Source organism: Quercus lobata, chromosome 10 (assembly GCF_001633185.2).
Source record: "Quercus lobata isolate SW786 chromosome 10, ValleyOak3.0 Primary Assembly, whole genome shotgun sequence".
NCBI classification, from domain to species: domain Eukaryota; kingdom Viridiplantae; phylum Streptophyta; class Magnoliopsida; order Fagales; family Fagaceae; genus Quercus; species Quercus lobata.
In genome coordinates, this window is record NC_044913.1 from 35045587 (window position 1) to 35117675 (window position 72089).

The 72089-nt window shown below is 34.7% G+C and overlaps 3 protein-coding genes across 4 annotated transcripts; 2 read left to right on the forward strand and 1 right to left on the reverse strand.

Moving 5' to 3' along the window:
• Positions 1-14105: 14105 nt before the first annotated feature.
• On the forward strand, positions 14106-19007 carry LOC115964130. 2 transcript variants are annotated; one of them, XM_031083465.1, is made up of 5 exons: positions 14106-14412; positions 15863-16741; positions 17381-17790; positions 18377-18446; positions 18581-19007. In XM_031083465.1, the coding sequence occupies exons 2-5, from the start codon at positions 15990-15992 to the stop codon at positions 18642-18644; spliced, it is 1296 nt and encodes a 431-aa protein (XP_030939325.1). In that variant the 5' UTR covers positions 14106-14412; positions 15863-15989; the 3' UTR covers positions 18645-19007. The 2 variants fall into 2 exon arrangements, with proteins under 2 accessions (XP_030939325.1, XP_030939326.1); XM_031083466.1 differs by lacking the exon at positions 18377-18446 and having other exon boundaries at positions 14136-14412.
• A 7181-nt stretch (positions 19008-26188) lies between these two features.
• LOC115963274 (DNA (cytosine-5)-methyltransferase 1-like) lies at positions 26189-35514 on the reverse strand. The gene is made up of 12 exons (XM_031082227.1): positions 35106-35514; positions 31183-32677; positions 29248-30763; positions 28913-29077; positions 28534-28735; positions 28300-28411; positions 28083-28230; positions 27783-27980; positions 27343-27621; positions 27086-27247; positions 26758-26976; positions 26189-26451 (listed from the first exon to the last, which is right to left on the reverse strand). The coding sequence occupies exons 1-12, from the start codon at positions 35203-35205 to the stop codon at positions 26314-26316; spliced, it is 4734 nt and encodes a 1577-aa protein (XP_030938087.1). The 5' UTR covers positions 35206-35514; the 3' UTR covers positions 26189-26313.
• A 13834-nt stretch (positions 35515-49348) lies between these two features.
• Positions 49349-51411, forward strand: LOC115964674. Its single transcript, XM_031083936.1, has 3 exons — positions 49349-50182; positions 50306-50602; positions 51055-51411. The coding sequence occupies exons 1-3, from the start codon at positions 49349-49351 to the stop codon at positions 51409-51411; spliced, it is 1488 nt and encodes a 495-aa protein (XP_030939796.1).
• Positions 51412-72089: the final 20678 nt, after the last annotated feature.

The window sequence follows — 72089 nt, forward strand, 5'->3', positions numbered from 1 at the left end:
AATAGGGATAAACTTTTATATGTTTAGTATGCACCACCAAAAATTCGGCTCAAAATGATTTTTCTATAATTTATTAAAAATCAAGTAATGCAGCTTACTCAAATCTGTCAGGGACAGATTTACAATTCCAAAATAAAATTACTTTAGTCTTAATACTATGCCAAAAACTTTCAAACTTGATTAACCTCAAAGCTACATGTTTTAGCACATGATAAAAACTATGAATGCAACCAATAACTACATATAATAGTCAACACAACATATAAATTCTAAATATTCTCTCTAGCAACCTGACATCATCTAGCTAACCTCATCTACTTCAACCCCAAGCAACAGCTGTCTTATGACAACTGTGACAGCTTTTTTAGACATCTGGGATAGATGTTTCAGAACTAATCAAACAGTGACCCAGCAACCTTAACATTACAGAAGTTCCTTATTTAGATAAAAACCAAAAGCAACCAAACAAACTATCTTTTTCTTGCTAAAATCCTTTCCTTTTTGCTAGTCTTTGCTCTAGCTGATATTATTCAAAACAACAAAAACCCCTTAAAGCTAAACATACTATTTTTTACCAAATCCTATAATGGATTTTCTGAAGATTTATTGTTGATTAAAACAGATTTTGGCTGAGATTCTTTGCTAAATACCCCCTTAAACTTAGTTATAAATAGAACCTCTCATCAACACAACAAAACACAAAAATAGAGAAGAGCAACTCTCTCATAAACTTTTCTATTTTCCCTCTCCCTCTAATTATCTTCTCAAGCTCTTAATGAGGTTTTGAGCTTCTGAGTTCATAGTTTCCAAATTAGAAACTAAACTCTTCAGCCTTTAATTCACAAATGCCCCTCATATCACTACTCATAACTCATAAGCCTTTATCCATCCTCCAGCAGAAAACCTGAGCAACATTGCTAAACAAACTACAACATCATTACTCTTCTTATGCTAATTCTCTCACTCTCCATATTCAAAAAATACATCTATCTTGCTGCCCATATCCTTTAAACACATATCCCTCTTCACTTCTCTTACAAAACCTCTTCTCTTACAAAATCTTCCCACTTGGAAAGCAACACAAGTCATCACTATAACTTCACTAGCAATTATAATCTCATATCTTTACTATCTTTAACCTCCATATCTCTCATACTTCCATGTATCTTACAAATTACAAATATTACATCCCACAAAACATCTATATCTTTTACCATCTTTATACTTCTCAAGAGATATCAAACACTCATACTAAAAGTCCTTCTCATAGAAGGCATAAACTTCTAATACTAAAGCATTTCTCCTAGAAGGCACAAATACTTCTTACAAAAGCCCTTCTCATGGAAGACACAAACCTATCTTACAAAAGTCTTCCCATGGAAGGCAATACTATTCCTAACTTCACAATAACTAAAAGAGCATTATCAAGGGGAAATTCATTTAAGTGCATGATAAAGGGGACAAAATTAACTAGCCTCTACACACAACTGGGCATACTCTCTCTCCCTCCAGTTGTACCAATTCTTCCCCTTCAATCTTGAAGTCATCACAGAAGGACTTATCCTGACATACTGCCTCTCCACCACTAGAGTCATTCTACTGGAATACTATCATCTCACTAACGCTATACAGTTGGAGCAACAAACCATACAAAGATAAGTCACCACATTTCCATATCTCTATATTTACTTTATTGAATAAATGATTACTTCACCTTTAAATACATATTACTTTATTTCAACTACTATTACAACTATTAATCAAAGCTATTATATCAAACACATATTATTTATTTATTCAACAATTATCATGATTCTCAGACTTTGGGCTTTACCCATTTTGTAGACCTAAAAACACACCAGAAGCCATTGCACTACTTGGCCCAATGTCAAGTTCTAGATGCAACTCCCCATACAAATCCAGGTCTAGCAAGGTTACCCCTCCAATGGACAACACGTGGATGCACGCCGAAAAACAACCCCCAACATCCTGTTCATTGATGGTTTCTTTTAGATTTATTAGTGCTAACTCCAACCAACGATGGTGCACTCCATTGTTTATTTTTTCATTGAATTGTAGTTTATCTTGCCTCACTCTCTCTTTCCAAGGGGAAATTATTGTATAATCTCGGATGACAAGGTCACCGTGTTGATCTTGTACTCTGAAACCAAAAGAAATAAACCATGTCATTAAAATTGAATGATAGAAACAAGCCTACCATATCATTCCAAAACAGCCAAGAAAACAACAGTTAGCATTGCCCCAATACAAACCCAAGTGGTAGATGGTTCAAGAGGCAAGAAGTTACTTGGTGGTAACTGCCATAGACAGTTATTGTTGTACGTGATTTTATCCTTATGTTGTTAGGAGTGTCAACAACAAAGTACAAAATTGGCTTGAGAGATTTGAGTGTATTCCTCTAAGTCTTGTAAGGGTGAGATTTCTTTTGTACTTGTGATTAAGTAATAAAGGTTAGGAGTTTTCTTTGTAAACACTATGTGTGCGTGTGAGTTATATTAGCTCATAGCTAAGATTAAGTCAAGGACTTAGTGCCATTGTTGAGGGGGAAATTGATGTCCTCAAATGAAATATGGGGAGGCTAAGCCAAAACTCAACGTTGGTTCTAAGATGATACCCAAAGGCTTTCGATGTAGTGATAAGCCTATCTAAGTAAGAAATTAAGGTTGTACCTTAGCAAGAACTACATTAAGGCCCAATAAAACACTTCATAATAGTTAATTAATAAATTAGTGGTCCTGTTACAACAATGCAAGAAAATAAAATTCTCCAGCGGTAGGGTAAAATTAAATCGATAGTCTAGCAATCAATTATTGAACAAATTTAAGAAGGTGTTCACTTCAGGCAATCCTTACGTGTCTTGGTCAAAGGGGTCTAGGGTACTTTCTGCTACTACTACATCAATATGAGGGAAAAATTCCATTGTTACAAATACATCATATCTTTTAATAGAAAAACAAAAAGTAAAGACCAATGGCTCAATGGTGAGAAGAAAAGGGTTATTTGGCACGGTGTGAAGGGAGAGAGAGATTCCAACTCAATGTAGCAGATGTTGAATCAAGATTCTTGTGAAATATGTATTTGGGATATGAGTGGGGTTGTAAAGGCTGTTTTGAGTGAGTGGGTGTGTAAGCTTGTAGCAAAATGGGGAAAATAATGCTAAGGCTAAGTCTTTAATGGAGAAAAGGGTTGTTCATGATTGAATAGGGAGCATTTATGAACATGGGATATGCAAAAAAGGGAAAATGAAAGTTTGAGGCTAGGTGAGTGTGGGCTTTTATTGACTGAGATGGATGATTTATGAGCTAGAGGAAGCTGAACTACAAGCTGAAATAAGGCAAAGTAGCAAGAATAACAGAAATTTCCAAGGAGGTTGTGTGTGTTTGTGGGGCTAATGTGATTGCCCTTTTATAGTGGAGCTTAGGGGGGTGATTAGCAAGAATCCAAAAATGTAAGGCTGGTGAGGAGGCAGAATGGTAGACTGCTCATCCTAGGATTTGGCTATAAATGGTAGATTTTCTTTTGGTTGCCTTGCTTCTTTGGGCAATATGACATATGAGTGAATAATTGGATAATCTTGCATTAAATGCTGAGATTTCTGAGGTTGTGTTCAGCCAATAGAATTAAGGTAGGTATTAAGGAAGAATCTTGATGCTGCAACTAAGATTTGGACCCTAAGGAGTAGGATTCAGCACCTCAAGCTAGCTGTCAAATTTTGGACCTACTTTAAAGGGTTCCGCTGGAGATCCCTTTATGCCTTCTAAACCACATTTTGTCAAATTTTCCCCTTTAGCATTCATGGGCTTGGCACATGAACCAACTCTTGAACATTTTTGGTATTTATGGAATTAATTTGTTCAGATTTGAGTAACTTGGTTATGGCTCCCTTCCGCTGGAGATAGAGTTTTGAGGAAGATGATGAAATCCCATTACCTATTAGACTTTAGCTGGTAGTAAAACCTCTGGGCACTGTTCACATTAGGGAGATAGTGGCAGAAAGTTAATGGGACAGCCCTTATTTCATTCTTAGAGATTTGGTATTCCCTTGAGGAAATCTCCAGCTCAACCTTGGTCAAGGATGAACAAGAAGGAAGTTGGCTGGCTGGTTCAGTCCTCTGCCTCGGCTAGAACTTTGGATTGAGCTTGTTCACATTGGCTTGACCCTTTGGCTGGGCTGTGCTTATGCCCCTTTTTCACTTGGGCTTATTCTCCTTTTATCACACATTTGGACCGACAAAATGGACATCAATGACACACATTGCCATGGGTTTTCATCCCTCATGGACTCTTATTGTTAATGGATATTCAATGCAAATTGGGTTTTGATAGATATTTGTAATGGATCTTTGGGTAATGAATGTAATATAATAGCATAAGCTTAATTATTTCAAAATGATTTGTAAATAATATTTACTATTTTGAAATGATGAACAAGCTTGTAGGATGAATAATTATCATCTATAGAATCAAATAATCATAATTTCCCGTGAATTTGGAAACATGTGAGCATTCAAGCTTTTAAAACAGTTGTGGTTATGGGCATAGGTAATTTAATCATATGGTATTTCCCAAGAATTAACAATATTGGATTTTTCACTAAATAGTACCAATATGAATTGAGCTTTTTTTGATATTGCCAGCGAAAACTGGGCTTTTTTAGTGTTGCCAATGAGAATTGGGCTTTTAGTATTGCTAATGAGAATTGGGTTTTTTGATATTGCCAGTGAGAACTGGGCTTTTTGATTTGCCAGTGAGAACTGGGCTTTTAATGTTGCAAATGAGAATTAAGCTTTTTGATATTGCTAGTTAGAACTGGGCTTTTTTTAATTGCTAGTGAGAATTGGGTTTTCTGATATTGCCAGTGAGAACTAGGCTTTTAATGTTGCCAATGAGAATTGAGTTTTTCAATATTACCAGTGAGAACTGGCACTTTTGATAGATAATTCACCATGGACTTGAATCATGGTTTTTGATCATGGGATTTGAACCCCTTTAATAAACTAATTTGGGCATAAATATGAACTATAGGCCTCACTAAATATTGGGTCTAATAAATTTTTATATTTGTGGCCCAATTTAGTGGTGGTGTGGAGAATAGTTGTGGGCTAGAATAATAATAAGGCAAAAAAAAATTGTTTAGAGAGGCTCAATGATTTATTGGTGATGTGTTGAGCATAGATAGGTGGTATTTAAATTTTTTATAAATATATATATATATATATATATATATGTAAAAATATGTACCCTAACAACCATTTGTTGATACCGTATTTTGTCCGCCCTCGATTTGCATGCCGGACCTTGAAAAAACCCAAAAATATTATTTTCTCTCCATGGGACCGTGAGATCATCCAGAATGACATGGCGCAATCCATTCACACACCAGAGCACTCAAAATACCTTTTCCAGCTAAAATGACCAAAATGCCCCTGGTCAACCTAGGGTTGACCAAAGGTCAAATAAGGTCAAAATCCACACAAAATAACACCTTTCATAGTTGTTTGGGTGTAACCACTTGGGACACATCACCATGATGCTGGTTGCTTCGTGCATACCTTTTCCCTTTTCTGCTCTATGTGATAATGTGCTTGTCATGCTTGTTTGTGCCACCCATTGGCTTTATATGCATCTTTACATGCTTGCTTACATGTCCATGCATGAGTCTTGCTTGCTAGTGTGTCGTCCATGCTACATTTGTCCCTCATGGACACCACCTTTTGTTCATTTTCTTGCTTGTTTGCTTGCTTTCCTGCTATGCTTGCCATGTCTATCACGCTTATCTGTTTTATGTCTTTTCATATACTCTTTACACCTTTTCCTTCTATTTCTTGTCTGCTGGTTTCTTGTATTTGCCTTTACATGTACACACATGGAGCTAGGGCACGGTCTCCCAGGCACAAGCAAAAATGGTGTAGACGCAAGCATGTAGACAAGCCAAGCAGCGATGTTCAGTAGGTTTAGGAGTTTAGCCTTTCCCTTTGGTTATGTACTCTTTTAAACCCCTTCCTTCCTCCTCCCTTTCTCTCTTAGATGGTTTGTATTAGATATATCATGTCTTGTACCATTCATCCTCATCTCTAGAGTATGGCAACACCTGTTTACTTTCCTGCACCTATATTTTGGGTTATGCTCTAAGGATGTAGGCATTTACTTTCCTACTCTATGTGCTTGCATTGTACATGATGTATGTATATATATACCTGCTCACCCTCCTTCGGTGTGATTGTCACAGTCCGTGTCACATAAGGCAGGTGATGCCTAATTTCTACCATGAAAGTAAGGTGACTTGTCGCCAGATTTTTGCCATAGAAATCTGGTATTTTACTCGAATGCCTTAAGAAAGCATAGATTGGGACCACACCCTTTCAAAAGCCAAGCTTCAAAGCCCCCCATGCATGCAAAGCCCCAAAAGCCAATGCCAAAATCATGTTTTTACTACCAATCTCCAAAAATTAAGGTTTTATCAAAACAAAAGACTGTCCTTGGACAGGCGTTGTGGGGTGCCTAACACCTTCCCCACACGTAACCAAACTTCTGAACCTAAGAATCAAGATTTTTTGCCATCCATATTAGATTAGGAAAAATGTCCTTTTTCTTAACCTAGGACTGGTAATAAAATCAACTTGAAACAGGTGATCAATCACACTTTAGAAAAATCCAATGATTGGTGGTGACTCCACTTACCTTTGGTAAACCCTTAAAATTTGGCCCAAATTCCTGCCATAAAACCAAAGGTAGACCTACCTTCCTCCATCAAGAGAGAAAGCACTAGAAGCTCCGCGAAATTTATACACCACTATCGAGAAGGGCCCTCCAACGAGGCCTCGTGCGCGTGGTAGCTGTTGCCACGGTGGGTGGCTAAATGAACACACGGCAGCGGCGGTCTTTACACTAGCTGATCAAGGCTAGGCGTCAACACCATTAATTGCAAAAAATTTAAATGAGGTCTCCTAGGCATGAGGATAAACTGTTGTTGAGGACTCTTTTTTCATGCCTCATGGCATTATTTCATTGGCAACTCACACTACATCAACATATTATTGAATTTTGGGTAAGTCTCATTTAAACCCCAAAATAAGCTTATATCTTATCCAACTACATTGATTGGGCTCACATGGCCCACAAGATCCTTACTTCAAGAGGCGAATTTATGGTTCACATTTCCTCTTCATCAATTGGGATCATTGTAGGAAAAATATAGTTTGTATCGCATACAAAACATACATAATGGAAAATTAACGGATCTACTTCATTCGCAATTGATAACATGTACTATGTAAATTTCAGAATTTAAGAACAAAAGAGCGTACCTTGGTGCAGTGAAATTCAAAACCAAAGATTAGAAGTACTTGAGAGCACTTTTAATCTTCACTCTAATTCCACTTATGCTCAAGAAGTGTGGTCTCTCAATTAGTTTACGTGTTCAAGGGAGAATAAGAGAATGGCTTACACTCACATATACACCATTTTATCCATTTTCAAAATTCTGTATATTTTTCTCCTTATATATAACTGATTATCTAATTGGGCTAGCCTTTTGGGCCATTCCAATTGGGCTTTAGTATGTGGCTTAGAGTGGGACCAAAATGGACAAATAAGACACTAGCTCCAATGGGTTTTGGGCCTTTCTATCAACACTTAACAAGCTCAAAATTACCATTAATTATATTTAATATCACTATATAAATATAATTACACTCTAGGCCTTATTAATAAATTATATTTCAAGACTTTATTATACATTCAACCCCTTCATTAAAATATTCGTAGTAATACAAAGTCATGAATGTTGACTACCACTTTGAAGATTACTACATCTTAATCTTTGAGTACCCGGTTTAATCTTTTAAGTTATTCATCATATATTTATGAAATCCAATTTCATAAATATATACTTTAGTAACATCTTACTAAAGTGGTTAGGCCTAACACTTTGAATAACCAAACTTATTAAATTTATCTCAAGGGAATATTTTATATCTCCGTTAAGAAATTATGAATTCCATCTTGAGAATATATATTCCTTCAACATTAAATGTGGCTGCCCAATATACTGAGATTTTAATTGTGACTTTAGATCTCACTCCTGATATATCAAAGCAACCTACACTTCATGATTAGATTCATTATTCTCTCAGGACTAAGAGTTGATATAAATAGAAGTCGTGAGATTTATTATTCATTTAACAGTCATTGGTAGAATAATAAATCTCATAGCAATCTAGTTCAATATGTCTTGACACTTAAAACTTATCAACATATCAACTAGAAGTCTCCACTTCCATGATCAAGACAAATCATCTTAGTTGATACGTTATAGTCTTCATAGATAAAATGCCTAATTTCATCACTGACTACAAACTAAAATTCTGAGTTTACAAAGAACTTGTGATTTATATCTTTTGTGACTAAATCACATACTATGCATCTCATGGACTATATGTTAATGTCTAAATATTTATGTTACCATTATTTTAGATAATAATAAAACAACTTTATTACATAGAACATAATGTCATACATAATGCCATAGATGCCATGCAATAGGATTTTAGGGCACTTATACTAACAATCATAACCCACGACATCATCAACATTAACATATGGATCGGCTCAAGCAATGAATCAAAACTCATGACCCATATTACCTCTTTCATATTCATGGAAAGTGGCTTCTCCAACAAAAACCCATATTTACACAAAATGACAACAAAATCCGAGGTACATCATCTCATTTTCGGCATATGATCCAAACTCATGAGTCTTTTCGGGGAAACTTTGGGAGTCGTGATTTGGAAGACCAAGGAGTATGTTCAGTATAGTTTCAGCAATTTAAAGTTGATAAAAGAAACATGTTACTTGGCGTGTCTTCTCCAATTCCCTGAACTCTAATGAGTTAGTGTGTAGCAGTTAACATAGAGTAAGCCTCTCTTATCACATAACACTTAAAATGATAAAACTCTTTATTGCTCTTTTTCTAAAACTTAATACTCATCATATAAAAATTTCTCAAAAACTCTAGCAATCTAAATGCTGATAAAATAACTATTCGTTCAATCTCCAGCTATTCCAATACAAATTTAGAAATCTAATCATATTATTCTACATAAACCTATTACTATGTTCAGCGAAAATCCAACTCAAACACATGGCTAAATCTAATTGCCTATCTTTAATCTTCAAATATAAAATATTCATGATATCTTTAATACCCAACTACCATCTGCCATAATCAAACCAAATATTCCCTTGCCAGCTGGCTAAAAGTGTGTTCAGCACTTGACACCTGGCTTAAAGTGAAATCACCAGCCATTTAATGCTCAAATTCCAACAGCCAGCTACTATACCCAAAATAGCAAGATATCTTTAAAAGAGATCTTACAATTTTCAGCCAAATCCATTAAATAAATGCTAAATATTCTCTCCAGCAACCTAACATCATCCAGTTGACCTTATCTACTTCAGCCCCAAGCAATAGCTGTCTTATGATAGCTGTGACAGCTTTTTCAGAAAGCTGGGACAGCTGTTTCAAAACTGATGGGACAGCTGACCTAGCAACCTTAACTTTACAGAATTTCATTATTGGCTAAAAACCAAAAGCAACCAAAGAAACTATCTTTTTCTTGCTAAAATCCTTTCCTTTTCTGTTGGTCTTTCCTCCAGCTAATATTACCCAAAACAGCAAAAATCCCTTAAAGTTGAACATACCATTTTCGGCCAAATCCTAAAATGGATTTCTAAAGATTTATTACTAATTGGGACAAATTTTGGCTAAGATTATTTGCTAATTACCCCCTTAAACTCAACTATAAATAGAACCCCTCATCAACACACCAAAGGACACCAATAGAGAAGAACTAATCTCTCAAAAACTTCTCTATTTTCTCTCTCCCTCTAATTATCTTCTTAGCTTTTAATGAGATTCTAAGCTTCTGAGTTCTTAGTTTCCAAATTAGAAACTAAGTTCTTCAATCCTTAGCTCATAAATGCCCCTCACATCACTAATCATAAGCCCTTATCCATCCGCTAGCAGAAAATCCCAACAATATTGCTAAATATACTATTACACACCAACACCATTACTCATCTTATGCTCATTCTCTCACTCTCTATATTCAACAAATACATCTATCTTGTTGTCCATATCTCCAAATACCTAAACACATCTCCACACTCTTACAAAATCTTTCCTCTTGGAAAGCAACACAAGCCATCACTATAATCTTTCTAGTAGCTCTAACATAACTCCTTCACCATCTTACATATCTCTCATACATCTCACAAAGTACATATCTCACAAAATACCCATGCATATCTCTCATATATCTTAAAAATTACATCTCTCACAAATTATACATACATATTTCTCATATATATTACAAACCCATCTCTCACCAAGTATCCATACTTATTACATATACATATTACAAATACTACATCCCACAAAACATCTATATCTTTTACCATCTCTATACTTCTCAAGAGCTATCGAACACTCATACTAAAGCCCTTCTCATGGAAGGCACAAACCTATCTTACAAATGTCTTTCTCATGGGAGGCAATGCTATTCATAACTTCACTATAACTAAAAGAGCATTATCAAAGGGAAATTCATTTAAGTGCATGATAAAGGGAAAAACTTTAGCCTCTACACATGGCTGGACATACTCTTTCTCCCTCCAGTTGCACCTATTTTTCCCCCTTCAATCTTGAAATTATCATGACATACTACCTTTCCACCGCTAGAGTCATTCTGCTGGAATACTATCAACTCACTGATGCTATATAGTTGGAACTACAAACCATACAAAGATAAGTCACCACGTTTCCATATCTCTAAATTTATATTATTGAATACATGATTACTTCACCTTTAAATACATATTACTTTATTTTAACTACTATTACAACTATTAATCGAAACTATTATTTCAAACACATATTATCTATTTATTCAACCATTATCATGATTCTTAGATTTTGCGTTTTACCCATTTTGTAGGCCTAAAAATAAGCCGGAAGCCATTGGACTACTTGGTCCAATGTCGAGTTCTAGACGCAAGTCCTCATACAAATCCAAGTCAAGCAAGGTCACCCCTCCAACGAACAACACGTGGCTACGCAATGGAAAAATGGCCCCCAACAACTGTTTAGCCCGTTAAGGGTGAAAAGCCCCTAGATTACCCAATAATTGGTTCTGGTGGGTGGGGTCAGTTGCCCGTAGGGGTTTGATTAACAATGAGGATTGTTGTACAGTATGCTCTGTGTCATGCAACTAATTTAAATAAAATTCTCCTATATCATAAAAAAAAAAAAAATGAAAATAGACCATGTGACACCTTGCACAGCGATGTGAATCATGTGATAGTAGAAAGTAGAAAAAGGGATGGCAAAAAGTACCTGACCCGTGGGTATCCGGCTCGACCCGACCCTAATGGGGCAAGTTTTACCTGACCTGCGAAACAATAGGTTCAGGTTTGAGTTTTTAAAATAAAACCCGAAGCGAGTTCAGGTCAAGTACAGGTTTTAGTGATACCCGCCTCGAACCCGGACCCGACCCAATTAAAACTAAAATTACCAAAAACCCCATATACATACACACACACGCTTATAACCTATTCTAACACTAACTCTCATATCTTTTTCTTTGGTCTCAACCGCCCACCCACTCTCACTCACTCACACTAGTCACTACCGGCCCTCAAGCTCATGCCTCACTATTTCATTCACCGACCTCAAGCTTTGTCACGCCTCAGCTACTCTCTCACAGCCCCCCTCTGTGATTTTTTTTTTTTTTTTTGGGTTCATTTCATCTCTCATTGTTTTTTCTTTGTTTGTTTTTGTGTTTTTTATTTTGAAAAGGAAGATCATAAATCTAAAATTTTTGTGTTTGTGTTTTTTTATTTTGAAAGGGAAAATCTAAAATTTTTGTGTTTGTGAAATCTGTGTTTGTGTTAGGATTTGTGTTTGTGTTTTTTATTTTGAAAGGGAAAATCTGAAATTTTTGTGTTTGTGAAATCCATGTTTGTGTTTGTGTTCGGATTTGAGTTTGTGTTTGTGATTTTGAAAGGGAAAATCTGAAATTTTTGTTTTATTGATTTTTGTGTTTGTGTTTAAGATTTTGGGCCAAGAATGACAAGACAGGGCCTGACTGAGTGGGTTTAGGGGTTGAAAGAAAAACCGTTTATTAAATGGGGCAGGTTCGAATAACATGGGCATGCCCGTGGACCGGGTTCAGGCATAAAGAAACCTGCCTCCAAACCCAATCCGTTGTGAATCCTAAGAGCATTCTCATCAGCTCTCTCAAATGTGCCAAATGCCAAATATTTGGCACATTTGGCACACTAAACAGAAAAATGGACCCTCATCAGATATGCTAAATGTGCTAAAAATATAGAACATGCTACAGTACGCTTTCATTTTTGAAAGCATACAAATCCAAATGCCATTTCCGTATATTGTTTGTTTATTCATCTTTCTCTCTCCTCTCTCATCACTTTATTCCTTTTTTTTCTCTCTCCTCTCACATTCTTCCTCAGACATTCCTATCAACCCATCTCTTCTTTCACTCTTTTTTCTTCTCATTGTTGTGGCTTTTCTCTCTTCTATTCAACCTCGCCGATCTCTGTTGCTATGGATTTTTTTTTTTTTTTTTTTTTTTGCAGTGGTTTGATGGGTGGGTTCGACAGTGGGTGGCGACCTCTCCTCCATTCAGCCTCGTCGCGCCACCTGATGTCAATCTTTGTTGCTGTGGGTTTTTTTTTTGGCAGTGATTTGATGGGTGGGTTCGGCAGTGGGTGGCTTTTCTCTCTTCTGTTCAGCCTCATCACGCCACCTGATGCCGATCTTTGTGTTTTTTGTTTTTGTTTTTGTTTTTGTTTTTCTGTGGTGTGGTTTTGGTGTCCTGCTGTGGTGGTTCTAGTGTGAGACGGTGGTGGGGTGGGATGTGGGGTGTTGATGGGTGGGTGGGTCGGCGATGGATGGGTTAGCGACGGTAATGGGTGAGTGTGTGGGATGCGGTTGGATTGTGTTTTTTGTTGTTTTTGTTTTTCTGTGGTGGTGGTTTTGGTGTTCTGTTGTGTTATTTCTGGTGTGAGACGATGGTGGCTGAGATGTGGGTGGGGCGTTGATGGTTGCTGGCAGCGAGGGTGGGCTGTGGGTTGTGGCTTGTGGCGAGGGTGGTTGGTTTTTTTATTTTTTTATTTTTATATATTGGTGGTTTTTTTAATGTTATTTTAATATTGAAATATATTGTTTTAATATATAGAATTAAAGAATAGAAGATGTGATAAATGGTAAATTGTAAAATGATATGCTAAAATGATAAAGTAGGTTTTTGATGTATCAAAATGGCATTTTTTATGAGAGAGCTTATGAGAATGCTATAAGTAGAAACTAAAAACTGGAAAATGGAGGTTTTGAGCATACTAACATTGTTCAGCCTTTCTATGTAGTAAGTAAGACAACGTTTGAAATAATAAAGAAAAATAGCATCTCGAGTTTTAGAAAATCGAGATCCATATTAGAACTCGAGTCCGAAAGACTCGCGTTACGAGTGTGAAAATGCCACATAGATCTCGAGTCTTTAAGACTCGAGTTTCATGCAAAAAAAATTTCACCTATAATGGCGTTTTTAAGCCTTACAATGACGTTTTAAAGCCCTATAGAGGCATTTTTCTGCAAAAAAAAAAAAAAAAAAATTTACAAGTACAGGTTTAGGGAGCCCTATAGTGGCGTTTTTAAGCCCTATAGTGACATTTTAAAACCCTATAGCGGCGTTTTTCTGCAATTTATGGAAATCGAGTCTTTAAAACTCGATTTTCACGTCGATTTTTTTCTCACTATGAGGCCATCCTCTTACAAATCGAGACTTAAAAACTCGAGTTTTATCTTAGAACTCAAGTTTTAGACACTCAAAATTCTAGTTTTCAACATTATTTTGAAACGTGACAACTAACTAAATTTTTTAATATTTATTGTTATTTAGAAAAAAAAAAATCCTGGAAAAGGTATCAAACAGTGAGGGTAATTTCGTAATTTGACAAGGCCGCCGTTGAGTGTGTTTTTAGCCTTATTTTCTCTCTCTAACAGCCATTCTCCATGTCATCTACGGGACTCTTTGAGTTTTGAGAGAAAAATTTCTCTCTCTCTCTCTCTCCCTCGCGTTCTCTCTTTGCATAAAAAATTGAAAGCAGCACAAGGCAGAGACAGAATTATTTTATGGATAAGAGATGCAGAGTGGTCGGATTGTGGGAGTGTTCGATTATAAAACATCTGTACCGACAACAACCACCGTATGTTCTTGTGATATCTCAGCCTTGGTTACCTGTGGAAATACTCCTGCGCTTTAGTCTTCCCAAATAACACCCACCAAAATTTCGTCTCTGCAAAAGGTATGAATTTCTTAAATATGCAAATTATTTAAGCACTGCCAAATTTTTTTGTATTAAATTCTGCAATTTTGGCTTGACTTGAAAGTTGAAAGTTGAAAGTTGAAACTAAATGGCATCAGGAAAATGGGTTTTAGGCTCTTAGCTCGTACTTTGACTTGTCTGCTCTAAATAATATCAATTCCTTTAAACAGTGAGATTGTACACATGATTAGACATTTTGTGCAGAAACACAACACTAGAATTCAGGATTGAGTTTTTTTATTTGGGTTTTAATACACCTTGTGATTTATCATCAATCCACTTAAATGATATTACTTTAATGATTAATCTTTATAACAATGTCATAGAGTTGCTGTTGAATGATGTACTATGTTGGTATATATGTTATGAACCATTGATCATTAAGTAAATGATCTGTTTAAGTTTGTTGTTGGTTCCTTGTTCTTATCTTGTCCTAAAATATCATTTTATTTTCTTTTGATAAGTAAGAAAAATTTTATTAGACGAAGACTACTTCATGTACAATAGACACAATGTAGACTAAAGAATTGCAAAAAAAAAAATATCATTTTATGGTTTAGTTGATCTTTTGATGTCATTTAAAATTTTTTAATATCAAAATGACTTAGGAATAAACATAGCATCTTTAGGCAATACTCACATAAAGATAATTTTATAGTACTTTATTAGGCATAATGGCATCTAAGTTGCAATTAATTCATGAAAATAATGACTTGACCCCATAGGGAGGTTATTATCTTTGTGATTTAATTGGAATTAGATGGGGAATTTAGCATTATGAACTAAATTTTCCTAGACCCAATGGTATGGAAACTTTTATTCTGTGTTTATATGTATTAGTCTTATAAATAAAGTCTTTTGGTAAATCATGTGTGAAGCACATCTGGCCATAGGAAGGTTACAATTTACTGCTAAATTAACATTCGTGTAAGAAATTGATAACAACAGAAGAAATTAAAAATGTATATTTATACAGTTCACATTAAATCTCCTAATGTAAATAATCTTACAATTACTAGTCATTACCCACTCCAATTTTACCTCACACTCACTATCCTGCTTTTTGTGTAAAGAATAAAACTTGATTTGATGAGATCTTTAGCTCCTTTAAATTTTCCTAGATGACAAAATTTGTGCAGGGAGCCACGGAAAGGAGTAAAGGGCAGTTCAGTATGCTTTTTGTTTTATGCTAGATTGTATGTCTAGGTTTCATCTAACTTCAGCTTATTCCTATTCAATTTTATGTGTGAGCTTCAAAGTGACTCTTTGCTTCTCTCTTCCCTCTTATTTGTTTGACATTTAATCTTATTCTTCTTTTTTTCTTGTTATTTTTTCAATTTTTTATTATCTTTTTCTTTTTGGGTTCTTTTTTCCCCCTGAATTGAAAAAAAAAGGAAAGATTTGCTGATTCAATTATGTTGCATGCCAGGTCCCTCAAAAAGTAATTTGAGTAATTTTCACAATTCAAGCGATCATCTTAATACCAAGTACATTACAAATTAACAAAGGACTTGTACTCACGGAATGGTCTGCATCATGCTGGTTGATGACACAATATGACCATTACCGCCATCTCTCTATCTAATAGGATGTCACGGGGAAGGGGTAAAACTCCTGGTTGGGCTGCCTTTGACCTCAAGCAGCGACAAAAGCAAAACCTTGAAGGCGATGTCATCAAGGACCCCTTCCCGCCCATAGCAAACACTCTTACTCCTCCGGTCTCTTCTCAAAACTTAATGAAAAATAATAAGCCTTTCTCATCAGTACTACTCCCATCTGTAGATTTTGCAACTTTGGCAGAGAATGGGAAATACAAAAACCCAACACTAGTTGGTGATTCTAGTGGGACATGTAGCAATAAGAATATGGAAAAAAACAGTCATGTTTTGGTCGTGAATAAGCTCAAAGAGCTCCACCATTGGGCTGACAAGAGCTTGATTGAGGACATCTTGGAAGCTGCAGACAATAATATGGATAGGGCCTCAAATTTATTGGAAGCACTGGTTGCCCATGATAGCATTGAAGAGAATAAGCAAACACCCAATGTTGAATTAAATTCTACGGACAAAAGTTTTATTCTGGGAAAGACGATGAACCTCACTGATATAAGCTCTACTCTAGATGGCTGTCTCAAATACAATAGCAAGGAATTGGTGGATGAAAATGATTCTTTTGGGAGGAAGTTTCCTGATGAGACTCTTGATGAAAAACTAATTATAGAGCAATTGAAGTCTGTACCTGTTGAACCTGAGTGGGAAGAAGATGATGTTTACTTGATCCATAGAAAAGATGCGCTAAAAATGATGAGGTGTGTATGGAAACATATATTTGCATGATCAATCATTTTTCCCATTAAGTTTTGTGTTGTTACATACCATAAAAAAATAAAAAATAAACCCTCCTATTATATTGTCATTTGCTTTTGCTTGGGATTGAAGCTTTGAGTCTTCGACATACTGTATTAAATATTTAACTTTTGTTGATGATAACTGGGTGTTTTATCTCAATATGAATGCATTAAGCATGTCAAGCTATAATCAATTAAAATTCTGCATTTAAGTTCCAAGTGTGATTCCAAATAGTGGCAAGCTAGAGCTCTAAAGAGTATGATTAGAGCTATGAATTACTCCTCTTGTCAATAGAATACAGTATATGTAGTTATAAATCAAGAAAGCAACTTAGATGTCATTGATGTACATGAGCAAATTTTTTAGCATGTTGAGCTAGACCAAATGATAAATCTTTTCCAAGATTAAAGGAAATTTTGCTCGGCCTCAAATGAATCTAGATTGTTATACTACTGATAGTGCCCCTTTGGTCCAAATAACTCCTAAATGATAGATTACTTAAAAAGGGAGAAGGAAAATGGGATTGATAATGGATGATTTTATGGAATTATGATCACCATTTAACGGTCAATGAGATTTCCCATTCTTTCAATGAACAGATCAGCATCACAGCACTCAAGAGCAGCAACTAATGCCTTTCAAAGAGGTGATCACATTTCTGCCCAACAGCACTCAATGAAGGCTCGAGAAGAATGGTTGGCTGCTGAAAGACTCAATGCTAAGGCAGCCAAGGAAATATTGAGCATCAGGAATAGCAAAAACGATATGTGGAAATTGGATTTACATGGCCTTCATGCAGCAGAAGCTATTCAAGCCTTGAAAGAGCATCTGCAGCAAATTGAAACCCAAGCACGTACAAATCATGCAGGTTCAACAAATAGGGGTATGAAAGAAAATGGGATTATACTTTCTCCATCACTTGAGTTTTTTAGTAACATGGATTCAAAAAAGTTGGATATGCAACAAGCATCATCAAGGCAGAGGCCTACATCATTGGAAGTCATAACAGGTAAATGGACTTATAAAATTCACTAGGATGAACTATACAGCACATAAACACATTCATATATGATATATCTATTCTGCATCTTAAGTTGTGTTTTTCTGTTTTGCTTGTGCATGCATGTGTATGCCATTAAGTTTATAAGTCCACACCATTAGAAGTCATAGCAGGTTGGTGGGCCCATAAACGTTACTAGGATGAGCATTATGACATATAGACATTTTTGGATACCTATGCTTCATTTGAAGTTTCTTTTTGCTATTTAGCTCGTGTATAAGTGCATGTTTATCTTCATGGAAATGTACCATTAACTACACAAGTCCGCTATTGTTAGGAAGGGTTGTCTTTGTCTCACTAGCTCTCATCTTTTAGTTCCAAATATCTTTTTAAGTTCATTTTAATGCTAGTGGCCCAACTAGATATTTAAAGCGCCTACATTGAATTTGAATACCATGTGGTTCATGAGGTCTGTAACATTACTGTTTGCCCCAACTGAATGAAATCCTTCGTGTTGATTTGTTGGGGAAGTTTGAGGTGTGCATTCCAATATGTGTTATGGTAGCAGGACAGTGATACTACTTTGCACCTTCAGGTATAGGTAATCATAGTCGAGGACATGCTGCCATTCCAACAGCTGTGAGAAGTTACCTTAACGAACACAGGTTAAATATGTTTACTTCCTAGCTAAATGAATATTTTACTCTCGCTTTCTTCACTCCCTCAAATGATTCAATGAGTTGGTGATGTTGTAGTTGAGTTTTGTTAAGTAAATGACCACACTAATGTTATTTTTCAGATATTGTTTTGACGAGTTGAGGCCAGGGGTGATCACAGTTCGACCGAAGTTCTGTCACCAGTGATTGATAAAATAACCTATCTCTGCCCATTGAGGATTATGTCCTTCAACCCTGGCATCCCAAGTTGAACTGCAATTCATTCTATGAAGGATTTTCATTTATGAACAAAGCTCAGGTGTAATATTAACTCCGTCCTGTTAGGAATGCACCAATGAATGTGTTAGCAATAGGAATCTAGTTTTGTATGATTAATTGAGATCATCTATATTACTGCTATGGAATAGTTACATTATTGTAAAGTCTGTTTATTAAAAATAATAATACGATTTCTAGCTGTTTTAGAACCCCCATGATTTAAAATTGGGTTGGCAGTTCTGAAGTGACGAATATATATTTTATCCTAGCCATGATGGAAAGATCCTCCCAGTGGAATGGAACCCTCCGTTTATGGGCTTAATTTGTTTTGATTTTGGTCCCTTAAATATTTATATATGTTTGGTTTGATGTGGTCACTTCAGTTCAAATTAAGAAAGAGATAGGGCCTAAAATTTGAGGCAAATAACTTACAACAAATCACAGGGATGCAAGGTATAATTTATCCATTAATTTTCCTTTTTGTAAACCTATAAAAACTAGATTTACAATCTTAAATCATACAAAATTATATTTTTATTACAAAATACTTAAGTTATCAATAAATTATAAATAATAATTTAATATCTTATAAACTTATTAACAAATTTATGCAATTAAATCTCTAGTCTATATATAATTACCAGCTGATTTAAGAACGTGTAATACGTTGAGCTTTGCTTATTTAATAAATAATCACATCTAGAGTAGTAGAGTTGAGTTTTACTAATTTGCTATAAAGAAATAAACAAAAAAAAAAAAAAAATTCTATATCTTTGTGGGATTTGAACTGTTCATACAAAGTTAGGTTCATTTACAAATCTACTCTATTAACTTAAATAAAATAAAAACCAACCCACCTAGGTTGGTTCACCCTATGTGAAGACATACCAAATTTCCCGATGGTAGAAGGTCTAATCAAGTAATCATTTGATAACCAATTGCCTCCCAACCCTGAACCTTGTAACAGGATTTTAATAAGTCCAGTTTTTTTTTTTTTTTTTTTTTTGCTGAAATTAATTAGTCCACCTTGTAACTATACTTAATAGTTTCCCCCCGTCTTATTTCATATGTTAGTTGACCATTTCGTCTTTTTTTTTTTTTTTTTATGCATATATTGTTAATTTATGTACCATTACCTATTGATAGCACTCTTAAGTCTCAACCAGTAATCTAAATTAGAGTTATTATTATTATACAGTGTAGTGTAGATAAAAAGAGAAGATGAAAAATCCCCTCACATCCCGTTGTGCATTTTTTTTTTAAGCTACCGTGATCTTCTAAACCATTGTAGCTTTTGTAAATCACTTTACTTTTTCTTTTCTTTTTTAATTCAATCACTCTTGTTGGGGGATGATCCTATCCCCCAACGAGTTAAGTTAGTCGGAGATGTTGCGCCTGTGAAGCCCAAGGTAGGCATGAGGTGTTGGGCCCATATAACAACCCAAGTGATGCTTGAGATTTGGGCTCGGGTCATGACCCAAGGTTCTAGGCCCGCAGAAGGTTATCATGATTAGGATAAAGGAAAGGCCCAGTCAGTCTAGATCCATTACACCCAAATAAAGGCGGCAAAAACCTACTAAGCCAAATTAAGGTCCCACTTGATTATTCTTGACCCAAAAAACCCCCAAGGGAGAAATTGCCAACAATACAGATTGAGGAACCAAGAAGAGTGGCACACGAACCAAGCAATAGTCACCTTTGCATTAATTAGGTGTTCCTACCTAATGCATGCCACATTTAATGATGAATGACCAGTTTGAACAATGTTGGACTGAAAAAACTCTATTTTCATCATGAAATTGGGGGAGGAGATACCTGGGGGACAAGAATCTGCTGACATCTAGTTTGGTATTCCACTGAGGAGAAGGATGATCTAGCGGTATAAATAAATCTATTCTCACTTACTAAAGGAGAGAGAGAGAGAGACAGTCTAAAAAAGTGTTCTTACATAGTCTTTTCTTGCTTGTAATCTCGGCAGAAGATCAATTACGTCTCTCTCTCTCTCACACACACACACATGTATAAGTGTTTCATTTCAACCCATGATCTTACTTGTTCATTCTTCCAATTGTGGATTACCCCTTCCATCAACAATTTAGTTGTGACAATTAGATCCGTAAAACCTCCTTTTGAGGTTTCCATCATTTTTGACCCCCACAACTCTCTTTCCTTATATTAAAATATTCCACAAATACATACTCTCTCTCTCTCTCTCTCTCTCTCTCTCATAGCAACATTATGGGTGGTCACCAAATTGCATTTCCAACACCAACTCGAATCCTACACCATTAGCTCAAAGAGGATTGCAAAATGGAACGTTTATGATTCAAGTTTTCCAACAAAGAAAAGAAAGATCGGAGAGGCGCTAACAACAAGGAGAGTGGCGAACGTGAGGGCAAAGAATATTTTCATCAATTGGTGCAAGAAGCTTGGTGACGTAGTGTTTTGAGCTTTGTCATTGAGATCTAACAACAATTTGAGCGTTTTTGACAAAGAAAAGGAAGATCAAAGGGATCCCATTACAAGGAGGGTGGTGGACTTGAAAGCAAAGGGCATTTTTTGTAAATTGGTGTAGGAAGCATGGAGTGAATGGTAATTTGGTAATTTTGTTGGCAAAAATTGAGTGACTTACCACGATATCGACAACGTTGGGTGGTATTTAGCTATGTTTTAAAAACCAGACCGGACCGACTAGTCTAACCAATTCAACTGAGAACCGACCTTTAACCGATTCGATTATGGGCAAAAACCGAAAATGAGTTAAAAACCGAAAAATTTCAAAAATCGGGAACCGGTGTGGTTGAACCAATTATGACCAGTTGGGTTGAAAAGTTAAAGCTACACCATTTTTTGACTTTTTCCCAGTCTAAAACTACGTTGTTATGGGACATTCCAGTCAGTTTCGGGTGAAAAATGCTTTTCTGCACTAAGTGCTTCTACCTTTTGCGAGATTTTTTTTGACAAAGAAAAAAAAAAAAAAGAAGAAGAAGAAGAAGCAAAAGGAGCAGCCACTACACGGTGACTACGTAATGCTCTTCAAGATTTTTTGACCAAAAGAAAAATAACTATGACTGTTTCCGTGAGTGAGACTAAGAAGGCAAAGAGAGAGTTTTGTGAGGAGATTTGTGAAGAAGAAATAAAGAAGGGGGAACACCTGAAGAAATGTGTAGGCATGGAGAAAGTCAAAAAGAGGCATTGGGAAGGTAAAAATTTTAAATGGGTGGATGAGAAAAATTTAATATACTAATAAAAAAAATAAAATAGAAAGCAAGAGATAGAGATGTAGAATTAAAAACGGTAGAAGATTTACTCTAAAAAATAAAAATAAAAAAATGATGGAAGAGATAAATCAATCAATCAAACGGTGGAGAAGAAGGGAAGAAAAAAAAAAGGAAAAAGGAAAAACATATTGGACTTAGCTTAGGCAATTGGAAAAGTTCCCTTCTCACGTCACTTCATCTTCAGTAGTTATCAATTTGGACAGGAATCTGAAAAGTAAAAACTAATCTAAAAACATAATATTTAACTTTATTATATTAAAGATGACTGTTTTGTAATGTTATTATGTTAAATTCTTTATAAAGATGTTATATATTGTATTTTTTTTTTTTTAAGGAAGCATATTATTACTATTGGTTTGTTAGTTTTAGTATATTAAAAAATTATTAATTATTTATATAATTTAAATAAATAATAACTAAATTATTTATGACGTCACCGGTTCGACCATCGGTCGAACCCCAGTCTGACCAGAAAATCGGTAATTAGTTCCTTTCCGGTTCTTTCACCATACCGGTTTTTAAAACCTTGGTATTTAGAGTGGTTCAACAATATTAAATGGTTGGGTGGATTTATTTTATGTTAAAAAAAATATAAAAAGAATTATTTAGATTATTTTAATATGATGTAATGTAAAATGAAAAATGAGATGTAGGGTATTATTAAAATAGCTATGAAAAATAGATAAATTGCTCTTATAGGTCAAACTTATATATAGAATAATTTGAAGGATTCTTTTTTTTTTTTTTTTTTTTTAGCTATAAATGAACATTATATATATTCTCAAACTACATGTAATATGCAAATGATTTATAAGCCACACGAGTTTATATGAAACACTTTCTTTAACAATTTACCCAAACTACATTGAATTGAAATTATGATTAAATTATATAAACCATTGACACATGATCCAAACAATTGAAAACCACATGTATTAAAAAAAAATTAAATGTCATAATAAGAAAATAATCAAAGTTTGAGAGATATTAAATTAAAAAAGAAAGAAGAAAAATTATTTGGACAACCAATCAAATGGGCTGTTTGATCTATCAAAATCCCTAGCACAAGACTTGGGTTTTTGATTTTGGGTGGGTGTGACTAGTTTTGGGTGGTCATTTGAAGGTTTATTTGTCACAGGTATTTTTTTTCATCTAACTTTTACTTTATTTTGTTTATGCACAACTTTTTAAAACTCCACATTTTCAAAATATAATTATACTTTAATCCACTTTTTAACCAAAAAAAAAATTAGCAAAAAAACAAATAAATTGATGTCAAACAAACACTAACTATGGTTGCTCAGCCCATAGATTTGAAGGTCTATTTGTCACAAGTATTTTTTTTTCATTTAACATTTAGTTTAATTTGCTTATGTAGAAGTTTTTAAAACTCCAAATTTTCAAAATATAAGTATACTTTAATCCACTTTTTAACCAAAAACAACTTGCAAAAAAACAAATAAGTTAATGCCAAACAAACACTAACTATGGTTGCTCAGCCCATAGATTTGAAGGTCTATTAGTCACAAGTGTTTTTCCACTTAACTTTTAGTTTATTTTGTTTATGTGTAACTTTTTAAAACTCCACATTTTCAAAATACAGGTATACTGTAATCCACTTTTTAACCAAAAAACAAATAAGTTAATGCCAAACAAACACTGACTGTGGTTGCTCAACCCGTAGATCTTTCAGTGATTTTGCTATCATATGCATGTTTAGGTTTGAATGAGTGAAACGACAATAGGGAAGAGAAGAAAGGGCAATGACAACAATCCCCACATAGATAGGGGGAAATAAGACGATGTTACTTTGGGTATATATTGATTTTCAAAAGAAATATTACTATTGTAAGGACCGAGTTTGAATCCCAAACCCAAAGAATGAATAGGTTTGGGCCCAAAACAATAAATTTGTAGAGAGTGGGTTGGATAACTGGGCTAAAATGAGTTGGAAGGCAAACAAAATGAATTCAAATGACAAGAATAAAAAGGTAGATGGATTTCAACTAAAGAAAGTCATCCTCGGATAGGTTCAAAGAGATCAGTTCTTATATATTTATCTTAAATATGATTACAAGATTATTTCTTGACTGCTACAGTATTTCTCTTTAGATTTCTCTCTCTATTTTCCAATCCCTTCTTTGTCAAGGGTCCCTTACATTATATATCTCCCTTCCAATAATCTTGGCCCTCCATTTATTAATCATCTAGTCTACTACTTGAGTGTTTGTCACATTGAACACCCTTTCTGGCCCTTTGTGAGTTGGGATAGCCAATGTAGCACTGTTCAGGGGTCTTCTCCACTTAAATGCGGCCAGAAAGTTAGCTGCAAAGCATTCAACGCAGTGGCAACAGCTTTCTCTTAGATATTTCCTAACTTCCATTCTTCCAGTACATTCATAATGCACACCCCTATTAGTGGAGTTTCCTGAGAGGTCACTTCGAGTGACAGGATATGCATTCGATCTGTGCTTCATTTATCCGAGGAAACACTCCTCGGACCACCTTTCTCGACCTTTTTGTCTGCATATTATTTATGGGACTCTAAGCTTAACACTCTTACTATTGTTTATTCGTTCTCGAACCAATCAACATTTTTGGTCAAGGCCCAAGGCCCAATATATGATTTTGGGCCCTTATCCCTACAACTATATTATATTTTTTAATTATTAGAAATATTGGAAACCATTTTTTAATAATTGAATATTTCTAAAAAACTAAAATTATATATATATATATATATATATAGTTAACAACATTTTAATAATAAATTAATAATGGATGAAAAAGCCACATTTATAATAAATACAAACTTGAAGGATAAATTTGATAATGTTAAAATTTCAAGTACTAAAATAACAATTAAATCAAACTTTAAAATGTATAAAATTAATTTTAGCCTAATATATGATAATAAGAAAACAAATATTCATCATTAATTAAATTCAAATATGGAAATATTTACTAAATTATTATATTCTCTTATCATTTTTCACATCTAAAAACTTTCTTTTTAAATTTAACTACCAAACGAATGTAATAATTTCAAAATGTTATATTACCATAATTTACTAATGGTTCCAAATGTCAAAGAAGTTCACAATTTAAAAGTTCTATTGCAAACCAAGAACCTTGTTAGCTCAATAAATATTTTTAGTATTTCTAATGAAGACGTCCAAGTTTCAAATCTCCCAACACATAACTATCGAATTAAAAAAAAAAAAAATACAAACAAAGCTCCATGACTAAACTAATAAGATTAATGAGAAATGGATTTGCTTGAGATAATTGTCTAAAGAAAACTTTATCTTAATGAGATTGTGGAAACAACCTCACCTAGAAGCCTTTAAGGCATGTCTGACATTGCATTAGACAAGCCCTAAAGAGCCTTAGGAGTCGTAAAAACTTTAACAAAATGTACTACCCACTTGATCATTTTTAAGGATGGCATCAAAACAAGGTGAGTTTTGAGCAAGGGTGCCTTATCTCGACCCTATCCAATGTTCGAGGCATGGAAAACCTACACAGGGTTATGAGCAGGGCAGTCAAGTTAAGGTAACGTTGAAATCATTTTGCCATCCCTAATAAGATGGCTTCAACATGAGGTAATGATGAGAGAGAGAGAGAGAGAGAGAGAGAGAGAGAATGTTTTACGAGTTTGATTATAGAATGTGTATCAAAAAATAAATTATAAATATATTATGTATAAAAAAGAAATTAATTATTATATAAAAAAATCTTATTATGTATACACATAATTTAAATATATATGTAATAAAAACACACATATATATACATACATACATGCCCACACAATTGGGACAAGACAAGCAAAACTCATTTCTGCCCCTCCCCCTCTCTCCTAAAGCTAAAAAAGCAACTTTAAAGAAAGAAAACATCAATTACAATTAATTTGAACATTGTCCTAACAATGACTAGAAATGATGAATTAACAAAATTGACCATACTTACTCTTCCAAATGATATACTCGCAGTGAAATTGGATCCCCCCAACCTTCCATAAAGTGTACATGAATGTAGTGTTTGGTTTGATATGTTGAAATGCAATTTATTCACTTTATTGTCGTAGTAGTGCCGTTACCAAGTTCAAAATGAGTAGCATTGTTATTTTTTATTTTTTATTATGTAAAAAAAAAAAATTTTTAAAAAGGTACTGCGACTTTTGTGAACTTTCAATTTCTATAAACAATCAAATGGAGAATTATCCAAAAATGTGTACATTGATCCCTGTTAAAAGGGAAGATTTGCTTCAATGCAACAATCAATCAGAAGGATGATAAAAGATAGCCGACCCACTATTTACACCTCTTACTGTCAACCGCTTCCTTGAGTTTTCTCCCTAGTGCATATGCCAACGTTGGAGGAACAGCATTACCTATCTGCCTGTGCTTGTGGATGATATTACCAGCAAATTGGTAGCTATCTGGGAAACCCTGCAATATAGGTATCTTGATTAGGTTGTGAATTCATTTTAATATAACATGTTATTTCTACTACTTACATGTCCATTAGATCATGTTCCAAATAATTCTCAAAATCTAGAATTAGTCCACTTAGTTTAATTAAATAGTAAAATGCTTCACTTCTCTTTTTTTTTTTAATCCTTAGCTTTGAGGATAGCCCTTTGACTTCATCACATCTTCTAATTAATTCAGTAAGTTCAACTCCATCCAAATGATTTCCGATTCTCATATACTGATGGCAATCAATGTAATGATCAAAGGACATCAAGTGCTTACTTGAGAACGAGCACATTCACGAACTGTAAGGATCCTGTCCTGTTCAGGGTGAAAGCACATTCCCACTTTCCCCATTGGTTGAGGATCTGTGATGGAAGTTGGGAAGTTCCCTTCCCAATCCAACCTGCCAAACAACCCCTTCCACTGATTGTGTCGCTTAGCTGTGTTTGGCAGGCACCATGGTATCAAATCAACAACTTGTCCAGTAGATAATTTTACCTGCATTTTATTGAAATCATAAATTGCATATACAAGACCAAAAAAAAAAAGCTTGACAATCACAAGCAATAGGTTAATAAGCTCAGAACCAACTTATTAAACTTTATACCTTTTCATCTGGAAGGTCATGCCAATCAGCACCTGGCCGCTTTGGAATTCTCTGACATCGAATGAGATTGAGCTCATTCATTTCTTTTGATATATGATCAGTCACAACAACCATATTGCCTCGAATTTTCTTTTGGAACCATGACACTGGGTCATTTTGATACTGTAAAACAGAAGGTCAGAGTTGTACTAAAGGCCAGTTAAATTTCAATTAGTGTGAACGAATACCAAAAACGTGTATGAAACTACTAGGCGTACCTCCAAATTTGGCTTAGAGGCACCATTCCCAACAGCTGGGAGATCACCAATTGTATCTCTTACAGTTATTGCACGGAAAGGGGCTCCACTGGCAGTACTCCGGGCAGCAGCATACTGCAAATTTTCCGATAATGATATTTTCAACTCTGGGGCAGCAAAGACATGCATTGGCTCTGGCCACTCAGGGAGTATCTCTTCAGGGGAGGCTGCCCATATAAATGCACGTTTTCTTGACTGAGAAACACCATAAGCGCCAGCTTCCAGTATACCAAACCTCACCTAAGATCAAAAACCAATGCCCATAAGCTGCACAATCTCTACTCACATATACATAATTGCAAACAGACACTATACATCTACCACTCAAAGACATGCACAAGTATCAAACTATCTGTATATATACTTCTAAAGATATACATCACCAGTGATGCAACATCTACCTGATAACCCATCTCAAGAAGTGAAGCAAGAGTTAAACGGAACGTCTGCCCTTTATTGAAGGACACAAAGTTCCTCACATTCTCTAGGAGGAAATACTTTGGCCGGAAGTAATCAGCAAAGGATAAGAATGCTAAGATCATTTCACACTGAACTTTACTCCAACTACTGTCACTGAACCTATTCATCCCAGAGAAACCCTACAGAAAAATGTAGCTTTCATTTAAGTGCTATTGTCAACAAATTCCCAAGACAAATTAGTCATGAACAGAAAGTGGGAAAGAGGCCAAATCCGCTCAAACCTGACATGGAGGCCCTCCATTGATGAAATCTACTTGTCCTGGCAATGGTAAATCATTAATCTCCTTCTCATGAAGAGCTGAAGCTAACTCTGCAGCTTCGGTAGTTGATATGCAGTCATCTGTATCCCCACACTTCTCCATCACAGCCCTGTATTACAAAAGATTAGCAGGCCACTCAAGAATTACAGAAGGTTTTCACCTCAAAGTAACTATTTACCTAAGAATAACATTGCAGTTGTTAATAAACACCAGTGACTCTGGATGATTGAGTTTAAAAGCATCTCCAGCAGGTTCTTCATACTCAATTGCCCACTTGGTTGATGAGATACCTGCATTTTTTGGGTGCAGCAAATAGCCAATCATCAAGTGCCTTAATAGTATATAAGATCAAAATTATCACTGTAGCAATTAAAAGAAACAAAAGATAAATGGAAAAAAGAGTTGAATTTACCGGAGTGATGCAATCCCTCTGACAAACCACCACAACCAGCAAAAATATCTAATGTTGCCAAACAATTCGCCTTGGAAGCTTCTCTTTGATTGTCATGTTCTAAATCATCTTCTCCCTCTTTACACTTTCCCTTTTTTCTTCGAGATGCAGCATCACCAGTCTCATCTCCAGTTGAGTATCTTAGTTTGATATGGGCAGGCAACTGTCCACAAAAGAGATGGAAGAAAATTTTACACTCCAATAGAGCACAGTTTTTCTGTAAATCCAGTATATGATACAATAAAATAATTTGCAAGTTAAATATGGTTTACTCATTTTCCATGGTTTGATCAAATTTATAAGTTTGTGACACTATATGAGGGAGCAGAAGACAGAATACCTGCTTGAGAGACCCCTTAGAAGGATCATACAGGCGTTCACAAAAAAAAATATGTTGGAAGATGGCGGGAGCATTGCATGCTGGGACATCATTCTTTTTTCTTACTTCACATTTTCCTTCTATATCTTCAACAGGAATAACATCTGTTTCTTCGCTGTAATATACCTGTAAATTTGAAATATAAAGAAAATCTTAGAAACAAAGATTATAAGAAATCAATGGTAAAATCATAAATGAATTCATAGAACACAAACAAAAGATAATCAAGACATGATAAAAAGAAAAACTAAAGGCACATATACTTAAGACAAATGATCTTTTACACAAGCTCTTACCTCCCGAATGTCAGAAGAGTATGCCTTCTCAACTGAAATGTCCTCTGGTCTGAAAAATCTTCTGACTTTAACCTTGGTAGATTTTATGTCAGTTTGTTTGGATTCCTTTGTGACGATCTCCAGCACTTGGCACACAACATAAGGTCTCAGCCCTACGTTTCTTCCACCCTTGAAAGTTGAATGCTCCGTACTTTCCACTGCAAAGTGATGGGGGCTGACATAGACATAATCATGAACAGTGTATTCAGTTCCCCTGTTTACAAAACAGGTCTTCGATGAATTTACTTTAAAAATTTCCTTGTCCATCTGTGCTTCTTTTATTTTGCAAGAGTAGCAGAAGCCTGAACCCTGACCCATAGTTTCTAATGGAAGACTAAAGAAAGCACCCCTCTCAGGCCAGTACAAGCTTTTGCAGTAATATTCAATTGGCAAACCCTTCCTCTTTTTCTCTTCTGCTCTTGCTCTATCAATTTTATCAGCATTAGCATTATCCTTCCTATGCTGATGTCCCCACGGCTTTATGCGAATATCCAAAACAATTGTCTGTTTGACATCCACCAATCCCAAGGTTATGCACTCATTTGTCAAAAATATCTCCCTGTCATTAGCAGCATTTCCCAGAACAGTCTGAGAACCTCGCTGCATAATTCTTCCATGGAACATTTTGCTTCCATTCAATGTTTCAAACATGTACTCCACTAAATAGATCACATGAAATTCATCTGATTCATCATCTTCCACCAAAACAGCACCTCCTACAACAATCACATCTCCACGAACAACGGCTTTTTTATAAAGCACTTCTCCAGAGCATGTTTTTCCAACAGATTCCCCATCCCATATAATTTCCTTGTTCATAGAGTACAAATTAGTTCTTTTTGAGATTGTACGAGGTTTTTGAGTTGCCTTTGAATCTAATAAATTATCCTCTTCAGCATCATCTTCTTCATTTTCCTCTTGCTCCTCAACTTCATCCTCCTCTTTCTCCTCTTTCAAATCACAAGTGGTTCCTTCTTTTGAATCTTCTGGAGAGTAATGTGAATAGTACTCCCCCCAAATTCGGTTGATTAACCTTGTTGTTGTAGCCTGCATAACCTTCCTCTTGGATGCAACAGGTGCCATTGCTGCTCTTGGATTCAAATTTGGTTCACCCTTTGGCACAATCTTTTTCTTCTTCACTAACCATTTTGTGTGATGTCTCTCCTCCATTTTACTTGTAAGACCAATCACAAATGCACACCTCTTGATCTTATCATCTGGAAACTCTGCAAACAGTTGCAGCACTATCTGTCCGTGGACAACTACATATCTCTCTACAACTGCTGGATCAGAAGAAATGTATGCACAATGATCCTTCTTGAACTCTGAAACTCTTTTGACAACATCTGCAAAAGAAAGCCGTGCAACTCGGCTCTGCTCCTTCAACAATGTGATGATACTTATTGCAAGCCTGGCTGTCTTCAAAACCGGTTCATACCACAAAGCATACTGCTTTGATGGCTTGCCAAGTCTATACCTAGAGAGAATGAGAGAAATCAGACACATTATTGACACATATTTCATATATAGATTCCTTTCCCATCAAGCCCCCCCCCCCCTCTCCCTCTCTCTCTCTCCCTTTCTGGTACAAAGTAAAATACTATTCCTTTTTTTTTTTTTTTTTGATGCATAGATGATAGTTATGAATATCTTAAATTGTAGGTAATAAGTCACAATCACAAATAATTCACAATACCAACATACACCTTTAACATGAAATTTATTCCCCACTTCCATATTAATCCATGAGTGTGGTTCCTACTGATTCATAAAAATCCCAGATACGCATGTGCACACACACACACACACACAAAGAGTTAATCTTCAGTAGCTTCTATTGAGAAAGAAATATACAAGATAGTATGCCACAATTTAATGTGAGAAAAATGCTCATACCAGGCCATGTCAGTACGGATTGAAATGAAAACCATTGATGACCCAAATTCAATCATCCATTCCTTTATGGAACTTAAATAAATTGGAATGCCATCAGCATCTTGTGTTACTGAGCCACACGAAGAAGACTGATTCGGATCGGTTTCAAGACAGAATCCACTTCCATCATCAGCAGTCATAACTCCCGACCCAAAGATAGTGACATCAATATCTGAACATGGTTTCATTGGAAGAAGTTCCAAAGAAATTAACCTTGAGTCCGAGTTGTAGAGTGACCAATTATGAAGCATACTTCGAGGGAGTTCATCGGTGTCACATATAGTATCACTTTCAAAAACTATTAATTCATCAGTTTCTTCTATGGAGTTCTTGTAATAAGCAGGTAGAGGATAATCATTAGCAATTTCATCTTCATTAATTTTAATGTAGAATTTGCTGGACATGGAGGCTGAACCCTGACTTTTTTTCTGTTTCATTGACTTCCAGTACTCTTCTTCTTGCAAGAGTCTTGCTAACTTTACATCCTCATTTTCCTCCACTGCAGTTACGGATGAACCAGTATGATTCTCTTTATTCTCTCCATCTCCAAATTTTGCACCAATTGTTAAACTCCCACCCATAGATGATGCTTTTGCTTGCATAAAGCTTCCATGCTTTCTACTCTCATCTCTTAGGGCAGCAAGAGCAGGTATCTCTGCAAACATCTGACCATTCTTGGATGTCTCATCCAAACCTATCAATTGATTATAAATAAACTCTCCTTGAGAGGTAACAAAGTCCTTGATAGATGCCCCACCAAAAAAGTGCTTGTTTCCACTCATTGAACGAACAACTCCAGCAAGCAATTCATCCAGAGTGGAGTCAGGGTTACCTCCAGAAGATCTTGACAGCCTTTTATAGACTTCTACACAAGCATGGGCCTTTTCAAAGAAATGATCATAAAACTTCTTGTAGCTACTGGCAGGTCTAAGGCAATGATAATCAGCAATATCAGTAGAAAGCCATATCACTGGAGAACCATCTTCGTAGCCAGAGATGTCCCATGATTCTAACCGTCCAAAGCCCTCACATCTGATTACCTTATCCTTTTCTTTGTCTGGACTTTCCTCTTCAAGAGGCAATATAAGACCAGAGATAAACATGTCATCAACTTCCAACATCTCAAGAGGCTGCGGGACTCCATTTTCGTCATGCAAAACAAAGTCAGTTAGTCTTCTATTTGGGCGACCATCATCTTTTCCAGAAGTCATACGTACAGCTAGAAACTCTTCATCAACTAACTGATCCTTCTTGGTTTCAACAAGACAAGACTTCTCAGATATTCGAACAGATTGCTGCTTGAAATCTCTACATGCAGCAGCTCGCTTAGGCATTTTCCGTGAACCAGCTGGCTCTTCACTACACTCAGACACATTTCGCTTCTTTCCTGCTTTGCTAGTTGTTGATGCCTTTTTAGTTTGTGGACAATTTTTCTTGCTTTTCTTTTTCTTCGTTCCTAAAACAAAATCAGTTCAATCATGTTTAAAAGATGCAGGACACATGACAACATACATATATGGCCAAATACAGGACTTGCTGTAATTATGGGAAAACTTCACACTTTTTTCACGCACAAGCAGGTATGGTTTCTAAAATAACATTCAATTCACCCCAATCAAATAATACCAACCTTTGGGCAGTCAAAATCCCACCAGTTTGAAAACTTGAGAGAGCTAGAAACTCTCTCTCTCTCAACAAGCCTCCAATGGTTGAAACTTGAGTGCACGTGTGGGCGCACACCCTCATGGAGACATGGAAAGATTGATTTATTAATACCATGCAAATTCGCCTATTCCCTACTTATTTTTTAGAGTCAAATTGCAAAGTTTAATTTAACTAAGCTCTTGTTTGGGAGGAGGGATATGAATGGAATAGAAATAAATGAAAAAAATAATTTAGAATAGTATTCACTTTTCTTGTTTGAGAGCTTAAGTGGGAGAGAGTAAAATGAATTGGGAGAAATACTCATTCCTCTCTATTCCCTCAAAACCTCAAATTTTTATTCTCCCAAAATTAGAAGAAATAAAATTAGATTTAATGAATATTTTACTAAACTCCCTAATTACCCTTATATGTTTAGCCTTTTATTTTAAAATGGAGGTCTAATGGAAATATTATCATAAAATGATTACATTCCTTTTCTTTTATATTACTCTCAAATCAGGTTACTTACCTTCTATTCATTTTCATTACTTTATTTTAAGAAAAAATAGACTTTACCATCCTCATGTTGCACTTTGCACCCTAAATTATGATTCATGTTACCCTGCTATTAATTTTGTTGTTAACTTTGATGAAAATTCAAAGTTTAAGATGCAAAGTGTAACAAGGAATATAGTTTAGAGGACTAAATTATAATTTATCTTTTGTTTTTAAAAATTGAGAAGAGGAACAATTAGGTCTTTTCACATGATATCATATTTTTCTATCCAAATTAACAACAAACTTAACATCGAAGTGCAAAGTATAACAAGAGTCATAGTTTAGCGTGCAAAAAGTGTATTCGAAAAGTTTAAAATGTAACATGAAGTATACTTTAGAATGATAAAGTATAATTTTCCCTTATTTTAAAACATCCAAATAAGATTACTTAATATCTTTCTTTTCTATTCATTTTCCTTACTTAAACATACTTAATTCTATTCTATTCATTTTCATTCCCTTATGAACTCCAAATTCATGTGGTTGTAAGGGTCTAATTATATGTGCTTTAGGGTAATAGTTTTAACTTGGGTTCTTACAACTAATAGTAAATTCTAAATTCAAGGGCAAATTTCTAATTTCTACAATTTCTACAAGTTAAGGTTGTGTTTGGATACTTGAATTTGGATTTAGATTATAAATTTTACATAGGAGAACTTAAAATCTATTGAAGTATGGCTATGGATTTCTAAAACTCCATAGGTTAGATGTTATTTCAAATCCAAGGTGGGTATGGCCAAATCCAAATCCTTTAACATTGTTTAGCACCATTGGCATACTCCTTTGTTGGGTCTTTCCAAGATTGTGTGTGGGTTTTATGAGCTCTAATACCACTTGTTGCAGAGATAAACATCTTAAGAAACTTTCTTGAGTAATTAATATAACATATAAAGACATACTTTAACCCAAAAGGCTTAAGTCCAATGGATATTTACTCAATTATGCTACTCATTCTTTTCATCATTATTCAATGTGAGTCTGCCTTCACTTCACTCATACATGTATACCCAACACTTGCTGTCCAAACGCACCATAAAAATATTTTGATAGTTTAATTGACTCTAGAATTTTCTAGGAGATTTTAGATAACTTTTTTTGAATAACATAGTGAACTTTTCTAAAAAAGAGCCCTTTTGGACATATATCTAGCCAATAAACCTCTGAACAATTGACCCCACCCACTACAATCAATTTCCTGGTAATCCAAGGGCATTCAACCCTAATAAACTAAGGAATTTATGCTCATGCACAAGAGCAAGAGATCCTACATAACTTGTGCTTTATTTTCTTAGTCCAAGTAATTCTTTCATTAGCTTTTTAATAATCTAATACTACTACTGGTTCAAGAAACGTATTGGGGCTGGGATTTGTACTGGGTTTCGAAATTTTAGGAAAAGGGGGCACAACATGCGGAAAGAAATTGGGGTAATCAGCTTTGTAACAAGGCAGAACCGCTGGCAGTGGTGTTGGGGTTTGGGAGCGTCTCTCTTGATTCTATTACAAAATCGCGTCACAAAAAAAAGTCTTTTAACTCAACTGACACTTATTAGAGTCAGTTTAGGACTCAAATTCCCCAACCCCAATTGTCGATTTATCAAAAAAAAAAAACAACAAACACAACCAGTATGCAATCAACAATCAAAATATAGGAAAATTTGAGGAGAAAAGAACAAATTGGGTACCTGAAGAAATTGAAGAATCAGAAGGGGCACTAGCTTCAGCTGGGGCTGCTTCACCATTGGGAACGGTGGACTCATGATCCAAGAGAGCTGCGGATCCCATTTTTTTTCTTTCTTTTTGATAATAATTTTTATCAAAAATGAAATGAAACCCTCTAATTCTATATTTCTATAATATATAAAATAAAAAAGGGAGAGAGAGAGGGATCTGATGGGTGTTTGGGAGTTTTGGACTTTGTTTGGCTGTTGTTGATAATAAAAAAACATAGTATGAATCGAATTTAAAGAGAGAGAGAAGGAGAGTAGCAGTGACACTGGCGGGAACATGCAATTTGGTTTGGGCGGCAATTACCAAAAATCCTAAATGCAAATTCGCTCCTTCATTTTCATTTTCATTTTTTTTGAGTTTTCACCCTCTCCTACTACTCAACATGTTTGTTTTTTCCCTCCTCCATTTTCCTTTTTTCACTTTCAGGCTACCAAACATTTTTACAGTTTTGCACTTTGTTTAGTATACTACTAGTACTAGACTTCCTTCTTATGAGTCCAGCCCAACATCAATATTACATTAGGCCACTCATATAATGGGCCTCGGGACTCATGACTCCTGATTTATATATCGTTATCTTTTTTCTTTTCTTTTTTAATTCAACTTACTCGGAGATATATTAATATGAGAAATGTTATAAACACAATGTTTTTATAATAATAATTTCACAAAAAATTCTAAGTAGTAAGTTGTTAATAATAGGCAAAAAGATAATTTCAGTAGTGAATTCAAATTAAAACTAATAACAAGTTACCTACTACAAAATGTTATTGACGAAGCACTTCTCAATATGATCCGAATTTGTCTCGAAACGAGACTTAGCAATCAAACAATATAACTAAATGAAACAACTCGTTAAGAGTCTTGTAACTCAACTGATTGACACCTCCTAATGGTTCCAATAAAAATATCTAAAGTTCAAATCCTTTTCCTCTAATTATCGATATATAAAAATAAATAAATAAAAAATGAAACAACTCCAAGAATCATATAATATCTTACCTAATTCTCTCTATACTTTTTATTTTTTAGTAGAAATTCTCTCTATAACCTATAGTTGTTGTTAGACCCAACTATCAGAAAATCCAAAATCTTCAACTAATTATTTTTGTTTAGGTCATTTCCTTTCATATATTTTCAACCCTAAGACATAATGTGCTTGTGCCAAATATGGAAATGCAGCTTCAAGAAAATTCATACTTTAATATTACTACCACTGCCATAGGGTCTATTGACAATGAAATTATTTTTGTAGTTGCACCTTAGAGCATCCACAATAGTGAAGTTATATTTTTAGTTATTTTGCACCACAAAAAGTTATTTTATCTATTTTATCTACTCACATGCTACAGCAGTGGATCTATTTTAACTTTCAACACAATAAAATAATATAAACATTACAATAAAATAATATATCTACTACAATAAAATAATACATCCCACTACCAAAAAAAAAAAACCCACAAATATTCAAACCAGTAGTGTGAACACAAAATAAAATAATTTTTTTTTTTTTTTTTTTACCTTTGAACTACAGTGCATAGCTATCTTTCGCTGTGCATTGTAGATAAGAAGCCAAAGTTTTTTACTATAGCTCCACGCTACAGCTCCAAATAGCTTTTTAGTGGTGCTAAAAAGCTGACAAAGCCCATATACGATGGTATACTGCAAATTAACATATTACAATAAAAATCCATGTTTTTCATGAGGAATGAATAGAATAAAGTAATCTTATAGTTATCAACTTATATGACTCAAAAAGTAGGGAACATAATACAACACATTTGCACTATTAATAAATTACTAATACAACACATTTGCCCTCTAAATAATGGTACACAATATATTTATTTAACATAAAATTAAATACATAAAAGAGTAGATAACATAATACAACATATTTGCACTATAAATAAAGTAAATAACACAACACATTTGCATTGAAAATAAAAGTATACACTATACCATATATTTACTCAACATAAAACAAAGATCGCTGTAATAAAATATCATTCTTAATAACCCATATTTCAAAACTCCTGTTAAATAAATTGAAAACACAACCATGAACTCCATCACCACATATATGCCAGCTAAGGTACGTGCAATAACAAAATTCAAAACAATAAAAGACATAACCTCCTCAGAAGTGTCTTAAACAACTTTATTAATTGCATCCTCTTTCAAGTGATCAAACTTTCCTGATTGTAAAATAATTGACAAATGGCCACCAATGTCTATGCATTTTTCTCGTGAACTTCACACCTAATTTTCCACTACATTTTTTTTTTTTTCCAAACTCAAAGCTTACATAAAATTGAAGAATAATGCTTATCAAGATTTCTTATAAATTATAATTTTAAGAGAAATTAAATTGGTAGACTCATCCATCTAAATCCACACATCCAACTCAATTTCACAATCTATGCAAAGTAGCTATGTCAAAAGCTACTAACCAACATGGTTTTGAAACCCAGACCGTTCATTGAACCATAAAAGGGAGAGGTTCAAGATTTTTGAGGTCGAACTGAGGTTAAACCAGGGTCGAACTATGATGACGTCATAATTAATTTAATAATTAATTAAAGCCTAAATATAGATATTAAATTTATAAAACTAGCGAAATTGACTAATATATCTATATATGTGAGGGAAATTTAATGATTTTCAAGCATATATTTAATAATTAAATAAGAAAGTTAATAAAATAATAACCATGAAACATTAAAATTTATGATTAATTTTTGAAGTAAAGTTGAATATCTTTGAAGGATTTTAATTATGATTTTTTTTTATTCCTTGTAAGAGATGAATAATTTAATTAAGTAGAATAGAATTGTGTTAAGTTGTTTATAAAAATAAATAAATAAATAAAAAAATCGGGGTTGGACTGCACGGTTCATGCCATCGGTTTTGCATGAACCGTGTGGTCCAACCCCGGTTTAAAGGGTTCACGGAATTAACAATAATTTTGGTCCTCTACGCTTAAAAAACTAGTTTTCATCCAGGTTCCCAGTTTTCCTGATCGGACCTCTCAGTCCAGTTCGAGTTTGAAAACAGTGCTAACCAAAAGCATAGCCATAAGTTACATGATATCATTCGTCTCCACTTCATCTAGAAAACAAAATTTACATGATTTCAGGATTTGGCCAATTGCTTGGATTCTTTCCATTGAAGAAAACATAGATAAATTCCACACCTTTTTATCTGAGTATTGCTGGCATTGACATTTTACCTAATATCTAATTCAATTGAGAGCCATGCAAATTGAAAGAAATTTAAGGTGTCAAAAATCAAAATAAGAGAGATAGTATGGATTTTGCCCTATCCCAAAGATAAAGGTATTAAAGGAGTGAGTCAAGCATGAAAATTGAGTAATTTGTTTGTGGTTGAAACCTCTCATTGATCAAATTCTCGCAAACAATCTAATTTTTATTTTTGAGAGAGAATTTCAACCTATGACGTTCACTCTTGATGATAGCTATTTATCATCAGACCAAGACACTAATCAGTTTTGGTGTAGGCAGAGATTGAACCCCAGATTTCTTATTCAACCATGAGAGACTTTACCAGTTGAGCTAACTGGAACCCACCCACAAACCATCTAATTAAACTTCCATTATAAGAAACTTTTTTTTTTAAATTACAAAGTATAGAATTACATACATGTTCTATAAACATTACATTTATCAGGAATTCCATCAAACATGTGCTAAGAGTTTATAATTTGACAAAATTTGATAGCTAAATACAAATAAATATGACTACAAATTATTATCCAGTTTTATTTAGGATTTGTAGGTAATTGCAATTTACCCTTTTTGTAATAGGTCACAAATTCATGATGAGCATGAAAATTAAAATAAAAATGCACTTAACTAACCAAAATCACAAACAATGAAATAGGAAAATTGAGGAAAAAAAAAAGATTAAGTAAGACTCACGTTTTCTTCATCCAAGCCTTTTTGGCATAATAATTCCACGCAAAATCTTACCCTTTATACCCAAATTCGATTCCATTCACAATTCAACCCCAAGCCCTAAAAAGAGAGTTTAGATCTTAATTTTACCAAACAATAACAATCAAATTTATATTGAAAAAATGAAGAGAGAGAGAGAGAGAGAGAGAGAGAGAGAGAGAGAGAGAGAAGACCTTTCGGCCAATATGAAAACTCTAGTGGATGTCACAAGCCTCCTTGCACTTGTAGTGAAAGCAGTTGAGGGCAGTGAAAGCGATCGAGGCAAGCCCCATATCTCTTGCTATGAAACTATACCCCTAATCAATCAAAAAGAAGAAAAAATCTATAAACCGATAAGCATGAAAACAACTTACAAAAAAAAAAAAAAATTAGAGAGAGAACTTATGCAAATCTAAAAATAAGGTACATAAAATCAAAATCTTTACTCATCGGAAATGTTTTGGAACCCATTATTCTATTATATTGATATATTTTTGCTTCGGGGCGAGCACTATTACATTTATATCATTTGTAATTATGGGGCGACCACTATTATATTTATACCATTTGTGTTTATGGGGTAAGTAAGGAGAAAAAGTGGAAATAAAGAGGCAAGGAATATGAGAAGCTATTTGAATAGAGAAGTAAATGAAAGAAAATAAGGAAAAATATTTTAATGTCTTGGAATGTAAAAATTGATTTTTTTTTTTTTTTTATATGGAGGGATGAGGAGCTGATTTTTTTTTGGGGGAGGGGGGGGGGGCATGGGGAGGGTAGGAAAGTTGAAGGTGTTAGAAGGAAGCCAAAGACTTAAGTATCAATTGATCACTACTATTTGATAACATAAAAGAGAATTGAGAGATTTGTGAAGGAAAAATATGAAACAATAAAAGAGCACAAAGAAGGAAAAAAATTAAATGTTAAATATGAATAATAGAGGAGAATAAATATAAAGAAGAAAAATGCCATGAGGCAATTGAACTAGCTTAATAGAGAGAGGAATAATCAAATTGAGGAAGACAGGCAATTGAACCAGTTTAAAGGAGAGAAGAATAATCAAATGGAGGAAGAGAAATTAAAGGTATTAAAGAGGGAAACAAAAAATTGTGCAATCATTAAATAATTAAGAAAAATGAAGAAGAAATAAAGAAAGGAAAAAAAAAAAAAAAAAAACTAGCTATAGGATTCTATGTGACGCACTAGTCAAGCAAAACAAAATAACAAAATTTTCAAACCATTTATCCCCAACTCACTAATCTACCAAATACTCTTAAAGAACCTCTCACAATCAATTAAAGATTATTAATTTTTCTAAATTTCTCAAGCAGTTTGAAGCTTTGATTTCAAAAATGTAAGAACCTATTTGCTTTCATTAAAAACACATTGTTTTCAATTTTCATTTCTTCTTTTCTATTGGGCACCACCACTTGAAAATCTATTTGGTTCCATTTTTTGTTCTCAATTATTCGTATTCAGTATCCAAAAATATAAGAAAGAGAACAAAATTTTGGAGTTTTCGAATTATGACTTATGAGAATTGAGTTACGGTGACATTCTCGCAATAAAACTGAAATCATTGGGACCCACACGCATGTCTTGTTTCAATCAAGAAAGACTTTGCACTAAAAGCCCCAGCGACTATTTCAGTTCTCATAAACGAATTAAAGGAAGTCTCTCATCTTTCTCAGTCTTTCATTTTTCTTAGACCAATTGTTCTACCCAGATTATCTCAACTCAGGTTAGTCTCTTTCCCTCCCTCTCTCTCTCTCTCTCTCTCTCTCTCTCTCTCTCTCTAAGACACACACACAAATTTATTTCTCCCCTTCCTCAATTCCCTTTTTCTATTTGTGTGTGACTCTAATATCTTTTCTCTTTATTTCACAAGCGGTGACTCCTATATATCAACAATGACTTGGAATGGAGCTTGGATGTGAGTTTAATGGGATTTTCTTTTGTGGGTTTTTCCTTGGCTATGGGTTTGTGGTATTTCAGTGATAGGGTTTTGTGGGCTTTTGCTTGTCTATGTGTTTCTTGGTGTTTGGATCCATGGTGGTAGGTTTTTGCTTGGTCGTGGGTTTATGGTATTTTGGTGGTGGAGCTTTGTGGGTTTTTGTTTAGTTATGTTTTCATGGTATTTGGATCCATTCGGTTGGGGTTCATGGTGTGGTTGTGTTTTCATGGTGGTGGGCTTTTGTGGGGTCTTCTAAGGTTTGGTAGTGTTTGATGTTTTATGGTGTATTTGTGGCTATGGAGTTTAATATATTTGGAGAGAAAATCCGACCATTGGTAGTGCTATTGTTGTGGTTGATGATGTTGGTGTGGTGGTGAATTTTAATTGGAAGATAAAAGGGGGAGGGGGGAAACACACTAGTCTAGAAAATTTATGTCAAAAAATGCAAGTGGTTTTTTGAGTTACGAAAATGGATTATAAGAACAAAGTTTTGAAAACGAAAACTAAAAACAAAATTTTTAGGAATGAAACAACGCTTAAGCTTCTAATTCACAAATTTCTATTTTGGCTTCCTTCTCTCCCTCTCTCGCTTTATAACTCTCATATCAAGCTTCTCCTCTCTTCTTTGATGTGAGTGGGTAACTCGAATGAAGCTTGGGTTGGTCTCTGATGAGGAAAATTTCAGATTGACCCTGCAAAGGGACGATCAGTCCTTAAGGATGATCAGTCCCTAAGGGACGACCAACCCCTAAGGGACGACTAGTCCCCAAGGGACGATTAATCCTTAAGAACAACGAGTCCCATGGGGACGGTCGGTCCCATAGGGACAGTCAAACCATGGAGGACGATCAATCCCAACTATGGACAACTCCCTAAAGGGTTGTCAGACCCAACAATCCCCAATATCATGACGACCCATCACCTAGGGTTTCCCACAAGAAGTACTGGACGCACCTATGCACCCCTATATGGAAACTACTTGCACACCATAGCCAAAGATCTTGTCACATCGTCAAATCTCTCACATATGGAAAGGTGATCCCAAGAATCTTGGGACTCTTCACTCTAAAAGGAAACCCCCCCGAATCAAGGGATTCAGGTCAGCTCTCTACCACTATATAAATCTTAAACCTTACCCTCCTCAAGGTACGTGAATTCTCCCTAGCTCTTGCACTCTTGAGTTCTTGGAGATTCTTCTTTCACTAACTTAACCTTCGAAGGGTCTTTGACCAACACCTTACCGGTGCCCTTTGATTGGTTTTTCTCTTTTGTTCTTCAAGTACACCCATTGGTGCACGTGTGGACAATCAACTCACTAATGATTTTTATGCATCATCAGTCTCAAAGGGCAATGCTCTACAGTGATCAAGCTTTGACCACAAAGCATGAATAATCAAGGTTCACTACGAATGGTAGTGTGTTATGGGATTTGAGCTAGTTAAATACTTTGCATTTGTTAAAGGGGTTGTGTGGTATTGCTATTACTCAAGAAGCTATGCATAACAATTAAACAAGAATTAGGTAAGCTAGATTTTTGGGTGAGGTGCTTTGTGGGTTGTTGATTTCAGTCAATGTACAATGTGGTTGATAAGTATGGGTATGAGTTTAGGGTTAACATGAGTCAATTCATCTCAGGTGGTTGGCTTGGGATGGTTGAGTTAGGTCAGGGTGCTTCCAGAATATTATCGATGGAAGATTGCAACTTGATGGTTTCAAATGTTGATTATTAATAGTTAAGGAAGGAAATGGTTAATGATGGCAAAAATGATTCATTGTTCACATTGTTTTTCTTTTACATGTCAGGTATTAGAGATCAAGTGTGAAGAGTATGGACGTACAAAAACCATTTGATTACAAGAGCCATTTAAAAATCCAATCAAACAACATCCAATTTAATATACAAGACTGAATTTCGCAAAGTAGGAGGATAAATTATGAATTTCGCAATGCTTTGGTTCCTTTCTAACTATTTTAAAGTTAACTAACGACATTACACATCCAAGAGCCATTGTAAATAGTTTGCATTTTAGGTGAGCATCTTAAGTTAAACAGTGCAAGCTTGTATGGGCCCATCCTAGACATAGGCCTGGGAGTATGCCTCTAACTCAAGGTTAGGGTAAAGAGTGGGACTGGCCACCTAGTTAGGTCGAGCAATTACTTTGGACCCTTAGGCAAATTTCTAATGAAACAATTTATAGAATTGGAGTTTAGGTATGGGCTTAGGAATGTGTTAAATACTCAAGCTTGCCTCACTGAGTGAGCTAGCCTCCACTAGTGTGTTATTAGATTATTTTTGGATAAGGAATATATTATAGGGATCTTTATCATAATCATGCATTTATTACATAAACTGGAATACATACAATAAAATATTTATATAGACCACATCATATCACAAAAGAAAATATATTTGATGTTCAAATTGAATCATATTTTATTAAAAGAGAAGGCTGACAATAAAGGTGTCCATAAGTTGGCTTGGGTTGGTTTTAAGGTGAAACTGTCACTCGACTCAATCATATTGGGTTTGGAATTGTGCCACCCATCGCTGACCATGGGTATGTAGACACCTCATTTTGTATCCCTTATGACTTGGACCCCTATTCCGTAATGATGACATTACTCATAGGCCCAAAGTTGATTTAGGGCCCTATCTCGTAAAATCTTGACTTGAGGAATTATTTTTGGAAAATAAAGGCACAAGAAACCCTAAGTGTGTGTACACATAAACGTGTATGCGCACGCACACTCAAACCATGTGTATGCATACTTAGGGTATGCATAAGTATACCCCAAGTATGCTCACGCATCTAGGATTCCAGAAACTATGAAATGAAAGTTTTTTTGCACATAAATTTGTATGAAATGAATCCCACATTGCTTTGGAGCTACGCACCCCTATTTTACCACTATAAAAAGCCATAAAATGCATTTTTTCAAGAAAAGGGGAAAATACAGAAGATTCACTAGTAAATAGTGAATCAAAGAGGGAGTTTTTTACAAAACATCCTCAAGTCAAGTTTTAATTGGTTGGGGCTTATTTTGGTCTTGGCCTTTGAGTTCTAAAGCTTACTAACCTGCTAGTTTTGTTCTAAGGGGAATGGTCAAATCAAGCTCTAGAGAGTTCTTGTGTTAAGGTAAAGGTTCTAACTTTGGCTCTTCACTTTTCTTTGTTTTGTTGTTTGTTAGCATGTTTTTATTGCTTTAAAATGTTTATGCTAGTTTAGATTTGCTTTGTGTTCGTACTAGAAGCATGATAGGTTGTTAGTTTCTTGTTTTCTTTTGATTTTTTTTTTCACGTTGTTGGGTTTAGGGTTCTAGGCATGTATGCGTGCGCATGCTTTATACATGCATACACATACTCATAGTGTGCATACACATACAGTTGGGATGCACATGCATACCTTATGTATGCACATGCACACTCATGTCTAGAAACCTAGATCCATTTTCTTCTATTTTTTCTTGTTTTCCTTCACATGTTTAGTCTTTGTTTAGCTTTGTTTTTCATGTTTTTGAGTTCTAGTTTAGGGTTTTAACATGTTCTATTTTGTTCTCTTGCTTAGATGTTTGATTAGGGTTTTTGTTAGTTGAATGCCATGAACATATATTTGAATATGAATATGCATCGATGCATGGGTTTTATGATGCAGTGAGGTAAGTCATGTATAAATCACAGGAACATGCATTTGAATGTTTAAGCTTTAAGTTGCTTGATATGCTTGGTTGAATACCATGAGTTTTTGGTTTAATGCTTGAATGTGTAGTTTGTTTCATATCCCTTGTGTTGTTGCTACCATTTCGCTTTGTTGATTAATTGTCATGATAGATGAATGCTAGGCTTGGGGATGATACAGCCACGTTGATTGCTTTAGATGCATGATAGAGAGTGTGTGTGTGAGTTAGAATAACATGTTAAAAGACCCTTTAATGAGATTAAGATTTGGAACACAATGAGTGGAAGCCAACCCACGGGTCGGGTAGGGTCGGGTGTCTAACACCTTCCCATCCCCATATCTAAACTTCAGACACGTGCTCTGGTGAAAATTAGTCATTCCACAAGGGCGCTATATTCATGGTTCCTAGACCTAATCTAGGTGGTGACTCCATTTACACTCTCCGCCATGGTTCACCCTAGGCTAAGGTGTACTTCCCATGAGTAAAAGCCAAAAAGGCTCGTCGTGGGTGCTTGCGCCCATTGGATATACATGCCTTAAACCGCCACAACTTCCCTATTTTTGTAGGCAAATTGGTTGAAACCATCAATTTTCATTGAGATATCAATGATTATGGCAGAGCTAATACTTCCAGTGGAGATTTGATGGATTTTAATTTATTTGGATGAGATTTCATCGAATCTAGTTAGAATCTCGCCAAATTTGGCGGAGAAAGCAATATATCGGTGGAACACAATGAATCATAGCAGAGAAAGGCATAGTCTAATAGTGGTTTATGGTCAGATCGATTGGAGTCGGTTTAGGGTAAGGAGGCCTAACACTCGACCCATGATTGTCATATTTTGTTAGCAAAGACCTATCGTTGATTGCCATCTTGGTTAGATTAGTCAAACTTCAATTTGGATCCCTTTGAATCAGATGGTTTAGTCAGATTCTGGTCACAGTTGGACAATTCTAGCTGACAATCAAATAAGCATGCATTGATAAGGATAGATTTTGTTATGAACATATTCGAATCAAATTAATTATTAAGGAGTTACCTAAGCAACTTATGGAAAATAATATACTATTAATTATTAAGGATTCACCCAAGTAACTTATGGAAAATAATATACTATTAATTATTAAGGATTCACCCAAGTAACTTATGGAAAATAATATACTATTACTTTTAGTGTTGGCAAATTTCATGAATTGTAATCTTGATTGAATTTGTATTTAGTCATCCATAGTTGAAAATCAAGTGCCCAATAAGTAGTTCAAAAGAAGAAATTTGTAGTTTTGATTGAGTCTCAATTGATAATCAATTGCATAAATTGCAGCCAAAATTGCCAAACTAATGCATCTAAACCCTAATTCAACATAACCCAATTGTCTAGCACCACAGATCCACCACAAAGTCTAGATAGTGGACACAACCCCTAGGGAAAACCGAATCAAATGGACCTTCCTTTGACCCGGTCTCCTCAATGCTTCCCTCTCTTTTTTAGATTTGGACTAATCAAACCACCCAACCACTGTTGATTTGGGTTTTCGGCCATGGGTAGAGAGAGAGAGAGAGAGAGAGAGAGAGATGATGAGATAAAAGAGAGAGCAAGTCAGACATCAAGGAGAGGAGATCGATTGGTAGAGCCATTATCAATGGTGGAGGTGGCGTGATCTCTGGCTCAACTTTTTCTGTCACAATGCTTAGAGAGAGAGCTTGAACCGGTCACCAATGGGTTGGTATTTTGATTTGGGGTTTCAAAGGGTTTTTGATTATGTATAGTATTAGGTTGATTTTTGTGTCTATCGAAATTAAAGATTGGTAGATTTAGTTTTTTTGATTTTTTGTTTGGTTGTCAATAAAGACTAAGTGATGTTGGGAAAGTTACTTTTTTTTTTCTCTCTGTAAATACCATATTTTGTTAGGCCTCGATTTGCGTGCTGAACCCTTAAAAATCTAAAAATATTAATTTTTCTCTGTGGGACAGCAAAAACATCTAGATTGACGTGGTACAACCTATTCGGGCATTGAAGCACTCAAACTGCCTTTTCAGGTCAAAATGACCAAAATGCTCTTGGTCAACCTAGGGTTGACCAAAAGTCAAAGTTGGTCAAAATCACTCCAAAACTTTATTTTTTATGTTTTTATATCAAACCATAGCTATTTGGAAATTTTTGTTAACTTTGACCAAGATTGACCCAGAGTTGACTACCGAGGGCACTAGAAATCCTAATTTTGATCCTTCCATCAAAATGGTCCAACACCATTGCAAAGATTATTGAATTTCCTTTCCAATGGCTATTCATGGGTCGAAATCAAAATTAAAACGGTTGAGATATCTTGAAAATCGTGCTGGGCGCATCAGCTCACTTCTCGAGGCCATAACTTTTTCTCCGACCATTGGAATTTAAATGTCTTTAATGTTCTAGAAACCAGACATCCATATCTTTCTAGGGTCACCAAGATCAGCTCAATCGAAGTCCAGGAAGATCTTCAAACACAAGTTCGAAGTCAGAACCGAAAAAGACAAAATTACTAATGTTAGCACACCAACCCGGCACACCCTAAAGGGCAGCTGGCCAGCTCCGGCGACCCCTAAGGGTGCACCGATAGTTGAAAGGTCATTTTTTCAGCATAAATACCCCATGACCCTCCAGAACTGGGGAAAAAAAAAAAAAAAAAGAAGAATTTTGGAGCATTTTCTAGGTAGATTCTCCCTCTCTTTCTCTCTAAATTCTCTCCAAACACACACATAAAAACCTTTGATTTCTTACTTTTCTACAACGATCAAGAGGTAATGTTCTTGTTCCCATCTTCCTCTCCTTAGTCTTGGTAACTTGGATTTGAGGTTTAGGGGTGTAGATGTAGCTTTTTAGCTACTATCTACACCCATTTTATTTTATACCTTTTAATTGCTTTATCTTGCATCCTAGCATGTTTTATAGCTTTTCTTAGTATATCTCTTGTTTTATCTTGCTTACTAGCATGTTTTATTGCTTTCCTAGCATGTCTAAGGAGGTGCAGCTGGAGTGCTTGGATCGCCTACCATGATTGGAAGCTTTAAATAAGGAAAGAAATCAAAGAGGCAGAATCTGAAAAGGAAAAATCTGATTTGAGCACTGATCAGTATTTTTGGCGTATCCCTCTCCTCAAAAATCCAATTGACACAAGGCTAGATGGGTTGGAATCTTGGTTTAAATATCTACAACTTTTCAGTTTTGAGTTTTTCGAAATTCTCAATTTTTGAAGGCCGAAATTAACTCACAAATTACTACTGTAAACCTGGACGGAAATTAAAATAGTAAATGTTTTATTTTCTTTGGACACTTAGACATTAGGGTTTTGAAGGGAAGCTATGGAGAATGAATTTTGGAGAGAAAATATTGTATTTTTCCTTTCTCTATTGACAACCTAAACTCTTTGCTAGGGCTAGGGGTTATGTTTCTTCTATACGGTATGAATATTTAATGTGATTCTTTCTAGGATTTTATCAACGACATATTTGATTGTTCAATTAGATTTCTTTTGATGTATTAGTTCTTCCATGTTTTCAATAAGTTCAATCATGTTTTTCTTATTGTTTAGATGAATTTCTAATATTTTCAAATAGAAATCAGGATTTAAAGTGAATGGATTTTTCTGAAAACTTTTCTAACCGCATTATCAATCGAGGTTATCATGCGTTTTTGAATTGTCTCAGTTCAACCGAATCACAAGTTTTTAATTGTATAAGAACAATCAATTATGAAATAGATGTTTTCTTAGATCACAAAGAATTTCATATTGATATAGGGAAACACCCCGATGCCCTAGTATTTACATTATTGATTTAAATAAGTTATCATTGTTATTCTTGTTTACAATTACCAGACAAAAATTATTCTTCATCTTCACCAAAAGTTTTTTTAATTAAATTGTCTTTGAATTTACCCCGCTCCTTGTGGTTCGACCTCGATACTCCGAGAATTATATTGCTATGATCTCCTGCACTTGGGAGTGAGCAAGCAATTTTGGCGCTGTTGTCGGGGAGCTGCTGTGGATTTAGAGGCAATTTTTTTTGGGAGCAAAGCATAGCTAGTGGAAATTCTTCTATTGGTAACTTCATTCCATTTTTTTCCCTTATTTTTTTTTTATTTTTCTGTTTTTATTTTATTTTATTTTATTGTGCATTCATTGTTGCATGAGCATTTGGGTTAGAAATAAGAGAGGCAGATTAGAAAATTTTGAAACTTACTTTGGTAATCTTTTTGACACACCTTTGCCTTCACCTTCTTTATCAATCATGGGTGATGAAACACATAATAATCATAAGGAGAATAGAAGAACTATGTATGAATTGTTGCATCCCACACAAAATTCTATACCTTCATGCATCATGTTTCCACCTAATGCACCACATGTAGAACTGAAATAAGGTTTATTAGCAATACTTCCTGACTTTAGGGGACAAGAAAATGAAAATCCTTATATCCATGTTAGAGCTTTTGAAGAGGTAATTAGTAGTTTCTATGCACAAAATGTTATTGAGATTGCTAAGTTACGTTTCTTTCCTTTTTCTCTTAAGGATAAGGAAAGAAGTTGGCTTTACACCTTGAAGCCTAGGTCTATAGGTAGTTGGGGGGAGATGGCCAAAGAGTTTTTTAAGAAACATTTTCCTCCCCACAAAGTCCAGCAAGTAAAAAGAAGGATAGCTAGTTTTGTCCAAGGAGAAAATGAGACCTTATACCAAGCTTGGGAAAGGTACAAAGATCTTTTCAATTTCTGCCCAACTCATGGGTATGAAGATTGGAGGTTGGTTAACTATTTTTATGAAGGACTTACACCAAGGGACCAACAGTTTGTTCAACTCTCATGCGGAGGGGACTTTTTACAAAAAGAACCCGAAGATGCAATGGAATATCTTGATGAGATAGTTGAAAACTCTAACACATGGACTGGACCTAGCCCTATGGACTCCACTGAAAGGACTAGAACTAACACTACCACTTCTAGTGGAAGTGTTTTAAAGTTGAGGGAAGATGATCACATGAGTGCAAAAATCAGCATGTTAACTAAAGAAATTGAGGCATTCAAAATGAAAGGAAGTAGGAATGTTAGTGCTGCCTTTAGAGAGGACCCAATGAAGGTGTGTAAAATTTGTCATGAAATAAACCATGCTACAAATGAATGTGCATCACTTTCATCATTCTTGAATGTGCTAGAAGAACAAGTACATGCATTTAATTCATACTGGCTAAATAATTCTTCATATTCTAACAATTATAACCCAAATATGCGAAACCATCCGTATTTGAGTTATAAGAGTGACAATGTGTTGAATCCTCCTACTCCAAGGAATTTTAATTCACCACATGCATCATCTAGACCTTCCTTGGAGGATGCACTTAGTACTTTCATTCAAAGGAAAAGTGAGCAAAATCAAAAGTTTGAATCCATGATCACTAGGCTAGATGAAGAGGTAAGAGAGACCAAGAGTCATATAACTAGGCTTACAAATTCATTGAGTGGGATAGAGAGAGGGAAGCTCCCTTCCTAAACTCAACCCAATCCCATCAATCAAAATCTAAAAATTGGCTTTAAGGATAAACATGAGGAAGTAAAAGCTGTGACCATTTTGAGGAGTGGTAAAGAGATTGATAAAAGTTCTCCTTTAGTAACTAAGAAATCTAAGGAGACCATAGTTGAAAAAGAGAAGGATGAAATTGAGTCACTTGGGCTTGATGACATTGAACAATGCCCAATCCCTCCACCATTTCCCCAAGCCTTAAAATTACCTAGGAAATTGGACACCGCGTCTGAGATATTAGAGCATTTGCATCAAGTCAAGATAAATTTGCCATTATTGCATGTTATCAAGCAAGTGCCTGCATATGCCAAGGTAATTAAGGACCTATGCACTATCAAGAGAAAGCATCATGTGAAGAAGACCACATTCCTAACAGAATAGGTAAGTGCAGTTATCCAACATAAGACCCCGCCAAAGTATAAGGATCCAGGTTTTCCTATGATCTCTTGTACTATTGGAGATTACATCATGGAGCATGCATTGCTAGATCTTGGGGCAAGTGTTAATTTGATCCCTTTTAGTGTATATCAAAAACTTGGACTTGGTGAGTTGAAACCTACTTCAATAACTTTACAGTTGGCTGATCGTTCTATAAGGGAACCGAGAGGGATTGTTGAGGATGTGTTGGCGAAAATTGAACAATTTTATTATCCTATTGATTTTATTGTTCTAAATTACCAACCTGTTTTACATCGTAATGTTCATACCCCTATTATTTTGGGTAGACCTTTTCTTGCCACAGCTAATGCTTTAATTAATTGCAGGAATGGGAGAATGCAACTCACTTTTGGTTCCATGACTTTGGAGCTAAACAACCACATGAGGATGATGACTATGCTTATGTGAACCTCATTGGGGCGGTGGTTCAAGAAGAGTTTAATAAGAATTGTTTTTCTGATCCTCTTGAAACTCTTCTTAATAATTTTGTTGGTTCTTATGATTTAGAATGTGATATTCATGTTTCTGAAAATTTTTCTTTGTTGGATTCCTCACAGGTTTTGGAAGGACAACAAGTGATGGCAATTAATAAAGGATGGAAGCCTTGCTTTGAGGAGCTACTAGAAAATGAAAAAAAGTTCGTGCATTCAAGTGAAGAGGCACCACAACTGGAACTTAAGTAGCTGTCCGGTGGTCTTAAATATGCATATTCAGGCACAGGTAAGTTAAAACCTAGGTGGGATGACCCTTTCATTGTAAGGGAAGTGTTTAACCATGGAGTCCGTAGTAGTTGAGGACCCTAGAGATGGTAGGATTTTGAAAATAAATGAACAAAGGTTAAAACCATTCTTAGGGGGAGTTATACCTGAGGAGGAGACTATGTGACTGGAGATCCCTGCCAATTGGGATGCTACGTGAACTCTGAAAGAGCCTAATGAAGTTGTACCATATTTGTTTTAATTTTCTTTTCTTTCTGTTTTTTTCTTTTTTCTTTTTGCCTTTTGTTTTTGTTTTTTTTTTTTTTGTTTGTTTGTTTGTTTTGTTATTATTATTATTATTATTATTATTATTATTATTATTATTATTTTGTGAGCTAACATTTGCAGGTGTGAAAGAAATTTCAAAAAAAAAAAAAATTAAATGCTTAAGGTAACTTCTTCCCTTTATACTTGAATTTATTTTGGCTTTGATACATTGAGGACAATGCAATATTTTAGTTGGGGGAAGAGGTCTACACATTTTGCTGCACCTTGCATGATTTTTTCTTTCATTCTTTTTGGTTGCAACTTTTCAATTCTTAAAAAAAAAAAACCTTGAATTTGAATGCAGAAGAGTTATAAGCTTTATTTTTATATCATGTGATGGAATGAATAATACTGAGTCGGTTATACTATTTGCTATATTAAGACACTTTCATGAAAAGCACAATTGGAAACTTTTGAGCACAATAGCCAGGTTAGCGGACTGTTGGATGTTGGATATGCATGGATCATGAACAAGCTAGATATAAGCTGAAACTCAGCCCATATGGAGAGTTCTTGAGCCTTACTTTTCTTTGTGAGAGTATATCTTTGTTTGAACTCTTAAATTTCTCTCATATGCTTCAGTTTTTGTAAACGATCTCTACATTTTTTGGTTGACTATTGGAAACATTATGGGGAGATATACCATGATCCTACTTATTTTTGTCCTTAGGTATGCTAGTTTATGCAGAATTTTAGGAGCTGAGAGCCTAAGACCACCAATTTTTTGTCACCAGCTAAACAAATATTCAGCCTACCTTTACATTAACCATTGTCACCATCATTTGAGTCATGAGAAATACTTCTACAATACCACAAAACATTTTTATTTATGGGTATTCTCATGGGGGTTCAAGTTTTGAGCAATTGATGTGTTTAAATACCACCATTGTCTCTCTTTTCTTTAAAAAAAAAAAAAAAAAAATCAAAAAGAAGAAGAAAAAAAAAAGAAAAGAAAGAAAAAAGAAAAGAAAAGAAAGATCAAAAAAAAAAAAAAAGAGAAAAAGAAAAAGAAAGAGACATACATAATCAATCAATAAATCATTGGTGTCTTACACATCTTTCATGTATTTCAGAAGGGTTATATGGTTGAGTAAAGATTGTTTTGATTCAAGTTGGTTGTTACTGCTATGAATTGGGTTTGGCTTGAATTTTCTGCATTTGATTCATGTACCTCATATTTCAAAGAGAGTAGTTTGCCTTTACCTAGCCATAAGATTATATTACCACTGAGCTTAAATTCCTACTTGATCCTAAAGGTGCATGGCTGGTATGTGTTTGAGCTAAAAACTAAGGATGAGAATGGTATTAACCTCATGTTTCTAGGAATTTAACATCCTTTCCAAGAGATCTTTTTTCCGTTGTTTTAGCGGCTGTTTTTGTATACACATGTGATATTCTTAAAACTTCTTCTTTCCGTTTTGTTCACATGTGATTTGAAGAGAGAAACCATTACTTCTATGTGTGTTCTTTCAGAGTGTTGATGACTTAAGAGAGGTTTTGGAGTAGAGGCTCTAATCTAGATTATTCTTGGTCTATGCATGTTTGGAAAAGCCGGTTTGATTGGATGGGCTATGCACACACACACTCCAAAAGTGAAGCTAGTGAAAGCTCTTTAATATGATGAATAGTATCCCAACTCAAAATTGAAAGTTCATTTGTATGATATAATGATAAAGCAGACTAACATTTGCTGCAGGAATTTTCAGGAAACCTTTGACTTTTGTGGGTAGAGTCACTGCAAACTCTCACGAGAGTAAACTCGTCCACAAGGGTGACCTAGGGGTTCAAAGACCTGCTACACATGGGAAGTACAGCCGTGTAGCCTACAAAAGTGGCTTGTATTTTAGTTTTAATTTTTCACTTTTAGTAGACATGGGTGCTTTGTGGATTGCTTGGGACTAGCAAGATTTAAGATGGGGGGTGTGATAACGCCTTAAAATGTATACTTATTATATATTTATATGGGCGTTATCTCCTTATTACTATGCTTAATTTGTATAATTAAGCCATGATTTGCATTAGTCCCTATTATTTATCTTTACATAATTTCTTGAATAAGATGCTATTCATTGTGTGTAATTTTCTACTTTCAGGAAATCATGGGGGAAAGATGAGTTTATAGGAATTTGTGAGAGAATGGAGGCCAAACTAGAATTAAAGTGGAGCTAAAGGATCATGCTTAAATGTCTAAGGAGATGCAGCTGGAGTGCTTGGATCGCCTACCATGATTGGAAGCTTCAAATAAGGAAAGAAATCAAAGAGGCAGAATCTGAAAAGGAAAAATCTGATTTGAGCACTGATCAGTATTTTGGGCGTATCTCTCTCCTCAAAAATCCAATTGATACAAGGCCAGATTGGTTGGAACCATGATTTAAATATCTACAACTTTTCAGTTTTGAGTTTTTCGAAATTCTCAATTTTTGAAGGCCGAAATTAACTCACAAGTTATTGCTGTAAACCTGGACGGAAATTAAAATAGTAAATTTTTTATTTTCTTTGGACACTTAGACATTTGGGTTTTGAAGGGAGGCTGTGGAGAATGAATTTTGGAGAGAAAACCTTGTATTTTCCTTTCTCTAATGGCAGCCTAAACTCTTTGCTAGGGCTAAGGGTTATGTTTCTTCTATACGGTATGAATATTTAATGTGATTCTTTCTAGGATTTTATCAACGACATATTTGATTGTTCAATTAGATTTCTTTTGATGTATTAGTTCTTCCATACTTTCAATATATTCAATCATGTTTTTCTTATTGTTTAGATGAATTTCTAATAGTTTCAAATAGAAATCAGGATTTAAAGTGAATGGGTTTTTTTGAAAATTTTTCTAACCGTATTATCAATCGAGGTTATCATGCGTTCTTGAATTGTCTTAGTTCAACCGAATCATAAGTTTTTAATTGTATAAGAACAATCACTTATGAAATAGATGTTTTCTTAGATCACAAAGAATTTCATATCGATATAGGGAAACACCCCGATGCCATAGTATTTACATTATTGATTTAAATAAGTTATCATTGTTATTCTGGTTTACAATTACCAGACAAAAATTATTCTTCATTTTCACCAAAAGTTTTTTTAATTACATTGTCTTTGAATTTACCCCACTCCTTATGGTTCGACCTCAATACTCCGAGAATTATATTGCTACGATCTCCTGCACTTGGGAGTGAGCAAGCAAGCCCAAAGAGGGCAATGTTTAGTAGATAGGAGGTTTAGCCTCCCTGGGGGGTTCCTTTCTCTCTCTCTTAGCCTTTTTCTTTAGAACCATGTATCTAGATTAGGGTTATCTTTCCTATACCTTGCTTAGGTCACGTTCCTTAGGTATGACAATGTCTGATTTACATTTCCCATACCATGCGGGGTCATACCTTTAGAACATTGACAATATCCGGTTTATTTTCTTGCTTTGTATGTTTGCATTGTGCATGATGTATGTGTGTGTATATATATATGCCTACTTGTGGATGATCATGCACTTTGTATGATGGACTTTCATGGTCAGGAGAGTAACCCTCTCGTGATTATGGGTGCTCTTGACCTTGTGGTGTGGGTATGCACTCAAGGAGATTGTTGTCGGTGTATATTTGTGCTATATTGTGTGCATGATCATCACGGTATGTTTGTCTTGATCCATATCAGCTAGTGACATTGGTTTCCCTGTGTATGTGACACGCATCAACATGCTTGATGCTTTAGTGAGTTTTGGCTTACCCTAGTATGAACATGCTGACACACACCGTATACACAGGCACGAAACCCTACTAGTGAAAATAGGCCTTTGTTGCTGTATTCTCACAGCAAAAACTTAGTGAGAATAGTGTTTGGTGTTCTATGACTCACCTAAGGCAAAATGATGCTGAATTTTCACCACAAAAATAAGGCGAAATGTTACTAGATTTTCATCATGGAAATTTGGCAACAATTCCAAAATATGCTAGTAAAGCATTGATTAAGACCATACCCCTTCCAAAATCAAACCTCGTAGCCCAATTATTTTAAAGCCCTGAAAGATAACGCTAATAGCTTGTTTTCAATTGCCAACAATTAAGGTTTTACCAAAACAAAGAACTGTCTCTAGACAGGCATTGTGAGGTGCCTAACACATTCCTCGCACGTAACCAGACTTCTGAACTCAAGAATCAAGATTTTTTACCCGTCCATGTTAGATTAGGAAAAACAACATTTTTCTTAGCCTAGGATTGGTAATAAAATTAATTAGAATCAGGTGACCAATCACACTTTAAAAAACCCAATGATTGGTGGCAACTTCACTACCTTTAATAATAATAGGTTAAAATCAACTCAATTCAAGTCACACACCAAAGTTTTATCCTTTTTCATAGCACCTAAGCTCCGAGTCTATGTATACACATACACATATTTAGCATGCATGTGTCACTGCGATGGATGGTTGACCGCTGTGAGGTATCGACACTCTCCATATTTAAAACTAAGAAAATATTTTTATTTTTTTTTCTATTTAAAATTTAATTGAGAAAGTAATTTTTTTTTTCAATTAAAATGCTTATGCGTTATCTTTAAATATTTGTTTAAAGTAATTTATTTTAGCCACGTCAATGTTTAATGTGCTAGTGATGCACTCTATGTGCCATGTAAGCTCTTTTCGTTAGTGAGATGACAATCTGGACTACATTGAGAATGAGTTGAAAAATGTAGAGACCAAAGTAGGAGCTCTAAAAAGTATGGATCAAACTAGAAACTTTCCCAAAATGTAGGGACCAAAAATGTATTTTCACCTTGAATTAAATGATAATCAGTTAATCCATTGCTTTATTGTTTTGGGGTCAAAACTAGTCTTTTTAATTTTTATACTCGGTTCTAATTAGTTTAATTAGTAAAGTTTCTGATGGTTGAATAAGAGATTTGAGATTTAATCCCTGTCTACATCAAAAACCAATTGGTGTCTTGGTTTGAAGATAAAAAGCACAATCATCAGAAGTAAATGCCATAGTTTGAAATTCTATTAAAAAAAAAAAGTGTAGATATACTTTGTAAAGGATAAATTTCTTTTGTGTGTGTAATCCTTGACCTTTATTTTCATGGATATGTATAAATCTCGAAAATACTCTAAAAATACAAACAAAAATACCCTGCCTATTCAATGCTATAGGTGATCAGGTTATGGACACGTCCAAATTGAATGTCCCAATTTTAAAAAGTCCCAAATGTAATGTAAAACTATGAAGCTTAACTAGAATAAAGATTTAAAAATTGTACTGATGAGAAACATAAATTTTTGGTTTTTTTATATAGTTTATTTTAGATACTTTTTTGGCATTTATTGCTTCGGTTGGTAGTGGGAATTATGAATCTTTTGATGATGAATATAATGACCTTGAGACTGCATATGATGAACTTTCTAGGGTATAAACTTGCTAATAAATCCCTAACAAACAAAAAAAATTATCAAAAAAAAAAAAACCCAAGAAAAGATTTAATGAAGTAAAACATGAAAAAGAGGCTTCAATTTTAAAATTGACTCAGTGAACAATCCCAATACATTGGAAAGTTTAATAAAATAAAATTTGGGAGAAATTACAATTTATCACAGTAAATTATACCCTTGATTGCACTTTTCACCATAAACTTTTCGAATTAATTTTTTGTACCCTAAACTACGACTTTTGTTACATTTTGCACCCCGACGTTAAGTTTGTTGTTAACTTGGACAAAATTCTAAAGTTTAAGGTGTAAAGTGTAATCAATAATATAGTTTAGGGTGGTAAAGTGTAACTTCTTGTTTGTTTTTAAGAGATTGAGAAGAGGGAATTGAGTCTTTTCATTTGATTTCATACTTTACCATCCAAGTTAACAGTAAACTTAATGTCGGGGTACAAAGTGTAACAAAATTCATAATTTAATGTGCAAAATGTGCATTCAAAAAGTTTAGGATGCAAAATGTAATCTGGGATATAGTTTAGGGTGGTAAAGTGTAATTCCCTCTAAAATTTTCTCCTTTTTTATATATTTATTTTGTAATAGATATGAAATTTAATACCTATGATAGTTATTTATTGGCATTTATTATGATTTTAATAATTATGATAGTTATTTATTGACATTTATTATGATTTTGTTTATATATGAAATATTAAATATTAAATATGAAATTGGATAATTATGGTACTTATTTTAATAGGTATTCATTGTAATTTTTTTTATATGGAACTATTAAATATATAATTATGGTTTATTAATAAGTATTTATTTTGATTGTATTTGTATATAGATATACAACTATCTATTCTACTATTTAAAAAACAATATGACCTGGAAAGATTCTAATTGAGCTTTCAAATATATTAAAGAATTTAAACTCAATTTAAAAATATGTATTAGGTTTAGGATATTGATGTGTAAAATGTGAGGCCTAAAAATTTTATGTGGCAAAATATCATGAGGTCCACAAAAAGTGTAACATCTTCAATTTTATATATATTATTATTAATAATCAGCAACTTGTGCAATGCACATGAATGTTTAATAAAATTTAATTTATCTAAAAATAAATAAAAATTTTCTCTTTTGCTTTGTATATAAATATGAAATTTGATTATTATAATAGTTATTTATTTAAATTTATAATGATTGTGTTTATATATGAAATCTTAAATATGAAATTGGACAATTATGATAGTTAGTTATTAATTGTTTTTATAAGGAACTATTAAATATATAATTATGGTAATTAATGGTAAGTATTTATTTTGATTGTGTTTGTATATAGAACTATCTATTCTATTATTTAGCACCAATCTATTCTATTATTTAAATAAAATATGACGTGGAAAGATTCTAATTGAGCTTTCAAATATATAAAAGAATTTAAACTTAATTTAAAAATATATATTAGAATATTAATATGTAAAATGTGAGGCCTAGGAAGTTTATGTGACAAAATATCAAGAGGTCCACCAAAGTCAAGCATTTTGGGTTTATATATATTATTAAAAATAGTCAGCAATTTGTGCAATGCACAAGAAAATTTAATAAAATATGTTTTTATTTGATAAATTGATTTTCTTTGAAAATTTGATTTTTTTTTTCTCTTTTGTTTTGTATATAAATATAAAATATGAAATTTGATCATTATGATACTTATTTATTGAAATTTATTAAGATTGTGTTTATATATGAAATCTTAAATATGAAATTAGATAATTATGGTAGTTTTTTTTATAGAAAGATAATTATGGTAGTTATTAATAGATATTCATTGTAATTTTGTTTTTATATGGAAGTATTAAATATATAATTATGGTAATTAGTAATAAGTATTTATTTTGTATGTGTTTTGTATATAGCACTATCTGTTCTATTATTTAAATAATTAATAATATAATGTGGAAAGATTCTTTTTTTGAGAAGAATGTGGAAAGATTCCAATCGAGCATTCAAATATATGAAAGAATTTGAACTTAATTTAAAAATAAATATTAGAATATTAATGTCTAAAATGTGAGGCCTTAATAGTTTACGGGACAAAATATCATGGGATCCACCAAAAGTCAAATATCTTCGGATTTATATATATTATTATAAAGATAACTGTTATGTCTACAATATTTTCATAATATTTTCACTTTAAATCTTTAGCGGCAAGTTATTACTGGTTTTATTTGAACCTATCATTGAAATTAATTTTTTGCCCGTTAGTAATTGCTAGTGATAACTTGTCACCTAGAATCTATTGTGAAAATGTTGTGGACATAACATTTCTCAATATAAATAGTCTACAACTTGTGCAATGCACGAGAAAGTTTAATAAAAAAAAATATGATTTTATTTGAAAATATTTATTTTCTTTCTTTTTTTTATTATATAAATATGAAATTTGATCATTATGATAGTTATTTATTGAAATTTATTATGATTGTGTTTATATATGAAATCTTAAATATGAAATTAGATAATTTGGTAGTTATTAAAAAGTATTCCTTGTAAATTTTTTTTATATGGAACTATTAAATATATAATTGTGGTAATTATTAATAAGTATTTATTTTGATTGTGTTTGTATATAAAACTATCTATTGTATTATTTAAATAAAATATGATGTGGAAATATTCTAATAGAGGTTTTAAATACACAATTGAATTAAAATTTTATTATATATATATATATATATTAGAATATTGATGTGTAAAAATGTGAGGTGTCAAAAGCTTCTATGGTAAAAAATACGAGGCCAACTAAAATTCAAATAGATTATAGATTTAACCTCAATTAAGAAATATAGATTAGAATATTGCTGAGTGTAAGGTTGTGGGCCTTGTTTGTAATGTTGGGCTGCTTCCTATTGCACTAGGCCTGAGTTTTCTGGATAAGAGAGTAAGGATCGGTCCAACTGAAACCCACCTTGGCTCGAGTTTACTTCCTTTCCTTCTCAATGCTTACTTCTGGGTTATGTTTTTCTCTAGAAATTCCTATTACTGTGATTTTCAATCCCCTTCTCAGTGCATAGTAAGGGGTCCTTTATAGAGCCTACCGTGACTGGTATTTAATGTTTTAGCCCTTAACTACCTTTGTCTGGTGTGGGTGTCCTTGCCGACCACTTACTGGTCATCAGTGGTTTAGCCACCACCACTTACCTGTGTTGGTTGTGTAACTCCCCTCTGCTAGACAAAGAAGACTATTTTGTTTGTTTGTTTGCTGTGGCTTTTCTACCCGTTACAGTGTGTGTGCTCTCTCTGTATCCCTCATGGCATGCACCTGATGGTTCCAACTCATCCTTACTTCTTTTAGGTGGCATGTCATCCCAACAAGACATTTCCCCCAAAAAATCTTGAGCAAGAACCCCATAATAGGTTTTTTTCCCTCTCCCCATTACCAGACCATGCCCTCTAACCCATGACCCACCACCTCCTATATTGGCTGGGTACATGTTGGTGGTGCCTGGGTCTCGCATGTGCTTCACCTTCTTTACCTGCCGCTCATGCATTTGTCGTGTTCTGGAGATTGGTCTGTACATTCTGCCATGCACTTTTGGCTTCTTATGGCATGGGTTGTTTTCCGATCTGCCATTCTTTATGACTTGCTTCTTTTAGGGATTGGGCCTTGTTAGATCATGGGTCTTCCTTCCCCCAGCTTATATAGTGTTCACTCTGTGGCCTTATTAGCATTTTTCTGTCGTACCACTCTGCTATTCCTGCTGTAATGTTGTCTGACTCAATCCTGCTGGGCCTCTTTGAGCCTGCTATTTATTTCCCTCCTAGTGACTCAATGTGTTCACTAGGCCTTTTCTTACACTGTTTGCAGGCTCTTATGTCCCATTTCCCTCTTGGGCATCCTTGACCCATTTGCTTTCCTTAGGCTTCCTCGGCCTTTTTCCAATCCTGCTTTCCCATGGGCCTTTACTAACTCTCTTGGGCTTCCTTAGCCCAATTACTTTATACTTCATCCTTGGGGCTGATGGGTCTTTCATTAGCCCTTTACTTTCTTTGCTTGCATTACTTTGAGCCTGTTGTGGCCCATTCTCGCTTTTCTACATACTGCCCATGGATTTGCTTCCTCTCTCTTTCCGGGCCCATTTAAGCCCGTTTGCTTCTTTAGGACCCACTTTATGAGCCTGTGAGCCATTCATTCCTGCCACTTAAGCTCAATGACTTTTTCTTGCTAGCTAACTTTGGTCTGCCCATGTTGCTGGGCCTTTTCTCTTATTGGGCTTGCCAAAAATGAGCCTCAACACTAAGTAAAATATATTGTGAGGCCTCAAAACTTATGTGAAAAAAAATCATGAGTGTCAACACCAAATTTCAACGGTCAACCCCTCCAATTAATACTAAATTTTAGCTTTGGGGGTTTCCTGGAGAAACATGTTGTGAATGTGTGTGATTAGTGGACACTTGGGTACGTATGTGTGAGGTTAGTGAGTTCATTTTTATCTTTCTATTTTCTAAGGTGTGATTGGTCACCTATGTCTAATCCCTCCATTAACTAATTAACTAAGGATTTTCTTAAGGCTTCATTTGAGGTTTATAAAAGAGTAATGCTACAGTCACAAATTATTTTACAATATTTTTACAAACTATTGATGTGACCAGCTTTTTATTGGTTTTCATTTAGGTCCACCATTAATATCTTTTTTTTATTTACCAATAACCACTCATCACGTTAGCAGTTTGTAAAAAAATTTGTATCTCTGGCATTACTCTTTATAAAATAATAGAATGGAATGGAAAAGAATGATCATAAATAAATGGAAATGAATGAAATTTATTTAAGTAAATAAAGAGATGGAAAAGAAATGAAAAAATGGGAAAAACAAAATCATAAATGAATGGAAATGAATGAAATGTATTTAAGGAAATGATCACCTATGTCTAATCCCTTTTATCTTTCCATTTTTTAAGGTAAATGTTGCTGTGAAAAAGATGGAGGAATGGCATTGGTAATTTGGTATTATCATAGGAGATTTTCAAAGGAATCTTCGTAGTAGCAAGAGTGGATGTTTTCAAGGACCCAAGTTGGTTGCAACTTGCAAGAACACTTTGATGGCTTCTTAAAAGCTCTACACTTTTGCCAACAACAAGGACTTTTGGATGTGTAGCTTGAGAACCATATGAGTGTGGCAGTTACAGCTCTTAATTCGAATTCTGTCCAACATGAAGCTTGCAATATTTTATTTCAGGATGTGAAGATGGCTATTGCTAATCTTAGAAACTGTGAATTTTTCCTTGAAGACAAATGTTGTAACTTGGCTACTTTAGCCTTAGCAGATTATGTTTGTAATTCCTATGCTGTTGAGACCTGGTAGGGAGTCTCAACAGCGTAGGAATTACAAAAAAAAATCATTCGCATTTGGCTGTCTAAATACTAAATGGCCTTTTGTTTTATTATTATTATTATTATTATTATTTTTTAACCAAATTATAGCTAATAATGATAAATAAATAAATAAAACTTCTATTTCCTAGATATCATTCTTCATTCTTTTTTTTTTTTTAATAATGAAAACCCTCATTAATCATCTTTTTTCATTTGTTTTTTTGTTGGGTTAAACAAATGACCAAATTTTAAAGATGGGATGCGAATGCTCTTCAGCTATATTTGGTATTTCATTTGTGAAAACTGTAAGAAAGTCATCGTATCTTATGATTTTTTATATTTAATTTAATTTTTTATAATTTAATAATTGATGGATTTGGAGTTTGAATTCTAGACATATCTATTAAAAACACCAAATTGTGCTGATTGAGGTATAAGGCTCTTGGCTTATCATAGTTTTTACGGTCTTACTCTTTCCTAAGTATAATTTAGGGCATGTTTGGTACATTGTAATGATTATTACATGGGAATAGGAATAAGTATTACAAGGAATACATTAAGTTGGAATGTAATAAGTATTACTATTCATTAGTTTGGTGACCATTTAGGAATAGAATCCTTAATATGCATCCACAATTTAGTAGCGAATAAAAAAAAGGTGTAATTAAATCATTTTAAAGTCAAATTTCCTAAAATACACTTATTTTAGGGTATTCAAAATAGAGCTAATAATTAACAACAAGGAAAATTTATTTTCTTTCCTTTCGAAGAAGTGGCAACTAATGGCTTTTTAGAAATTTAAAAAAAAATTTATTACATAAGGTGAAGGAATAGATATTCAGTACTTTTGATAAAGAATAGTTATTCCTCATTTTGAAGAATAACTATTCCTATGGAATAACTATTCATTGTAATAAAAATATAACCAAACAACCGGATAGTTATGCCATAGAAATATCTGTTATATTACAGTGTCTATTACAATCTACCAAACGTGCCCTTAGTTTGACGTAAACTAAAATAAGTCTACAAGAGACAAAAAAAAAAAATTGAAAAGAAAAAAAAGGGAAATGATTGGGTCTGGCTACCTAACGAATCAGTCTTGGAGCATCCGTACTGTGCCTGCGAAATGCCAAATGTAAGGTACATTTGGCATTCGGGCCCAAAACGTGCTCAGCAATTGGAAGTGGGAAAGTGTAAAAATCCAAAAATTTTTGGTTTAGTGTTACAGTACCATCCAAAAGGTGGTACTGTAGCATTTTATCAAAACATTATATTCTATTTTATTCCTCTTTCTCTCTTATCACATCGTCACTCATCTCTCTGTCTCTCACTCATTTTCCTCTCTTTCGCCCTCTTCTCTACAATCAACAGAGTTCCACCACGATCATCAACCTATGGGTAAGCACCAATGGAGCTCCACAGATTTGTTGTGGGTGGTGATGGGTTTACTAATCAGTTTTGGCCGTGGGTTTGAAGATGAGTTTCAGTGGTGGATTGTGGTGGCCGTGGGTGTGGTGGTCTGGCATGGCATGGGCGTTGATCGACGTGGAGGATCGTGATGGGTCTCTCATGGGGATTGACGTGGCGTGGAGGATCAAGAGGGTATTTGTTTTGTTTATGGGTGAAGATCGAGTGGGTTTGTGGTGGAGATTGTGGCACATTGGTGGTGGGTTTTGGTAGATCGGCATGGTGTTGTGATTGGCTCTGATGGCTCTGTTAATGGTTTTTTTTTTTTTTTTGGGTTTGTTGGTATATATGAAAGTCTGGCTTGGTTTGATGGTTTTTTTTTAAACATGGTTTTGCTTTTGGTTTGATGGTCCGGTGGTGGTGCTAGGATACATGAGGGTGGTAGTGTGTTCACTGTGTTGCTATTTGGAGGATGTTTGGTGGTGAGAGAGGTAGTGTGCTCACTGTGTTGCTATTTGGAGGTTGTTTGGTGGTGAGAGAGAAATAATAAAAAAAGAATATTTAAATAAAGGAGCAACAAATATAGAGTTTAGGGATGTTGGGAGTGTTGTAAAATGGTAGGGTACAAATGATAGAGTAGGTTTTAAAATGGTAAAATAGAATATTTCGATGATACCGATTGTAGATGCTCTTAGGATCTCATTCTCACTTGCTCGTCACTCATTCAATTCAAGTTTTCTTTTACTGTTCTTCTAAAACCAAGTCATTTGTCTCAACATTTACACAATTAATTGACTGTGAGTATTAGATAATTAGAGGTTGTTTGGATTTAGAGTTTTCTATAACCTGTGTCTCTGTTTTCATCACTCTTAACTCAAAATATGTGGGTCCCACGTGCTTGATAGTTGTTTGGCTATGTTTCCATGTTTTGTTTCCATCACTTATATCTCACATTTTTGAGTTATGGGTTAGTGAATTTAGAAAAATGAAAAAAAGAAAAAAAAGAAGAAGTTGTTTTCAAGTTATCAAAACTGAGTTAAGATGGCACAATTGTAATTTTTCTCACAAGTTGGGCCCCACATTCAGAGGCTTGTCTCATCCATCTTAGCCTTTACTCTCCCCTAATGGTCAGAACTCACTTTTCCTTACAACCAACTATTTTCCTTTTGTTCGCACTTCACTCTCTTCTGAAGAACTCCCAAACCCACAACAAAAGCTTCAATCTACAACACCTATTTGGAAGGATATTCATACCATTGCTGAAGGAGATCTCCATCTGATATGCTCCCCGCCACCTGTGATGGAGAAGACCAAGGACGAAGCTACAATAAACTCACTGATTTCAGCCTCCACAAATTAGATTCACAATATTTCTTCCTTGCTCCGTTAGTTTGGGTGCTGGTTTTTTTTTTTTTTTTTTTTTTTCCAGTTGTGAGATGTGAAAGTTTGGCCGGATCCCACAAGTTTAAAAAAATCTCATACATAGTAATGTGGGGATGGGTTTTACAATTGAACAAAAAAAAATGATATTTGAGTGAACATAGATAATTACATCATCCATGATGCCAAAAAAAAAAGGGGGTTAAAGAAAAAAAACACATGACATAACCCAAGCAAATAATGAAAATAAAAGAGGAGTAGTAAGGAAAATGCAAACAAAAGTGAAGGAATCTGCGGGCAGCCGTTTTGTGTGCACTGCAAAATGGTCAGTGAGTGGGTCCTACAAAAATGTGGGTTTTTTAAGTTTTTGGATTGGAAACTAAATGGGGTTTAGGTGCCAAACAACATTGGGGTGTGTTTTGGGTATTTTAAGTTTTAAGAAATGAGTTATAAGGTGATGAGTGATGATATTTGAGTGATGAGTGATAGATAACTAAGGGCTTGTTTGGTTTTTTTTTTTTTCATCACTTGTCACTCCTCACTCAATTTTCGTCACTCATCACTCATCACTTTAAATATCCAATTTTCCTAACCCCATCTGTTTGAACACCGTTTTCAGTTAACATCAGTTAAAATTTTCAACTTTTGTGGGCCCTATACCTGTAACTTGGTGAAGCTTTTACTTTTTTTTTTTTTTCCTTCAACCCCCAATACCCAAACTCACCGAACCCAGTGGGAAAAAAAAGAAGAAAAAGAAGAAGAAGAAGATGAAGAAGACCAGACCAGACCCAGCGTGAAAGGGGAAAAAAGAAGAAGAAGATCACCTAGTGTGAAAAAAAAAAGAAGAAGAAGAAGAAGAAGAAGAAGAAGAAGAAGAAGAAGAACCCAAACTCACTGAGCCCAGTGAAAGAAGAACAAGAAAAAAAAGATGAAGAAGACCAGACTAGACCCAGTGTGAAAGGGAAAAGAAAAGAAAACGAAGAAGAAGATCACCTAGTGTGAAAGGAAAAAGAAAAAGAAGACTAATGTGAAACCAAACTCACCAAACCTAGTGAAAAAAAAAAAAAAAAAAAAAGTCAAAAGTTGTGGTTGACCTCTGACTAGTGGGTTCCTCAGTGTATGTTTAATTACCAAAATCCATTGAAAACTGAGGTTATGTTTTGTAACAGTTTTTATTTTTTATTTTCAAAAACTTGTTTTTTGGAATATAAAGAAAAAACAATTTTCCTGTATTTTTTAAATCAAAAACATGTTTGGTTAGTTGAAATTAAAAAAATAATTTTTTGAAGAAAAAAATAGAAAATATTAAAATATGTTGTTACTAGGATTTGAACTCTAATACTAACTCATTAAATGAGACATATTCATTAAATCAAATATATATATTCATTGACTTTTGAAAACTAGAAACTGAAAACAGCCTTTTGCATGTTTTCAGTTTCATTCACAAATTGAGTTTTGAAAACAGTTTTTGTTTTTTGTCCATTTTGGTTTGCCAAACAATTTTTTTAGCCTCAAAAATAGAAAATTTTTTTTGAAAACAGAAAATAAGGAGAAAAAACAGTTACCAAACATACCCTGAGTTTTGGAAATTGAAAACACTTAAAATGTGTTTTCATTTTCCATAACTCATTACTAAAAAATCAAAGAATTGAGTGATGGAAACAAAGACTGGAAACAAATCCAAACATAGTTTTTTTTCGTAGGACCCACATATTTTGAGTTATAAGTAATGGAAACAGAGTTATGAGTTATAGAAACAACAAATCCAAGCAGTCCCTAAGTACCCAAACAAAGCCTTTTTTACTAATGAACCTACCCTTATCTTCACCACTAACAATTGACAAGCCCTCCTAAACTTTCTCTTTCTTTTATGAGAGAGATGAGTCATATTTGTGTGACTAATTGAGTCCTATTTGTGGACTGAAGTGCTTGTTTGGCGAACGCTATGTCAAATCATACTTTTTCTCTTTTCTTTTAGTTAGTTGAGTTATAAGACTTTTAAAAAATCGCTTTGCTTTAAAGTAAATATTTTAAACTTTATTTTTTCTAATAAAGGATACAATAATTTTTTCAAAATAGTCTTCTTATCTTATATAATTGGAGTAACATCAAAATTTTTTTTTTTTTTGGCTACTAGCATCAACTATGCTGTGCCATGCTAAAATAACACACAAAACCCTACTTTTGCTACTTTACTCTTTATCAAATGTTCCATTTTAACATTATAAAAAATTAAAATAAAAAAAAATTTATAGAAATTTATTTATAATTTCTCTAAACCCAAAACCTTTATCTTATGGGTTCTAGTTAGCTTAATTGGTAAAGTCTCTGATTGTTGAATAAGAGATCTGTGGTTTAATCTCTGCCTACACAAAAAATCGATTTATGTCTTTGTCTGATAAAAAGCTATTATCAGGAGTAGACTATATTATATTATGTTAACAGATGCCCTTATGGTAATGATTAATAATCCATTTTAGAAAAGTTTTGACATCACTTTTATAAAAAATGAAAAAAGTTGTTAAAACATTATTTTTTTTTATAAAAGCTTTTTTTAAATAAATTATTAACCACTTTCATAATGGAAAATGCTAACGAGTGCCCTTAGAGCACTGGTTAATAATTCATTTAAAGAAAGTTTTTATGGGAAATGAAAAAAAGTAATTAATATTTTGACAGTTTTTTTCCATTTTCCATAAAATTGGTATCAAAACTTTCCTAAAATGAATTATTAACCAGTGTAAGACACCCGTCAGTATTTTCCTTTGAGGTTTGACAATAGAGTGGCAGCCAGCAGGCATCGCAATTAATCATACAAAGTTGGCTCACGAAATTGTCATGACTTCGTGATAAATTACTAGCGTGAGGCCAGAGAATTTATAACCCCGGCCCACTTTACATTAGGGCCTAAGGCCTGAGCCGAGGAGAGGCATTGCCGAGGACGTACAATGAAAGTCCAAATGGCCTACGGATATAGCCAAGGACGATTTTGTCCTCGGCATCCTAGAGCGCTCCTAAAAGAAAGGGTGAGCACAGTGTAGGAGCGACCTAAGTAAAAGGTTGCCAAAACTGCAATTAAGTACTCTGCGCCTGACAGGTCCATGCTCTCCACCATGCTGTTCAGCTTTTACAATCACCCCCAACCATTTTGGGTATGGGCTGAAAAGACAAGTACCAGCCCTAAAAAGCGAAACCTACACGTGGACGCATAAGAGAGGGGAAAGGCTAGTATAAAAAAAGGGGGAAGCAGCCAAAAAGAAAGGGGGGACATATTGTCTCCCAGACCGTTGAGCCCTAAAAAAAGGAGAATAATAAGAACATGAAGCTTCTCAGACAAGGTCTAAGGACCGGAGCCACTCAAGGCGTGTTGGAAAAAAGTCTTGTTAGATACGCCAGGTTCACCCTCGTGCAAATTACTACGAAGACCACGACTAATCACCGTCCGGTGACCAAGGCCAAGCCTTTCAACCCACTCTCTACAAATTTATTGTTTAGGCCTTTAACGTACGAACCCAACACTAGTTTGGGGACGTTATAAATTGAGTCCTTACAATTGGCGCCATCTGTAGGAAGGCTTGTGCGTTGGCACAGGCGGTGGTAGGATCAAGCCCCTGTCTTACAAGGGTCTGCCAAAACCCCTCCATCATTTCTAGTAGCTTGCTGTTGTTGCCCTGGTATAAAGTTCCACTAGGGACTATGCTTTGCAGCGCCAGTGGCACGGGCAGTTATAGGGGCTTCCAACATTAAGTCAACGCCTCACACCTTGGCCGAGGGGCTAATCCTCCAAACTTTAAAGAAAAACTATAAGTTTTGGACAGAACCAAGGTATTGCATGGTCCTCGGATTCAAACCTATGGGGAAACCAACTACTTAAAGAAAAACTATAAGTTTTGGATAGAACCAAGGTATTGCATGGTCCTCGGACTCAAACCTATGGGGAAACCAATAACTTAAAGAAAAACTATAAGTTTTGAACAGAATCAAGGTATTGTATGATCCTCGGACTCAAACCTATGGGGAAACCAACTACTTAAAGAAAAACTATAAGTTTTGGACAGAACCAAGGTATTGCATGGTTCTCGGACTCAAACCTATGGGGAAACCAACTACTTTAAAAAACTATAAGTTTTGGACTGAACCAAGGTATTGTATGGTCCTCGAACTCAAATTTACGGGGAAACCAACTACTTAAAGAAAATCTAAGTTTTGGACTGAATCAAGGTATTGCATGGTCCTCGGACTCAAACTTATGGGGAAACCAACTATTTAAAGAAAATATAAGTTTTGGACTAAACCAAGGTATTGCATGGTCCTCAGACTCAAACCTATGGGGAGATTAGTCATTAGAAAATGGATTAAGTCCTAGATAGAATGGAAATCTCGCCCTGTCCTCGGATCCCCAGCTCTAAGGAAACTAATGCAAACAAGTGTTTAGGCCCGATATAGTCATACCTCAGTCCTCGGACTGGAGGCCAAAAATGGTTAAGGCTATGAATGTTGTTAGGAACGTGGCAAAGCACCCTAGTACTTGGTGATCCTCTCGGATAATTCATTTTGGGTTCCCCCTCCTAGGATGATCACCTCATACGCAATACAGAGCATTCAGCTGTTATCTCGGTTAGTCTTATATGTTTAACCTACTTCAGGTCGACATTATTGTGCCTGCTAGTTTCAATAAGTTCAAAATAATAGCTTTTTGTTAACAAGGGTTTCAGCCCTAAGTATCGTTCAAAAAAAAAAAAAACCAGCACATCCATTCACAAAATAACTATTGCAGAAAAGAAATAATACGCAGAATAAAATAAAGTCATCTTTTATTAAGACAAAGAAATAGTACAGCGTACAATGAGGGGCTTAAGCAAGCCTATACCAGAAGCTAACAGTAGAAGCAAAAAGAAAAGAAAAAAGGAAAAAGATACAAGGGAACGATAAATCCTTCAAAATTCTGCTCTAGTAGCGACTAAGCATGTCAGGATGGCCCCATTGATGGAAGGGAAGAAGAAGCAGAAGAAGAAGCAGAAGCACCAGGATGTCCCCAGTAATGGAAGAGAAGAAGAAGCAGAGGCAAAAGGGGGCACCAGCGAAGGAAGAGAGGAGGAAGCGGGGATGCCTAGTCCTCGTACCAGCTCTGACTCCCATCAGGCAAGTGCCATATTAGCAGCGCTTAAGAGAGAGCGGATGGTGCCGATGATGAGAAACCCCAGTGCTGTTGCACCAAAAATCTGATGCGACCAACACCTGCTTCGGATTTTGGCTGAAGGAAGAAAAGACTTCTTTCCCGCCTTATCAAGGGGGAGAAATGTCTTGAGTCTCTGTCTCCCTTGCCCTGACCGGGCCATCTTGAGTCTCGGAGAGACCCAGTGCTTCTGGAGAAAGTGTGGTCCCTTCACCCTCATCTTCGCCTCAACCATATCACTCCCTAAGGCTTAATCACACTGGTAGTGAGGACTTTGAGCACAGCTGGAGGTTTAGGGATTTGAAAAGATTGAGGGGTCTATACGTAAAGGAAATGACCTCCTACCTTGCTTCTTATATGGAGGGCAAGTCTGATGGCATTTAATCTGTACAAATTTTTAAGAAAAGCTACAAACGTGATAATTTCCACTCGACTCCCAACGCCGTCTACAACCGGTGGATTTGCGTTGCCTCGTAAAGGGAACTTATTAAAGACGCGCCTCGTGCACTGAAACGGCAGGAGCGCGACATGAGTAAAACTAAAGGAATGTCTCATAACCAGAAGCATTTCCCATGCAGATGAAGAGACACCGACTATGATGAAGGACAAAGCTGGGCAAGCCATGATATAGGCCCGACATCACCAAAACCCTCCTCTCCGACCAAGGGGTCCATCATCTCATTCAATCATCGAAAATTTTACCGGTTAAACTAACTAAAACTCACATTTGAATAAAGTTACTGACATAACATTTTCACAATAATTTTACAATAATTCTTAATGGTAATGTTAAGTAGCATTATTCTTCGCCTTTAAATAAAGCTACACAAGTAACTATTAAGTACTTTTAGATTATATTGATGTGGTGCTCCATCATCTCATGTACAAGTAATATTTAGGTACTCCTGAAATATGAAGAATGAAACTCATTCCTCTCACATTTAATATAGGGTCTACTTATTAAATTTATGATGAAATCTACCATAAATATGAGATAAAAGAGCAACATTTATTTATGTCCAGAGAATACCTAAGAATTTTCCATTGGGTGTACCTTGAATCCCATTACTTCAATCGGAGTAGATAATAATTTTCCAAACATATTACAGTAAAAATCTTAGGCGGCACCTAATAATTTTTGGATGCTATCCCATCAGTAGTTCACCCACGTTTTTGTCTAGATTGCATTGCTAGCCAATCGTGAAAAGACTTTTCACATCTCTCTCTCTCTCTCTCTCTCTCGCACGCAACACATGACTTCAATTCTCTCTCTCTCTGCTACTCTATATGTGTGAGCATTATTATTATGGGTTCGGTTAATGTGTGCCCTTAGGGCACATATTAAACTTTCTATTTTTGCAAACATTTTATTGGGAATTGAAAAAGCTGTCATTACATTTTCAATTCTCAAGAAAACTTTTTCAAAAAATGGAAATTAATGTGTGCCCTAAGGGCACACATTAGTAAAATCCTATTATTATTACTTTTTTAAATTAAAACAACGTCGTGTCTTTTATTCTAACTCGTCCTCTTCATCATCATTTTCAGCCAACATGATCACGATGGTGTGGT

Bases quoted from the DNA above. Each gene is read 5' to 3' on its own strand.
- LOC115964130 (XM_031083465.1), top strand. From the start codon at position 15,990: ATGACCATTACCGCCATCTCTCTATCTAATAGGATGTCACGGGGAAGG. The intron at 17,791-18,376 runs GTAAATGGACTT...TTGCACCTTCAG, and splicing joins ATCATTGGAAGTCATAACAG to GTATAGGTAATCATAGTCGA. The intron at 18,447-18,580 runs GTTAAATATGTT...GTTATTTTTCAG, and splicing joins AGTTACCTTAACGAACACAG to ATATTGTTTTGACGAGTTGA.
- LOC115963274 (XM_031082227.1), bottom strand. From the start codon at position 35,205: ATGGGATCCGCAGCTCTCTTGGATCATGAGTCCACCGTTCCCAATGGT. The intron at 32,678-35,105 runs GTACCCAATTTG...ATTTTGTTTTAG, and splicing joins TGATTCTTCAATTTCTTCAG to GAACGAAGAAAAAGAAAAGC. The intron at 27,981-28,082 runs GTTTGAGCGGAT...ATTTTTCTGTAG, and splicing joins ATGGAGGGCCTCCATGTCAG to GGTTTCTCTGGGATGAATAG.
- LOC115964674 (XM_031083936.1), top strand. From the start codon at position 49,349: ATGGCCAAAGAGTTTTTTAAGAAACATTTTCCTCCCCACAAAGTCCAG. The intron at 50,183-50,305 runs GTAAGAGAGACC...ATTGGCTTTAAG, and splicing joins TCACTAGGCTAGATGAAGAG to GATAAACATGAGGAAGTAAA. The intron at 50,603-51,054 runs GTAATTAAGGAC...AATTAATTGCAG, and splicing joins AAGTGCCTGCATATGCCAAG to GAATGGGAGAATGCAACTCA.